A 62,909-nucleotide genomic window follows, 5' to 3' on the forward strand; every position below is an offset into this window, starting at 1 on the left:
TGGTGATATGCAACCCAAATGGATCATGCTACTCTCGGGTCAAGTACATACCAATTATAGTTATGGACTTAGACACTAATCCAACACGTACATCCTTGTACGCCATGCGTACGTGCATGGCTCTGCGTCCCACTTAACCTATCTACGCCCCGCGTACACAAGGTTGTATGCCATGCGTACGACCTTGTCTTAGCCCAAAATGACAAGTCCAATCCTTCAAAAGCCCAAAATTTTTTTACATAAATAACCAAATAAATAGATAATACCTCATAAATTTCTAGATGTTAAAAATTTCCAGATGTCCAATCCTTCCGGTGCAGGCACTGCACCTTCACCAATCCCACAACCTTGTTCCTCAAGGTTTTCGTCTTCCGATCAAGAATCGTTATCGGTCTCTCGATGTAATTTAGAGAATCATCCACCTGAATATCCTCCAAATGAACCACTACGGAGTCATCAACCAAACACTTCTGCAGCTAAGAGATGTGAAAAGTATATGAATCTGACTGAGCTCCTCTGATAGCTCTATACGGTACGCAACCCTGCCCACCCGGACCAAAACCCTGAAAGGACCAATATACCTTGGGCCCAGCATGACCCTATTCCTGAATCGGATGGCACCTTTCCAAGGTGACAGTATCAGGAGAACCATATCCCCCACCTGGAACTCTAAGTCTAATCGGCGTCTGTCGGCATAACTCTTCTGCTAACTCTGAGCTATCTAGAGCCTACTCTGAACTTGTTGAATCAGCTCAGTAGTCTTTATTACCACCTCGGTACTCCCCATAACCCGCTGACCAACCTCGCCCCAATAAATCGGGGTCCTACATTTCCTCTCGTAGAGCATCTCTAAGGGAGCTCGATCAATGCTAGTGTGATAACTGTTGTTATACGAAATTTCCGCTAACGGAAGATACGTATCCCAACCCCCACCAAAGTCTAAAATACACGCCTGGAGCATATCCTCTAATTTCTGAATCATCGGTTCGCTCTGACCGTCGATCTGCGGATGGAATGATGTGCTGAAAAGGAGACGAGTGCCCAACTCGTCATGGAACCTCTTCTAGAACCTGGAAGTAAACGGACATCCCTATCAGAAAACACCAAAACCGAAACCCTATGACGTGCCACAACCTCACTTATATAAATCTCAGCCAAATTCTTTGCAGAAATGCTCTCCTGAATCAGAATGAAAGGCATGCTCTTGGTCAACCAATCAACGATGACCCAAATCGAATCCACTATGTGCGCAGTATACGATAACTTCATGATGAAATTCATAGTAATATCCTACCATTTCCATACGAGAATCTCCAATGGTTGCATCCTGTCGTGAGTTTGTTGATGCTCAGCCTTAACTTTCCTACAAGTCAAGCACCGCTCCTCATACCAAGCCACATCCCGCTTCATGCAGGGCCACCAACAATCAGGATAAAGATCCCTATACATCTTTGTCGCCCCGGTATGAATGGAGAACCTAAAATTGTGCGCCTCCTCCTTCAGAACCTGACACACACCGGCCCAATATAGAAACCAAACCCGCCGATGTAGATTCAATAACCCACGGCTATCATAATCAAAGGAAACCACCTGACCCACAACACGCTCACTCTTTCTGTGCTCTTCCTTCATAGCCTCGAATTGTGCCTCACGAATCCACTACAAAAGTGGAGTAATCATAGTCATCCTCAGACATATATCCCTAATTGGAGTCGTGACCGCCTTGTGGCTGAGAGCATCGGCTACCACATTGGCCTTCCCCGAGTGATAAAGGATCTCACAATCATAATCCTTCACCACATCCAACCATCGGTGCTGCCTCATATTTAGATTCGACTGATCCATCAGATACCTCAAGCTCTTGTGATCCATGTAAATGGTACAACAGACCCCATAGAGATAATGACGCCAAATCTTGAGGGCGAAAACCATTGCCCCCATCTCAAAGTCATGTGTCGGATAATTCGCCTCATGAGGCTTCAGCTACCTCGAAGCGTAAGCAATCACACGACCCTTCTGCATCAATACTGCACCCAAACTCGTGATCGACACATCACAATAAACCACAAAATCCTCAACACCCTCCGGCAGGGTCATAATCGGTGCCTCGCACAACCGATGTCTCAAGGTCTCAAAAGTTTCCTGCTGCCCAGGCCTCCAACGAAATGTAACCGTCTTCTTTATGAACCGAGTGAAAGGAACAACTATCTTGGAGAAATCTTGGATAAATCTCTAATAGTAACCAGTAAGACCAAGGAAACTCCGAATTTCAAATGGAGACCTCAGAACCTCTAACTGCATCACGGCCTCGACCTTGGCCGGATCGACCAAAATACTATTATGGTTGACAAGGTGTCCCAGAAATTTCATCTCGTGCAACCAGAACTCACACTTGGAGAAATTTGTGAAAAGTCTCTTCCTCCTCAAAGTCTTTAGCACTTCCCTCACGTGCTCCTCATGCTGCTCCTAAGTCTTGGAATAGACCAAGATATCATCAATAAACATAATCACATACCGATCCAACATCGGCATGCACACGCAGTTCATGACATCCATGAACGCGGATGGAGCATTGGTGAGCCCAAAAGGCATCACCACGAACTCGTAATGACCATAACGAGTTCGGAAGGATATCTTCTGCACATCCTCATCTGATGATAACCTGATCGCAAATCAATCTTGGAGAACCAAGATGCCCCCTGAAGCTTGTGAAATAGATCATCAATCCTCGGGAGTGGATAACGGTTCTTCACCGTTACCTTATTCAACTCCTGGTAGTCAATGCACATACGATGAGACCCATCCTTCTTCTTCACAAACATGATAGGGGCTCCACATGGTGAACTGCTCGACTGAATGAATCCCTAGTCTAACAGTTCCTACAGTTGTATAGACCACTTCTGCATCTCAGGAGGAGCCAACCGATACGGTGCTTTGGCTATCGGAGTTGCACCTGGAACCAGGTCAATCCTAAACTCAACCTGATTCTCTGGAGGCACCCTAGGAAAATCCTCTGGAAACACATTGGGATAATCCTGCACAATCGACTCATCATTCACGGTTTCCTTACCCTTATCTCGGGCATCCATTGTTGGATAAGGTGTCTAAGTCCATAACTATTTCTGGTAAATACTTGACCCGACCCGGCATGGTCCATTTGGGTTGCATGGCACCATGCAATTGGATAAACTAAATGAGAGAAATAACACATATGGTTTATTAATATATATAAGTTCTAATATATTAATAATATTATTTAATTAGTTTTGATCAAGAATTAATTTAGAATTAATTAAGTGATCAAAAGAATAACTAATTAAATATATGGGTAGATTATGTGAATCTTCCATATCTTATATAGTGGGCTAAAAGGCTCCATGGATTATCAAGTTGGGTTCCACCCATAGGATGCTCCATGGATGCTCCATGGAGTTAACCCATGGATTGAGAAATGAAGAGTCATGTTACATTAGGGTTTTACCTAATGCAACAAACTATATAAGGACCATGTCTCTCCCCAAAATAGGCTACACTAGTGAGACAATAGAGAAACAAGAGGGCTTGGCCGATTTTGAGTGTGTTAGAGTATTCTCTCAATTTTATACCTTGCATTTGGTGTTGTTTGAAGCATTTGAGGCATCACACTTGAGGTGCTAGGCTCACAAGGTTTCAAGGAACACTTACAACAACAAGGTATGTAATTCTATCCTTTATACAAAGAGAATTATTCCCCATGTATGCTAGATAGGATCATAGCCTTGGAAATCAACTTTGCATGATAATTAGACAAACATAGATCCAAGGTTATAAGGGTTGCATGTACACTTAGGAAGTGTTAGAATGCTCAAAACCCATCAGTGGTATCAGAGCCTAGGCTTGCTTGTTTGATTTTTGTGCAAACTGCTTGAAAAATCGAGTTTTCTGTTTTCTGCCCGTATGAACTCGCCGAGTCCATGGGGGGACTCGACGAGTCCATGACCAAATGCAAGCTACTCGTCGAGTCAGTTCATGCACTCGACGAGTAGAGGCTGCAGTTTTCAGAATTTCGATTCTTGTTGCTGGAAATGGACTAGGAATATTACCCTAAACTGTTTTGGTGTTTTAAAACTTGTTTTAGTTGGTGTAATGTTCATGTTAATCCATTTACGACAACAAGTTAAATAAATTACAAGTTTTAAGTGTAATTTTTGATTCATGAAAGTGTTCATATTCATGTTCTTGATCTTATGATGTTTAGATGATCATAGGAATTATTTGTAACCTATGTGGTAGTTTAATTCTTGATCATAATGTGTTTTAATGGAGTCCATAACTTGTCCTCAAGTTATGGCAAACCAAGAGTCTCACTTGAATTAAAACCATTAAAAGAACACAAGAGTTAGAAAAATGAAGAGTCTTCATTTTTATTACTCTATTTAACTCATAAGTTACAAGATATGAAAAGTTTTGAAAGTTTACAAAACTTGCCCTCAAGTTTTGGAACAAATAAAGTCATATTAAAAACTTTAGTTCCAACCCTTAGAATTTTTAAATTTAAAATTCAATCCTTATACTTATAATATTATAAGTTAATAATATATATATATATATATATATATATATATATATATATATATATATATGTATAAGATTAAAGTCGTCTTACCGCTAGTACGCCTCATTCACGAAGTCGGTCTATAAGGTGGGTATAAGGTTGTTGTCTATAAAATGGCAACTTAATAGGTGTCCCCTCTCACCCACCGCTAGCTTGACCGGTGGAGGGTCGTTAGCCGAACGGATAAGACAAGGACTTGTAAATTCTCATTAAAAGTATGATGAATATTATAAAGTAACTAAATGTTTTATTAAATTCCCAATCTTAGTTACTTTAGGAAAAATGTGAATAAGGTGGTAATCCATGAAATTACACTTTACACTTTGTCTAAGTCGTTAGTGGAGCATGTGTGGTTAACCGGCACACTAACTTGGACTTAACAAGGTAGGTAAAGGGTGACTTAATATTTATCATAGTATCGATGGAGCATGTGTGGTTAACCGGCACATCGATTGAGGGGTAATTTATTAAGGGTACCAAGTAATTTGCATGGTTACTTCACACCACGTTTTGTGATCCTCGGCATCCCAGTCACAAAACATGGAGGGCACGCTCGAGATTGAAACATGCCTTTGAAAAGTCCATTGAATCTCAAAAGAATCTAGGAGTTTCTAAGAACCAAATTAAATGTTTTAATATTTCAACTTTGGTGGAAATTGGTGAATCGTCATTCACCTACCTTTCAAATATGTTATTACTTAGATTACGGCATACCTCTTCTAAGTATAATATATTGTGATTGGGTCCTAGCCTTAATACTACATTTGGGTGTTTTATTAAGGACTATCTCTTTCTAAACTAAACTTTTCTTCTCTTCAGATGTCTGCAAACACTGCTGCTTCTGGCTTTAATCCTAATGGATCCTTTTCTCTTATGAACTTGTGTGGGAAAGTCACTTTTGATGGATCCAACTTTAATGAATGGATCAGAAACATCCAAATGATTACCCGCTACAAGGACAAAGAATATGTCCTCAATAAGGAGCTTAAGGAGATTGATGAGACAGTTGCTACTCCTCAAGAAATCGCTGACTTTAGGGCACATGAAAGGGATGCCACCAAGGTGGCATGCATCATGATGGCCACTATGACAACCGATCTCGAAAAGACCTACGAGGACTACTACCCTTTTGAAATGCACCAAGATTTGATGGAAAGATGCCATCAAAGTGCACGACAAGAGAGGTATGAAATCATCTCCTCCATGATAACAACCCAAATGAAGGATGGAGAACCCATCACGGGCCACATGCAGAAAATGCAAAGATTTGTGGACCGTATGCTGAAGCTTAATGTGAACTTCCCCGAGGAGCTTGCAATAGATATCATTTTGCACTCCTTACCTTCATGTTATAATCAATTCCGCATGACATACCACATGAACAAGGAAGAGGTCACTCTCAGCAAACTTCAAGGACTCTTAAAGACCGCGGAAAGTGGTCTTAAGGGTAAGGCGGTGGTTACTACTCCTACTCCTATTAACTCCGCCCATGTGTTGGCAATCGGGAAAGGACGAGGGAAGAAGAGAAAGAGTTCTTCGAAGGGTACCAAGGTTAGGACCCTTGATGGCTCTTCTTCAAATGGAACCAAGAAAGGTTTCATCACTCCTTCTTCTGACCCAAAAGAGGCTGAATGCTTCTATTGCCATGAAAAGACACATTGGAAGCGGAACTGCCCAAAGTACCAGCAAGATGTGAAGGATGGGAAAGTTAAACCCAACCATGTAGGTATTTACACTATCTTATCTAATAACTCACCCCATTCTAATTCTTGGGTCCTTGATACCGGTTGTGGTATTCATATCTGTTCTGATTTACAGGGACTAAGAAGAAGTGAGGATGTGGAGCAAGGAAGAATAAACTTGATCATGGGAAACAGGAAAGCTTCACCTGTCACCAAGATTGGAGTTTATACTTTATCGCTAAGTAGTGGGTTTAGTTTAGATTTGAATAAGTGTTGTTATTCTCCAGAAATGGCAAGAAATATTATTTCCTTTCATGCATTGTATAAACAAGGTTTCACCTTTTCATTTGAAGTTGGTTCAATTAATGCTTTCTTTAATAATGTTCTTTATTTTAAAGCATTACCTTGTGATGGCGTGTATGAAACAGTATCTGTGGTTGATAACTTAGGAAATAATGTATTGTGTATTGATTTCGTTAATAATAATAACTTGGATAAAGCATCATTATGGCATTGTCATCTTGGACATATAAGCAAGAAACGCATAGGCCAACTCCAAAAGGGTGGAGTCTTGGAGTCATTTGACCTAAAGTCAGATGATAGTTGCGAATCATGCTTACTTGGGAAAATGACAAAGTCACCCTTCACAGGCTCTTGTGAGAGGGGTGAAGGTTTGTTGGACCTTGTACACACGGATGTGTGTGGACCATTCAAACATGCCACAAGGGATGCTAATCGTTATTATTTGACTTTTACTGATGATTACAGTAGATATGGATATGTCTACTTAATCAACCATAAGTCAGAGACTTTCAAAAGGTTTAAGGAATTTAAACAGGAAGTCGAGAATCAATTGGGAATGAACATTAAGATGCTTCGATCCGATCGAGGTGGTGAGTATCTTAGTTCAGAGTTCCTCGACTATCTTAGGGAATGTGGGATTGTCTCACAATTGACACCTCCTAGGACACCGCAGTTGAATGGTGTGGCTGAGAGGCGTAATCGAACCTTGTTGGATAAGGTTCATTCCATGATGAGTCGGGCTTCGCTACCAATTTCATTCTGGGGGTATGCCTTAGAGACTGCCGCCCATATTCTTAATCTAGTCCCTACAAAGAAAGTTGCCAAAACTCCTCACGAGATGTGGACTAGTAAAGTACCTAAACTAGACCACATCAAGATTTGGGGTTGCGAGGATTTTGTGAGGCGCGAGTCTCATGATAAGCTAGAACCCCGAAGTGAGAGGTGTATTTTTGTCGGCTACCCACAAAGATCCTTTGGTTACCTCTTCTACAGACCTAGTGATAATGTGGTCTTTGTAGCAAGAAGAGGAGTCTTTCGAGAGAGAGAATTTATAAGCCAAGGAGACAGTGGGAGGCAAATTGACCTTGAAGAACTTCAAGAGTCAAGCGGTGAAGGAACTTCAAACCCTAGCCCTCAACTTGAGGAGGAAACTCCTGTTGAGCCAATTGACGAGTCTGTACCTATGAGGCGTTCCACGAGAGTTATGAATGCACCTGAGCATTACTATGGTTTCCATATTATTGCGGAAGGTGAGACTCTTATTAGTGATGAGACACTAGTAGGTCTAGATGAACCTAATAGCTACGCGGAAGCCATGGCAGGCCCCGAGTCTGCGAAATCGAAAGAGGCTATGGATAGCGAGATACAATCCATGTATGACAATCAAGTTTGGAACTTGGTTGAGAATGTCCCAGGTCGTAAGACTGTAGGGTGCAAATGGATCTTCAAGAAGAAGACCGACATGGATGGTAATGTACACACTTATAAGGCACGGCTGGTTGTAAAGGGCTTCTCTCAAATTCCTGGAGTGGATTATGATGAGACCTTTTCTCCAGTAGCCAAGATTAAGTCTATTAGGGTTATGTTAGCCATAGCTGCATTTCATGACTATGAAATTTGGCAAATGGATGTCAAAACCGCTTTCCTTAATGGAAAGTTGATTGAAGATGTTTACATGAGTCAGCCAGAAGGTTTTGTCAGCAACGAGTACCCTAATAGAGTGTGTAAGCTTGAGAAATCCATTTATGGATTAAAGCAAGCACCTCGCAGATGGAATCTTTGCTTTGATGAAAAGGTCAAGGAATTTGGCTTTTCTAGGAGTGAAGATGAATCTTGTGTGTATGTCAAGGCTAGTGGGAGTATAGTTAACTTTTTGGTATTTTATGTGGATGACATACTACTCATAGGAAATGACATCCCAACACTGCAGGAAGTTAAGTCCTGGCTTGGGAAGTGTTTCTCTATGAAGGACCTAGGAGAAGCTGCCTATATTCTAGGGATAAGGATTTTGAGAAACCGGAGTAAAAGACTAATTGGACATAGTCAAAGTACATACTTGGACAAGGTGTTGAAGAGATTCAGCATGCAAAACTCCAAGAAAGGAGAGTTACCCATCCAGAGTGACGCCAGATTGAGTAAGACACAAAGCCCAAGTATCGAGGCTGAGATAGCATAAATGAGTCAGGTACCTTATGCTTCAGCAGTAGGCTCGATCATGTATGCTATGACATGTACTCGACCTGATGTAGCCTTTGCCTTGAGCATGGTTAGCAGGTATCAGAGGAATCCTAGCAAGGCACACTGGACTGCGGTAAAGAATATCCTCAAGTACCTACGGAGGACTAAGGACAGGGTCCTTACCCTCGGTGGGAGTGATGACTTAAGAGTTGTAGGGTATAGTGATGCTAGCTTCCAGACTGATATGGATAATTTTCGCTCTCAGTCGGGCTGGGTCTTTACCTTAAACGGAGGAGCAATCACTTGGAAGAGTTCCAAGCAGGAGATAGTGGCTGATTCCACTTGTGAATCAGAGTATATAGCAGCGAGCGAGGCAGCAAAGGAGGCAATATGGTTGAAGAACTTCATTGGAGACCTTGGAGTTATACCAGCTATAAAGGATCCCATGGAAATTTTCTGTGATAGTGAAAGTGTTGTTGCCTTAGCCAAGGAATCAAGGGATCACGGTAGATCCAGACACATCGACAGAAAATATCATTTTATCAGACATCGCATAGAAGAAGGAATCCTCGTGGCAAAGAGGGTATCATCGGATGAGAACCCAGCAGATCCCCTCACGAAGGGACTGAGTAGGGTTAAGCATCTCCAGCATGCTCGGAGCATAGGGCTGAAGGATGATATAAGTTTTAGTAGTTAGATAAATTATGAAATTTGTAAAGTGTAATTGACATTATATGATGAATAAAAGGTGTTTTATTTATGAGGAAAGTGTTTCTATCTTTTGTCAATCGTTTACTATAATTTCTTTTGCATGTTTTGACTTCCAGAATAGTATGTTGTGGTTTCACATATTATTCAAACCTCCATAGTCGGTCATATGTCGGAAGTAGGTATGAATCAAGACTGTCATGATTGGTTGCAGAGGTCTAAGGTGTTGGACATGGCTACAACAATCATGAGTGCTCATAAGTTCTGAGCATTGGACACAACCCACGCTCACTAGAATCACTTCATGGAATTTTATCTCGAGTGATCGTGAGACGGTAATATCATATAAATCTTCAAACCTAGAGATATGATTTGTTACTTACGAGTTGGTTATGCATTGATTGTACGAAAACGCATTGGTAACTCGATGTTATAAAACGTGCTTTTGTGTGTAATTCAATGAGTGGTAGAACAAACATATGAGTCGAAGTTTATCTGTTCCTTCTTGGATTAGAAGCTGATATCTGGGCCCCTCGATGATTTTGTTTTGACCTATGTACCGGGCACGGTCAGAACTAAGTTGATGTGTTCAATTAAGTTCTTAGTCAAACAAATCGGAAATCGGGAAACAAACTGTTGGACAATAAGTAAGACATTGTTCCATGTATTTTTCTGGCTGATATCTAGAACAGAGGATTATATGATCACTTATCTTAAATGGCATATCAACATCTTCTCAGTTCCGAGAGACCTTGAAAGAGCTACGATTGCCGATCGGTTCTTGAAGTATTGCAGTTATAGTTATTAGACTTATCCAAGTGGGAGATTGTTGGATAAGGTGTCTAAGTCCATAACTATTTCTGGTAAATACTTGACCCGACCCGGCATGATCCATTTGGGTTGCATGGCACCATGAAATTGGATAAAATAAATGAGAGAAATAACACATATGGTTTATTAATATATTATAAGTTCTAATATATTAATAATATTATTTAATTAGTTTTGATCAAGAATTAATTTAGAATTAATTAAGTGATCAAAAGAATAACTAATTAAATATATGGGTAGATTATGTGAATCTTCCATATCTTATATAGTGGGCTAAAAGGCTCCATGGATTATCAAGTTGGGTTCCACCCATAGGATGCTCCATGGATGCTCCATGGAGTTAACCCATGGATTGAGAAATGAAGAGTCATGTTACATTAGGGTTTTACCTAATGCAGCACACTATATAAGGACCATGTCTCTCCCCAAAATCGGCTACACTAGTGAGACAATAGAGAAACAATAGGGCTTGGCCTATTTTGAGTGTGTTAGAGTATTCTCTCAAGTTTATACCTTGCATTTGGTGTTGTGTGAAGCATTTGAGGCATCACACTTGAGGTGCTAGGCTCACAAGGTTTCAAGGAACACTTACAACAACAAGGTATGTAATTCTATCCTTTATACAAAGAGAATTGTTCCCCATGTATGCTAGACAGGATCATAGCCTTGGAAATCAACTTTGCATGATAATTAGAAAAACATAGATCCAAGGTTATTAGGGTTGCATGTACACTTAGGAAGTGCTAGAATGCTCAAAACCTATCATCCATAACATAAGCGACAAATCCTGAACAACCCTGCTAAATATAGTGTCTGGACCTCGATGTCAAACATAATAACGGCCCAACATGAGCTCTCTCCCACTGAATCACCAACTCTCCCCCACTCGGGGTTCGAATCTGGACTAACCGTTGCTCACAATCGATCACCGCCCCATTGGGGCTCAGCAAATCCATACTCACAATAACCTTGTTCCCACACAAAGGAGTGGGAACCAAATCAATCAAATATTCATCTCTGAACAACTGGAGAGTACAACCTCGATGAACCCTCGTAACCTGAACAGATCTATAAATGGGCTAGGCTTGTAAGGAAGACTAATTAGATTGTGGGCTATTGTTTTATATGGTGTGGGCTAACACTCTTTTGTTAATGGGCTAGGCTTGTATGGAAGTCCATGGATGATCGATGGAGCTTTTAACCCATGGATCCTTGGAAAGGAAAAGTCATGGGTTATTAGGGTTTCACCCTAATCATGCACACTATATAAGCATGCTTATGTTGCATGAAATAGCCACTAGTGGCACTAGTTGTGTGAGACTTAGGTGTGGCCGATTTCTATGTGTGTATAAACTCTCTCAAAGTTTTCCAAGTGTTTGTGGTGATTTGTGATTCCATTTGAGGCATTCACACTATTGGTGCTTGGCCCTCAAACTCCTTAAGAATCAAGTTCATCAAAAAGGTATGTAATCTCATCTAATTCTTTTATGTTTAAAAGTACCCCATGCCATGTTAGATAGGTTATGAACCTTGGAAAATTATTATTTTGCATGTATTTAGACAAACATAGATCCAAGGTTTATTAGGGTTGCATGCACACTTAGGAAGTGTTAGATTGCTCAAAACCCAACAGTGGTATCAGAGCCTAGGCTTGTTTTCTTGAATACTTGATGCAAATTGCTAAAAATCGAAGATTTTATGCTATCTGCACAGCTGACTCGCCGAGTCCAAGGCAAAACTCATCCAACTCGGCGAGTTGGTTCATGCACTCGACGAGTTGGAACCCCAGACAACATATCTTCGAGTTTTGGTGCTGGAATTGGTCTAGAATCATTACCTTAAACTGTTTTGGACTCATAAAACCTGTTTTTGATGTGGTAATGATGATGGTGAACCAATTTCAAAATTATAATCAAAATTTCAAGTTTATATGTGTTTATGTGATTCTTGAAATTATTGATTTGGATGTTCATGTTCATATGAGTTTTGTTAGATCATAGGAATTATTTGCAAATTGTTTGTTAGTTAATTCTTGATCTTAATGTGTTTTAATGGAATTCTTAATTTGTCCTAAAGTTATGGAATTCCAAGAGTTTTTTCTTTTAAATGTTTTTTAAGAAGTTGTAGGTTACATTTTCTTGAAGAGTTTTTCCCATAAAAGTTTTATGGACTCCACAACTTGTCCTCAAGTTATGGATTTCCAAGAGACTCTTCATTAAAAGCTTTAAAACACTTAATTAAAACTCATAAGTTATGAATATCCAAAAGTTTATGAATTGTTCAAAACTTGCCCTCAATTTTTGGAATTTGTAAAGTCTCACACAAACTTTAATTACATACCCTTGAAGTTTTAAAAGTTAAAATTCTACCCTTATACTATTATAAGATTAATGGTTAATTATTATATATATGTATAAGAACAAGTCGTTTTACCGTTAGTAGGCCTCATTCACGAAACCGGTCTATAAGGTGGGTATAAGGTTGTTGCCTATAAAATGGCAACTTAATGGGTGTCCACTCTCACCCACCGCTTGCTTGAATGGTGAAGGGTCGTTAGCCGAACGGGTAGGACAATGACTTTAAATTCTCATTAAAAGTATAATGAATATTATAAAGTAACTAAATATTTTTTATTTAATTCCCAATCTTAGTTACTTTAGGAAAAATGTGAATTTGGTGCTAGCCCATGGAATTCACACTTTGTACCTTACCAAGTCGTTGGTGGAGCGTGCGTGGTTAACCGGCACACTAACTTGGACTAGTAAGGATCACGAAGGGTGACTTAATGTTTGTCATAGATCAATGGAGCGTGTGTGGTTAACCGGCACATTGATTGGGTGATAATATTAAGGGTACCAAGTGAATTGGTATGGTTATTCACACCTTGTTTTGTGATCCTCGGCATCCCAGTCACAAAATTTGAGAGGGCACACTCGAGATTGAAACATGCCATTGAAAAGTTCAATGAATCTCAAAAAGATCTAGGAATTTCAAATCCAATTAAAACCTAATAAATTATTTCGTTTTTCATGGTGGAAATTGGTGAATCGTCATTCGCCTAACTTCAAATATTTTATAGCTTGGATTACGGCATCCCTCTTCCAAATTATAAAATATTGTGTTGGGTCCTAGCCTTAATATTTCATATTGGGTGTTATATTAAGTACTTTGAATCAACTAACTTGATTTTCTCCCATTATAGATGTCTGGTTCAGACAACTATGATCTTCCCAAATCTCTTGAAGATGGTGTCCCTCAACATCATGCTTCACTTCCTCCACCTCCTTCAACTATTCTCCCTCACCCACAAGTTCTTGAAAAGTTTAAAGTCACTCAATCCCTATTGGCAAGCATAGTCTATGTGTGCTCACATCTTGGAGATAAAGTCACATATTGACAAGCCGGGAGAGTTGGGTGTCAAAGTCTCGTGAAAGTTGGATGTTCAATCACTTTCTTAGTAACATAATGAGTCTCTTTGGGACTACTATGAGACAGACTATGACATGACGCTCCATGATGTTATCTATTTTCTTGGTGTTGTGGAATCAGCAATGATTTGGAACACTAGTAAAGCAAATTTGATTAAAAGAACAACTTCCCAAGTCTACATGGACATTGACAATGGTAGCATTGGATATCTAGAAAAAGATTTCTCTTCCCAATGGAAAGGGATCGGCCATAGTCAACGCGGTTGACCAAATGGTAAAGAGAAAGGCTAAGTCTGAGATAGTCTCATGTGCCATTACCAAAGGGTCCATGTGTTTTGTTGCCAAAGGAAGGGGCAGTGGTTGCGAAGCTGCCCTATTCACCTGAAAGGTCATAAGGTTGATCAAGTCAAGAGGTTTGACTCTACTTCGGGTAAAGTCCACTGTCTAACTCTATTAAGTTCCTATTTGGAGATTCTTATTACATAATGTGAATGGGTCACATGCTGATGTTTTAAGAATCAAAGAAAAGATAAGAAGCTTAAAGTAAGTATATGTTGATTCTGATTACGAAGGTGGGTTTCGATCGCATGGTTCGGTAATCAGAATTTTGAGCTGTTGCTTAAGAGTTATAATATATTGCATACGAATAGATAACAACAAAGTTTTCATGTGGATTGTAAGGATAAGTTTTTCCGCAAAGTTTTAAAATAAAAGAAAAAAAAGGGGTTTTAATTTTATTTATTTTAAAAATATCCTTACAATGGCATCTGTGGAAAATTGTTGCTTATATGTTTCCAGCGATAGCGATATTGGAAAGTGGATTTGATTCTTTCATTTGTGGTAGTGTCTGAATTTACCAAATGAAGAAAGTTTTCATCACCCAAGTTTCAATTGGACAGAAACTTGGAATCATACAAGTTGTATTGTATGATGAATGAGAATTTTCATCTTTGAAAATTAAGACTAATTCTTTGATCACTTGTATATGTGAGTCAGTTGAAGGACTAAGGAATTAGGTACACTGGGTGTGCGCTGGTCAAGGTCCACCACAAAGATTGATTTGTCATGATTTACTAAAGATTAGTAAATATGATTATACTCATAAGGTTAAGTATAATTTTGTAACATTGGAAAGGTTACAATGTATGACAAAACAAATGAGAAGAATCAAATTAGGCAGAAAGATAAAAGTTTCTCAAATCTGAAAGGATGGGAGAGTACTTTAGTATCGTATTTCATGATCATCTTAATGATTATGAAACCATATCACAAATTCATACTCTAAGGACGTCTTAGTGCATTGTTATGGCTAAGAAGAGAGGTCATGAATTGTTGGATTGGTTAAAATCAAGAAGATGAGTCATACTTCGTTCCAAAACAATTCTTAGAGTCATACTCCAAGATTGTAACATTGAGCGACATAAAGTAAGATTTATTAACACTAGTCAAATGTAAGAGTAAAATGTTTTCTACTCTTGTACATTTGAGATTGGTAAGTTGTGATGTCTTGGGTGAGACAAAGACCAACTAAGACCAATTGTGTAAAGTGTTAGTCTTGATAAGAATCCGTACTATCCCTTGAATATTTGTTTTGTCAAGGAATGGTTCTTGACTGGGGAAACTTATATGTCAAGGGGACAGTAGGAGCCTTAAAGATCCAGAAAGAGTTTCAAGATTTAATCAAGAGTAAAACCTGTAATTTATCACTAGCACACGACTTAAGGTTTGCAACCTATCGTGTTGACATAATTCTTGTTTCTGTACCTACTTCAAATAAGTTGAATTTGCATGTGAGTTATCAGAGTTCAACTTGGAAGCATTGGTGGGCCTTGTGCTACCAAGGTGACAAGAAACAATATTGAACAAGTTTAATCCATGTAAGGCTAAATTTGTCACTAACCTTATCATGTGATTATGGTTTTGACAAATTCACATGGATAGGAACTCATACACTATAAAATCTAAGTATCATAAGGTTTCTCTCTAATTCATGAAAATGATGGTGAGGAAACGCTTTCACTAAGTAGATGTCAATTGTGTTATTTGCATTTTCAAAAGTCGTTAGTGGAGCGTGTGTGGTTAACCGACACACTAACATGGACTTGTGAGAAATGGCAAAAGTCTAAGAAATTGAGACTATGATTATGACATCCCTTTTCATAGTTCTTGAAATTGCTTAGACACACATGTGAGCTATCTAAGAAAGGGTGTATGAATCTAAATTTTAGAAGTCCAGCAGATTTCTGGAAATATGTCAGAGCTAGTGGGTGCATAAGTGTTATGCTGATAATCATCATGTTAGTGGGAGCATGATTATTACGTTTAGTGTTGCAAGTTAGCAATGTTAATTATAGAAAACAAAGTTTCAATTCGTGAAGTTGCAGGGGTTGAAAAGTTGTTTTGCTATAATTAAGGGAGAGGAAATTATACTTCGTTTCAATTCTAAAGCTTAGATTGAGATTTTAACCATCTTTAGTCAAGAATATATATATATATATATATATATATATATATATATATATGAATTTTATGTTGGAATGGTTCAACTTGAAGAAATTCTATATATATTGCGTTTTCAAAATTCGATTATGATTACGGCATCCCTCTTCATAGTTAAATTTTGAAAACATGGCAAATGAAAAATATTGTAGCAAAAGACTGGTCTAGTATCATGTCTTTATGTCAAACATCATGAATCATGTCCCATATGCTTTGGATATAGGATCGATTGCATGTTCTATAATATTCATCTTTTCTAAATTTTCCAAATGCTTAAGGCATTGAGAAGGGAAAAGTCTAGAACTGGATATGACTAAAGTGATTAAGCAATTGTCGAGGACAATCTGAGGTTCGCCAAAGATTGGTTGCTCAGGGAAAGTTGGAAGTATGATGTCAGAAAGGACCATATTGACATATTCTGAAAAGTAGTAACTCTTGTTCGGAAGTGATAGTCAAAATGGGACTATGGAAATGTCTCCATAGGTGGAAGTTATTCAATCTATGTAAGATTAGAAAACCTTAATGCAAGAAGGATGTTCAAAGCAATGTACTTTGAATATGAGACTTCCGTTCCATAGAAGTTGACCTTCTTTGGAATACTCTGTAATGACTAGTGACAAGGTTTTGGTGACTTTGTGCATAATCATTACAAGAGGAACAGTGCATAAAAGTTTAAAATCCAACAGTTTTTTTTTGGTAAATGATAGGAATCGGGGATTCTCACATTTACAATAAGGATTTGGGATTGTGAAATGAGTATCATTGGAATCATGTTCAATTGATCTACATCACAATGTAAGGATCATAGACAAACATAGTGTGCATACTTGGAGTATGGCATAACTATTGGTTTAGAAAAACAAAGTGTACATGCCAGGAGCATGGGACGACTGTTGTTTTTATTCAAGTCTTAAGTTGATTGATTGAAACATTATACAATGAATAATGTGTAATCAATATGGTGATAAATAAAAGGTGGTTCTATTTATATTCAAAAGGGTTCTGACCATATTGGATTCGATTATTATTGTGTTTCACTTTGCATGTTTTGACTTCCAAAATAGCTAGGTTATTCTTTCCGAATGACTAAGTTAATTAAACACTCCACAGTCGTTCATATGTTGGAAGTAGGTATGAATCAAGACTGTCATGAATCGAGTTTGTAGATGGCTAAATGGGTTTATTCATAGCAATGGTTGCTACAACATTCATGAGTGCTCATAAGTTATGAGTATTGGAATAAACCCACGCTCACTTGTATCACTTCATGGAATTTATCTCGAGTGATCGTGAGATGGTAACATCATATAAATCTTCAAACCTAGAGATATGAGTTGTTACCTATGAGTTGGTTGTGCATTGATTGCACGTAAACGCATCAGTAACTTGATGTTATAAAACGTGCCTTTGTGTATAATTCAACAAGTAGTAGAACAAGCATATGAGTCGAAGTTTATCTGTTCCTTCTAGAAATAGAAGCGATATCTGGGCCCCTCGATGATTTTGTTGTGACCTATGTACCGGCCGGTCAGAACTAAATTGATGTGTTCGATTAAGTTCTTTGTCAAACAAATCGAAAATCGGGAAACAAACTGCTGGACAATAAGTACGACGTTGTTCCATGTATTTGTCCGGCTGATATCATGAGAACAGAGGATTATATGATCACTTATCTAAAATGGTGCTTCATAGTTCAACAGAGTTTTCGAGAGCTACGATTGCTGGTTGGTTCCTGAAGTAACATACGCAAATATAGTTATTAGACTTATCCAAGTAGGAGTCTGTTGGATAAGGTGTCTAAGTCCATAACTTATTTGGTATATACTTGACCCGACCCGGCATGGTCCATTTGGGTTGCATTTCATCCAAACTATTTATGGATAATTTTATGAGAGTTATACACATATGTTTATTAATATATTATAAGTTATAATATATTAATATGAAGTCATGTTATTTAATTAGTCTTAGTCTTAAATTAATTATGAATTAATTTAGAGATTAAAAGGAAGACTAATTAGATTGTGGGCTATTGTTTTATATGGTGTGGGCTAACACTCTTTTGTTAATGGGATAGGCTTGTATGGAAGTCCATGGATGATCGATGGAGCTTTAAACCCATGGATCCTTGGAAAGGAAAAGTCATGGGTTATTAGGGTTTCACCCTAATCATGCACACTATATAAGCATGCTTATGTTGCATGAAATAGCCACTAGTGGCACTAGTTGTGTGAGACTTAGGTGTGGCCGATTTCTATGTGTGTATACACTCTCTCAAAGTTTTCCAAGTGTTTGTGGTGATTTGTGATTCCATTTGAGGCATTCACACTATTGGTGCTTGGCCCTCAAACTCCTTAAGAATCAAGCTCATCAAAAAGGTATGTAATCTCATCTAATTCTTTTATGTTTAAAAGTACCCCATGCCATGTTAGATAGGTTATGAACCTTGGAAAATTATTATTTTGCATGTATTTAGACAAACATAGATCCAAGGTTTATTAGGGTTGCATGCACACTTAGGAAGTGTTAGATTGCTCAAAACCCAACAATTCTGACCTTTGCCCCCTCGGGGAAATTGTTGGTGCGGAAGGCATTAGTAACATCCACTAACCACCTCCTGCTCGCTATCGGGTCCTTCGCCCCATGATAGTTCAGAGCTCCACATGCCCGGAACTCCATGAAAGTCAAAGAACGCGCTCCCACCAAGGCTACTATCTCAGAACGAAACGAGCTCAACCGTTCATCCAAAATCTCCATAATGTCCTCCTTGGCCGTACCAAAGATCACATTAGTCTGCTCAAGAATGAAACGCGTAATCTCAGACAAGATAAACTCCCTAGTCTGATCATACAGTTGCCCCGCTCCAGAAACTAAGCTCGAGCCCTCCCCAACACCAGAATTGCCAATTGGTCTGCCCTGCAGAGTCGCCATACTAAAAATAGACCATATAAACCATCAGAATATATTGAGGGATCACAAACTCTACAAGATTACTGTTTTCATCGCAGCTCTCATTGAATCTAGTACAGATCCTCTAATTCCAGTAGTACGGGCCCATATTACCTTCCACATCTATTCGTACTTTCCTCAAGGATCACCTTGAATCCGCCAGGTCACCTCATATACATACAATTAACACTCGTCAAGATAAGGCTCCCAGCACTAGGTCTCATCCTAGGTTTTCTTAGGGCAACTCCACACCACTCTCCACCATCAACTGCAAAAGGAACTCCCGCTAACTTCCTCTAACTAGCTTACAAATACAATTACATATCACCAAAACTAAATAATTCTTCAAATGAGAGGTCTCGCACTACAACGGTTGGATTCAAACAAGAGCTTTAAAACCTAACCTTATAAAATTATTTAGTTCCTATAATATGTAACTTAGCATATTCGCTTACTAGTTAGCTGAAGCTAGTTAGAACTCCTAAAAGCACAAAGCAAGCAGCATTCGGGCATCAAATAACCATAACCAAGCATAAACTAATCAGGCCATCCTATCACTGAGTTATCAGTAGTAGCATGCAAGTCTACAAGCTCATACAATAGGCATACAAAGGAATTTCTCCTAGCATTCTATCATGCAAATATTGAGCAGATCCTTAGCCCTAACTAGCATGCGATTCATAGATTCACAGATCAAATCATATCAGATAACATGTATCTGTATTTTAGGAAAGCTTACTTGAGCTCGGCCGATTTCATGCACCACACCATTTCTTGTATTAGAAAACTTGTTTTTCTCTTTAAAACATTTCTTTTTGAAAAACTTTACCAAATCCTCAGTTTGAGTTTAGACACACCTGAGAGTATGTCCGAATCTCTCAAACCAAGGCTCTGATACCAACTTGAAATGTCCCAAAAATAAGACCCAAATCTTTTTTCATTTTTAGATTAATAAAATAGCAAATCGTATAATTGTCATAAAACCATGGTAAAAAATTGTATCAATACATCATCAATCATCAAAGTAAATCACAAAATGCGAAATCGAGTGGAATATTCTCTACAATCATCATGGTCTCTTCCCTTTGGAACTAGAAGTACCTGAAACATAAACTGAAAACCGTAAGCACAAAGCTTAGTGAATTCCCCAAAATACCACATACCACACATAAACAAACACATAATGGACCCCGACCAAATGAGTGTATCGGGCCCCACCCACTGAGTATAACGGGCCCCACCCAAACTCGCATATCAGTCCCCGCCCACTGCGTATAACGAGTCCCGCCCAAACTCGCATAACGGGCTCCTCCCAATATACAAATCATATAAGCATATACACATACAAGAGTCATACAAACATCTAGTATCCTAGCATATTGATCATGGGCCGGCATTGGTGCCTTAGACCCGCTAAACATGGGGAGGAAACTCACCTCACACTGCTGAATCTCACAAAAAGAATCCCCGGCTGCTGGCACGCTAAAATCCCCACACTATCATAAAAGAACATCCATTTAATAACTAGATCCTGACTCACACTAAGAGTCCAAACTAGAGTAAAAGGCCTTTTTACGCTTTCCTAACTTGGCCAAAAGCCAAAGCCCAATCCAAATGTCCAAAATCCCAAATTCCAAAATAATCATCCAAGGCCCAAACTCGCTACGCCCACTAAGGCCCAAAAGGCACCAAACTAATGGGCCCTAAGGCCCAAAAGCTTTAAGGGTAACCCTAAAGTGGTCAAATGACCAAAATTCCCTTCCTGAGTCAAAACAATTGACCAAGGTCAAATTGGTCAAAAAGTCAATGGTCGAAATTAGGTCAAAGGTCAAAATCGGTCAATAGGTTGAGTATGCCCCGCGTACTCAGCAGTACACCCAACGTACAACCAAAATAGGATCGGGGTCTGAAATGAGTACGCAATGTGTACTCAAGATTACTCCCCGCGTACTCTATCTGAACCAAAACTCTTAACCAAGGGCTTAATCTCTTAAGCCTTCACATCCAAAGCCAGATCTAGGTCTTAAATGGCATCCTTAACCATAAAGTTTCCAACTTTATGGTTTTTCATGGAAATTAAGAGCTTTACACCAAAAACCTCAAATTCTTAATCCATAAAGACATGATAACTCATACATGAAGGAAAACTAACGTCCAAGGCCCCATTTTTATGATTCTAGACCCATCAAGATGTCTGAAAGGACACCTCAAAGGGTTTGGAGTAACCAATACTCACCAAGACTGAAGTTTGGGGAAAAAAGAAGCAAAAGACCATAACACGAAGAGATCTAAGCATTCAAAGATCACGGTTGAGACTTTATACGTTCTTGCAACTGAGAAAGGTGCCTAGTCTCTAGATACACAAGCTCAAGCTCCAACAAAGCTTCTTCACCAACTTCTTCTTCTACCAAAGGCACCAACTAACCAAATATACATCCCAAAAAGGTCAAGAACACTCAAAGATGATATTTAGGTTCGAGATTAGGGTTTTAGGACAATGGAGGATAATAAAGAGCCCAGTTCTTGGGACTTAAGGTGATTTTTTAGGGCTTGAACCCTAAAAATTAGGGTTTTGGGTCTGAGCATGTACGACGTGCGTACATTCTTGTATGTCATGCGTATGTTCATGGCTCCGCGTCCCACTTAACCCATCTATGCTCTATGTACATAAGGTTGTACACCCTGCGTACAGACTTGTCTTAGCCCAAAATGACAAGTCCAATCCTTCAAAAGCCTAAAGCAAAATTACATAAATAACCAAATAAATAGATAATACCTCATAAATTTCCAGATGTTACATTATTAATTCATATGGTATGAATTAATAAGTATGCATAACCTTTTGGACTAGTTGGATCTTTTTTTTCTTTTACCTAAAGAGAAAGTTTATATTTTATAAACTTTGAGTACTCTAAGTTTATAAAATTTGAAGAATCCTCCTCTTTTCTAAGGTACGGCTGAAATTTCTTCTAAGGAGTGGAGGTTGCTTATCAACCTCCATACCATGTCCCCCATGCTTCTAAAGGCTATCAATACTTTAGATTATTTTAATATAAAGTCCTTACCTTGCATGGGATATAAAAAAAGAGCTTATTGCATGAAATTGGCTAGTTTTTTTCTTCTTTCTCTTCATGGCCGAAAACACTCTCCCTTTGCCTATTCTTCTTATATTTTGAAGTATGTTGAAGATTTGATGGATTAAAGTGCTTCTCCTTTAGTGCTTATTTGAGTTAAGCACTTAAATGCTTTAGAAGTACTTTATATAAGAAGGACCTAGCATTCCAAGTGCCTTACTCTTGAAGGTGGATACACATAGAGAAATCATACTCTTTGTTTTTGCTATCTTTATCAACATCCTAAAAACAAGTGGGTTCAAAGGCGTTAAAGGTTGTCATTCTTAAACACTCTTTGGTTGATTTATTTCATTCTAACCTCTATAAATGGATCCTTTATGGTTTGGTTTTGTTATAAACTAAAAATAAACTTGTTATTTTTATACATCTTCTATTGCGGTTTTTGTTAAAAACAAACTTATACTTTTTTTATCAAAGTCCATCACGACGGCGCACACCTTAAAGGGAAATACTTGGGCACCATGTTCCTAGTAGTTGGCATGGATGGTAATAACTAAATCCTACCTCTTTCATTTGGTATTGGGAAAACTGAAAGTGTAGAGTCATGGATTTGGTTTTTAGCAAGAGCCAAAGAATTTATTAGAGACATGTAATGTTTGGCTATCATATCAGATAGAGCCAATTCAATTGAAATAGTCATTCAAGCTGTGTTCCCGAATGCATATCACGGACTTTGTTGTCTCCATTTGTTGATGAATACGAGAACAAATAGTGGCAAGCAAGAGAGAACGAAAATTTTGTTTTAGGAGGTTGCAAAGGCTTACCGAGAGTCTGATTTCACAGAAAACTTGGGTAGGCTATGTCGTGCACTAAACGATGGTTGTCAGACATGTCTAGAAAGAATCGGTAACGAGAGATAGGCAAGGCCGTGTTTCCATGTACTTCGGTACAATATTATGACATCAAACAGCGTCGAGTCCGTCAATGCATTATCAAGAGACTTACATAAACTACCAATAACATTTTTGATTGATTTCATTCAAGCAAATATGCAACAATGGTTGTGCAACGACCTAATGTTGGAAATAAGTGTTTCCTTATATTGTAATACTTACATGATAATAGTAGTGTAATTTACTGTGCATGACAACATATACATAAATGTTTGTTATAGCTGAAAGCAAAAAAGATGTTACTAAGTATGCTGAGAAGGTCATCGAGAGGAGGATCAACAAATCCTCTGTTTTTTGGGTATACCAGATTGATCAAAGAAGATATGAGGTGACTGAACAAATGAAAAATGGTATAGTAAACTTGGAAAGTCGTTACTCCACGTGTAAGAAATGTCAATTGTCAGGTATACCGTATACCTTGTACTCATGCTATGGCAGTATTCAAGGAACTGAGATATCAACATTGTAGTGCATGGGTGTCATCGTACTTCACAATGGAAACATATCGATCAACATATGTAGAGGTTGTGTTTCTTGTGCAAGTTCCAATTGAATAATAAGAACTGGATGAAGTCATGGTTTTTTTGCCACCATTGATGGACAAACGACAAGTCGGATGACCTAAAAACCATAACCGTATCCCATCCCAAGGTGAAGGTCCGATTCAAAAAAATGTATTCATTGCCAAAGGATCAGTCGCACAAGCAGAAACTGTGACGCACTGCTTCCTATAGAGTCAAAAGAAGTGAATCTTCAAGTAGGACCAAGTCAAGTGGAAAAAGTAATGTTAAGTCTAAGAGTAGACATACTAGTCAAAAAGGTAGCCAACAATATGATATTGCTGATTTAAAAAACCTGTAGTAATGTTTGTATAAAATCATAATATTCTAAAAAATGTTGTTCGGATGGATAAAATTGTGTTTGCTACATCTTCAAAAGGAAATTGTTTTAAAACATTGACAAATAAAACCATAACTCAAACATTAGCGTAATCTACAGCATCAATCCATTGGATACTCTCAATCTACCATAAAGCAACACGCTCCTGCACAATAGGCTGCAACAACTCGTTGGGGGGATGATGCATAAAAACAATATCTAAAGGTTAATCTTAAGTTATTTATGTCATAGCATCTTATAAATTATAAGGTGGACTAAACTACATACATTAGTAACATCGAGAATATGTTGACAATCAGGTGCCTACAAATGCCTCATCCCAGGGTATGCAAATGCCTGAGGGATAACACTTGGTATAATGGAACCAACTATACTATTGTTGGGAAATGTCTCCATGATCCAAATCTACAAAATTAAGATGTCAAGCAACTTACCAACTTAACAAAGTTATAATACTTATTGTTTAAAAACTCTTGTTAAACATTGTGTACATACCTTAAATGCATAGACAAATCCTTACAGATTAATTCTCGAATTGCAAGTCGGTGACAAAGCAGAACGCTTTCTTGTCAAAGCAAACCCGATAGTCTCCAATCGGAAATAGAAGCTCTTGTAGGTAAACTGGATCAAAAGTAGTAAAGTCCTTGCACATAAGATAGTTACATAGTAAAGGGCGACATTCGATAGCCATCGACATGTTCATGTAATCACCAAAATATGATTGCCTAAACATCACCCCACAAACTGGTCGGTTTTGTAAGCGCACCATAATTTTGCGCCCAAGTTTAGGCATGCAGGATGTAGTAACAACCGCTTCGTATGTTCTGTCGTGCTATAATCAAAATAATTATTAATTAGGGATTTTTGTATGTATGTTTTGGAACGGAATTTCGGACAAAAACACTAGAATGGTAGTCCGAACCAAAATTATGGAATTGGTTCCTTGTATTCTGGAGAGTTCTACATATTTCAGACATAATTTTCTGATTTCAGACTATCACACCCCCAAACCGAGAACGGCGGAAACGTTTGGAGGCGGAGGACGTCATGTACAATATCATAACAATGCACAATAGTAAAACAAGCAACAACATCCATTGTATTAATAGAATAGTTAATACATATGTGTTCTGTGAATAGTAGTATGACACCAAAAATGTAAAGCAAACTATAAAAGACGAGTCTTGAACATGCTCTGTCTTCTCAAAACCTGATCCAATGTACCTGTCTACTGATTCCCTGAGAATACAAGTTATTTTGAAAGAGAGTATCAACATTTAAGTTGGTGAGTTCATAAGTATTTTAGTGTCAAGTGTTTGCATTAGTTTCATGAAAATGTTTGCATTTGTTTAGTGAAAATGTTTGTATCTGTCTAGTGAAAATGTTTGTATCTTTCCCAGAAAATCCTATATTTTCTGCAATAAATGAAAAGTAGTCTTCTACCAAGACTCAACTATTTGTATGTTCTGTTCTCTTAAAAATGGTGTAAAATGTATGTTTGTACTTGAAATAGTATAAATGTATGTTTTCCATATTTGTAAAACTATATTTGCTCGAAAAAGAATATGCATTTCTCATGTGAGAATATCACTGTATGAATGTAATGGAAAATGAAGATTTACAGTAGTGTTGTATAAAATACACTACGGATGCATTAAATACCTTAAAACCAAACTGTTAATTCAGGTTAAAATTTGATTAGGTTATAACCATGCTTGATAGACTAGTATAAAACACAAAGTTCTTCAGGCGTCGAAAATGATATGACATTTATCACCCATAGACCTACAGGTCCCACTATAGCTAGCAGCAAGGTGTGGGATGGTCAATCCCATATAGATATATACACAAACTCACGCTCTCCCTCCAGGAGACTCTGTTTACAAAACGTGACATAGCAAGAATATTGCTATGCCATGAAATAGTATCTCACATTTTAGTTATCTTGTTCTTGTTATAGTATGTAAGTTCCTTCTTGTTCTTGTAAATGAATAGTGATAGTATGTATGTATTGACTCATGTATTGTTTCTCTGTTTTAGAAATAGTATGTAGTGATCCTATAAACTATACCTATTATAGTTTACTAGTATGTTTGTTTGAACTGTTACTGATTTGTAGAAAAGACTCAATTGTTCAACATATGCAACTGAGTTAAGTATGTTCCTTGAAAATGAGGTTTAATATTCAGGCACATATTTAGCAAGTATAACCATGATTTAACTGACAGTTTGACTACTGATCCTACCCTAAGCCCACAACCAAACAAGGAACATGAGTTACGGTATTTAGCAATAGTCCTAAGTCCATTAAAGCATACTTATACATAAATATGTACACGAATATGATTTTGATATAAACAGAAATCTAAAAATAGTTTAAAAGAGTTTTAAAGTGATTTTAACAACATTTAAGCGTAAGAAATCCTTTTGTTTGTTTGTTTCCACATGTAAATGATTAACACAAATATATTGTGTTCTACTTGTATTCCCCCTAAAAAGCATTTAAAAAGGTAAATTGTAGGGGTATGAACTCACCTCAAGTGAGTGATTCGATGGAGTGTTCGATGTAGGATGATTGTTTCCACTAAATAGCTCCCGGGACAAAACCAAGTCCTAAATAGCAATTCACGTGACATATTGGCATGAAATTAGTGAATAAAGCTTCAAATGTGTTAAGGAAGCAACCTAGGATGTAAGAATTGCTTACAAAATAAGTGTAGAAGCGAAATCGAGTGACTGCTTGGAGTTCACGGTTGGCTTCGGTGTTTACGACCGTAATCGGTTCATGGCCACTTGAAGATTCAAGTGTTTTCGATTGTAAACTCAAGTGTGTGATCTTGGTGTTCTCGGTGAAACCAAGGAGATTCAAGGGTTTACGGCTATAAACCCAGAAATGAAGGGTGTTTGATTGATGAAAATAAGAGCACTAGATGCTCTTATCAAGATCCGAAGGTGAACCAAATGATCTTTGGATGATGGTTGAGAGAAAACTTAGGAGTTTTCGGTTGAAGGTCTTGAGAGAAAAAGCTTGAGTTTACGGCTAGAAGTGTAGAAGTGATGATTATTTCAGTCAAACATATATATATATATATATATATATATATATATATATATATATATATATATATATATATATATATATATATATATATATATATAGGGCAGAGTTTGCAGTCCGAAGGAGTTCACGGCCGCAAACCGAAGGTTTACAGTCCGAAACGAGTTCACAGCTGAGAACAAGGTTCTCAGTTGTGAGGTGTTAACGATTGTGAAGGGTTTTCGGTTACTGCAAGACTCCTTGGATTTTAAGTGTTTTAAATTTCAAAATTTCTACAACACTCTTACTAAGTGTTTTTAACATGCAAAGGCTATTAATCTAACCTTATGATTACATCAAAGCACAAGTTTGACTTTTATTGGATAAGTTTGACTTTAGTTGACCAAGTTTGACTTTTACGAGATTTGAAATTATAGGTTGTCACACATACACGTTCCAGAATAGCGAAAATTAGGAAATGATAACAATTTATGATGTAGTATAAAGTATAAGTATATGTAACCCTATAATTGCATTAACATGATTAGAATTCACAAAAAACCCTATAATATATATAATTGCAAAAACTAAACATGTTTTACCGTATAATATAAAATAGATGGATATAACCATAAACAAATTTTGAATTTACATAAAAAAACTGCATTTCTTCATTGCTATCATAAAACATTTTTAGTTGTAGAGGTGTCTGGAATGGGCTATATGGTAATCAGAAACCAGGGTCGGCCCAATACATGGACGGCTTGGGCTTAGGCCCAGGGCATCAAAGTTTTTGGGGCATCAAATAGTTTCAGCTGTATCTATATTATATACTAGGTTAAAACTCGTGGAACCCACGGATGTTAATTTTGAATATAATTTAAAATTTAATTATGTAATAAACTAATATTTCATTAATTTAAAAAACTTATGAATTGTAATATTGTATTTTCTAATAACTTTGTGATTCGGAGTTATTTAATTACAATGTAAATAGTAAGTATTTAATTACAAACGGAGATTTTTAAAACCCTTACTTTGGTGCATGATTTTCGTTGAACATACGGATATGATGAGACAACCACAAGGGAGCGAGTGAGAAGAAAAATCGTTTGTTGGCTAAAACACCACTTTTGCCATTATAACTTACAATCCCAATAAAAATAATGACTTTATATAATACAACATATGTTTGAGTAATGACAAAAATAAAAACCCAAAAAAAAACATCAAAATTGATTTGATACAAAACAAATAGAACATGTCTATAGTGAAATTAAAATAAAAAGAATACAATACGTAATTATAAATAAATAAATTAATAGTATGATGGAAGAAGTGTGAAGATGGATGTGCCATATTGAAAATAGTATTGGTAGAGGGGGCAATGTGAAATTTAAGATCCCTTGTTTCTAAGGTTGTGCATGGGTCGGTTTTGGACCCCAACCCAACCCAACCCATAAATGGTCGGTTTCTGGTTTTCAGAGCCTAATAAGATCGGTTTCTTAGGTTCTGAGGTCGATTTTTCGGTTTCTTGGGTTCAACCCATACACTCACGGGTTTTGGGTTTTAACCTATTTTCCAGAAACGAAGCAAGAAGTTAAATACTTTAAAAACACCATATTAAAGTTAAATACTTCAAAAAACATGAATCTTACAAGCAAATAGTCTATTACAAGTTACAACCAAAGCCGAAATAGATTATTACAACCAAAAAACAATCAGATATGGTTCGGTTTCTCGGGTTGGATAGGTCAGTTTCTTGGGACAGTTTGTCGGTTTTAAGTATGGGTCGGTTTATTGGGTTGGATGGGTCGGTTTCTGGGTAAAAACCGAAACTGAACGCAATTTTTCGGTTTTTAAAAAAATCAAACCCTAACTGTCGGTTTTGGTTCGGTTTCGGTTTCGTTGGTTTCTCAGTTTCTTGGTTTGGGTTTGCTCACCCCTACTTGTTTCTTCAGTATTGTCTCTTTGTGTTTGACATGCATGCTTACGTATATACCTTTTGTGGATTTGGACAATTTTAATAGCGGATTTAGCAATTCAACGGTCACTTTTTTTTTGTTCCAAAATTTGTATTAAAATATGTTTATAATTTTTTAATTCCCCGCACCTTTCAAATTGTACTATCTTATAATTGGCTAAGTTAAAGAATTAAAAAATCAATACATATTTTTATATTTGTAAAAAAAAAATTGCAACACCTCTTGATACATTTGTTAACTGATTTGTTGCATTTCAAAATTTAAGTTATTTTGCTAATTAATTTGTTTCATCTAAAATGTATTATGATGTCTATCGACATTTTTTTAATTGATTTGTTTTATTTAAAATTTATAACAATCTCCATGTATAACTTTTAATAGTGTCCACCAAAGAATATAGTATTATATCTAAAAAAGTCAACTCAAAGGGGTCCATAGACACGGCATTCTATGCATCCATACATTTGTTTAAATCAATATCTAAAATTTTTACATAATGAAGAAAAAACGACATATGAAGAAACAATTACACGTTAATTGCCAAAAAAATTTAAACCTAATAAATTTATCTATGTTGAAAAAGCAAAAAGAAAAAAAAAAGTCAACTGACTAACAGTCAACTATAGTCAATAATTGTAGTTCAATGAGTATAAACTAACACCAACAGAACACAATTTTCAAAAATTTTGTATCCCACACAAGAAAAGATAGTCCAGTCCCATTCTTCAACATGCAAAAGAAATAAATGCCCTCATTTTCATCAAAAATTACCAAACACAACTTTGCATACAAAACCAAACAGTTGATGAAATCTTATAAAAAAAACTTCATAATCTTAATCCTTGATGGTTTTGCATTAAATAAAAGTCTTCTACTACTCTTTGTCAACATTTGCATCAACTACAACTCATGTACTTGCCTTTTCTCTTTTCATTAGCTCCATAAAGTCATCAAATATTGCAGTCACTCATATATCAAGTTTCAGTTGTTCACACAAATAAAGGAGCTAAATGTAAGAAATAGCAACCAACTTCCATTAATTTGGTTATTGTAGCACCCTACTTTCATTTCTTTTTATTATGTCATCGTACTTCCAGTTTTTTTTTCTTAGTATCTGAAGGGCATTGTTAATAACCAGGGATTTTAAGTACAACCCTGTCATAGGAAAAAATGAAGTAGTATGCCATAATAAACAAAGCAATAAAAGTAGAATGATATTTTTTTCATTTTTTTTAATGTTTGTTAATCAACAAAGTTTGTGAAAGTTCAAATCTGGTGAATATAAAAACAAATAAAATGCCATTAAACATATATAATGAGGGCATTTTGGTCTTTTTAAGATTCCCATATCATATAGAGTAGAGAAGGCCATTACCAACGATATCTCATGTGCGTGACATCTCTAGAAGTTCTTTTTAGCTATGTGGATACACAAAACAATGAAAACGGTTAGAAGAAATAAAGCAGAATTATATATGCAGATCAAAGTAATTTTTAGCTACATTCAAAGTTATAATCAGCAATTCATTTTTATCCCACATAAAAGTAACTTTTATGTTTTTCTTCAATAAGATGGATGAAAACAATGTGATAAAGGATGTTGAAGCACAAATGTGCTAGTAACATTTCGTAAATGTTATACATTAGAATGAATTCCCAAATATAGAGCAAATGATGAGCTAATTTCTTAAACAAAATTAGAAAACTCTTAACACGACTTTCACTTGGGCATTGTATCAAACAATTGGTGAGTAAAGTGGAAGTAGAAAGAAACAGTAAATTACCAGCATTGAATCTCCAAGCAAAAGACCATTATGCACACGATTTCGCAATTGAACTGATGAGGAGTCATACAGGTTGTCTAAACTCATTAAAACCCTACATGCAAAAAAGATGTAAGATGAGAAATGGGTTTGGGAAGAACAATGTGATAAAGGTCGCAATTCAACTAAACCCTAGCATACCTGATTCAGTGGGTGGAGGTTTCACCATTAAGGTCGTTGGAATCAGAAGAAAAAGGGAATAAGAAAATGATTGAAACCAGGGAGATAAAAAGGAATTAATATACTGATTTTTGCTGATATGATATATTACCTGTTTTGGGAGATTTGGGTATGAATTAAGAATGGAGAGGAGGAAACATAGGCAAGATTGAAGGTTCTTGTGAACAATCTTCTTAAATGTTTTAAAATAGCATGATATTCTCCTAATTTAATGCTATTAATTTAAATGTTTGTTGCAATGATTTAGGAAGTAGATTCAGGAAGTAGAAAATGTATTGACCAGGCATATGGACGATTTATACATGCATTTTTGGAAATCCAATTTGAGAGAATGAGCGGGAAAAAAAGCTGGGGAAGCTCCATGACAAGCCACGTGGCAAAAAAGTACTGATTTATTAGAATACGTGATAAGGATGGCCCAATAAACATAGCCCATATCTTTGTGTTTACTGATGGAAAGAGATTAGAATACGTCTCTGTCTCTTTCTCTAATAAATAGAAAGTAAGAATGGATGTTGATATTGTTTTTTAATCGGTTCTTCATTGTTAGAGATATAGGGATTCTGAAAAGTGATACTGATGCATCAATTCTTAATTTTTGATTTAGTGATGTTGGCGTGATTGTATGTTGTTGGTCGCTGGCTGTTTTAGTGTTTCAGATTTATCCTCTAACTCTATTTATTCTGGATATTGCAGTTTCAAAATCATTTTGGGTAAATTTAGTCTCGAAATCTATTTATTTCTTATCTATTTGATGTATTATCTATCTAATTTCCACTGCTTATTATTTGAAATCTATGTTTATTTAGGTTTGTTTCAGAAATCTCTTTGACTTCTTATTCATCTGATTTCTTCTCTACTTCTATATAGGAAAAGTTAATCATAGTCTGAAAGATCAATCGTTCATCTGAAATCTGTTTGACTTCTTATTCATCTGTGTGACTTATGGTTAGGTTTTGTTATTGAAATCAGTGTTTATTTAGTTTTTTTAGGAATCTTATTTGTTTCTTATATTATCTTATATCATCTCTGAGACTTATGGTTATTGGTTTTTTTGTTTCTGATTTCTCTATTGTTTCTGAAATCGGATTTGGGTGGTTTGGCTACTAATTTCAATATTGTGAAGTAGGAGCTATATTTTTGAGTTCTGACTTTGCTGCCTAAAGATCCGTCCTTATCAAATTTCTGATTTCTAGAGGCTGCCTAAAGATCGTTTCTTATCAGGATGATGATGCAAGAAATATCGAATGTATTAACAATTTTAAGTATTGAAAATGATTTTTTTTTAAATATTGATTATTATGAAAGAATAGATGTTTTTGCTTCAAAAATGAATGAGTACATCTTTTTAGGTGAGTTTTTAGGTTTTTGTTTGTATTGTTTGATTATAAATTTAATATATATATATATATATATATATATATATATATATATATATATATATATATATATATATATAGGGTTAGGTTCATTTGAGACCACTTATATTTTGTGAGACCGTGAGACGCATTTGTTTATTTTTTTTTATTTTTTTTATTTTTTTTTTATTTTTTTTTAGTTAATTCATGTTCCGAAAATAATATTTAAAAAAAGAATTTTTTGATTTTTCCATTTATTTTGCATTTTAAAATTATTTTTAAAATATGTACAGTGTAATATTCTATTTAGAATATTTCACGTATTTTTCAAAAAAAATAGATTTTTTTTTATTTTTTTTTATTTATTTTTTATTTTTTTTAGTTAATTCAAGTTCCGAAAATAATATTTAAAAAAAGAATTTTTAGATTTTTCCATTTATTTTGCATTTTAAAATTATTTTTAGATTTGGTCTCACGGTCTCACAAAATTAGAATGGTCTCAAATGAACCCGAATATATATATATATATATATATATATATATATATATATATATATATATATATATATATATATATATATATATATATATATATATATATATATATATATATATATAAGGGCATAATTTTTTGTTTTGCCCTGAGTAGTAAAAAACAATGGTCGGCCTGACTATAAGCATATTATCCGTTGCAATGTTTTAACCCTCACAAAAAAACAGCCGGATCCCACACAGTAAGAATAACTCCATTATAACTACATAAGTTATGGACAATATAATCATTTAATACCATTGGCAGCACCAACGCGTTCAATCATTTCAAAATACAAATTACCTACTATAAATATAATAGACATTTTAGTGGTCAAATTCATTGTAATTTAGTGCAATTTACCTTAATATAATAATATATTCCAAACATTTAGCATCATCGATATTATCGGTGCAACTTCAAACAATAGAACCATTATCCGGAGACTTTTCTCAAAGAGATTTTGAAGGACAATACGTGATTAGATTAATCGGGGATAGAATTCAACACTTTTTGTAAGAAATATGTACACAACAATAACCAACTAAACATATTATGTGAATTATGAGCAAATGAGAAGAGTTTTATTTAACGAATAAATCTTGAAAGCTGAAAGCAACTAATACTGCTGGGACCCAAATGTGTTCTCGCCACTGTATGTAACGTATAGAAATCCATCTTCATCCTTCTTTTCATCATATATCGTTGACATAATAGCCCCTACAAACATCAACAATCAAAATCACATTAATTGAAAATATGCCATAAATGTGTCTAAACTCAAAATATTTATATAAATTGTGTTACAAAAATACCTGTAGGTGGAAGAACATTCTCCACGAAAATAAATATAGCTTTTTCCGCACTAAGTTTAATCCTTTTACGAATCACATACACAAACTGCCCTACAGTAAGATCAGCAGGGACAAGGTACCTGTAATAATCATATCAATAAATTTAAAAACCCTTAAAAACATATGCTATGATGATCTTAGGGGTATTTATGTCTTTTGCAAAAAAGAAAAGTGGTTGTGTCGTTTGTTATGTCCTATAACAAAAGGACCTTAAACATATCAAAATCATGAGTAATAATAGACAAGAAATATAAACATACTTCTTCTTGTCAATGTTAGGAATGTCGCTTTTCTCCGCCTTTTCCACAATAACCTTCCAGTAAAAACACAAAAATACATATAAGGAAAGGGTAAAATAAAAAATCAAATATTGTAATTTTAATAGTTTTATCATTTATATGATTTTTTTTTCTTATTTATATTGTACGACAAAAGTGAATATGTGATTGTGTGGCATGTAAAGATTTTAGTCATTTCAAGTAATTGAGCCAAAACAAGATGGGCGAAATATATAAATTGATTATAATTTTTTTCTTGGGATGCTGAAATTTTTCAATATTATAATATTAAATTAAGATTTTTTTTTCACGTTATTGAATATTTTTATTTTGTGGGTCCTTTGCTCAATATAATAAGAAAAATAAAGATTGGACAAAAATAAAAGTAAAAGGTTAGCTCATACCGGAATTCTATCCGGGTATTTCTCCCTAATTCTTGATGCTTCGGCGTGCCTCTTTGCTGAAGAAAGCAACAATTAAAGATCACATTTAATATTCTAAAAGATATTATTTGATCATTATGGGTATATAAAATTTGAATAAATTATATAAAAAATGTGGACATATGAACTTACAGAATTCATGCTCTTGTTTGAAGTTGCCTTTAGCCATTTTTGTTTCAAGAACTGCAATAGACCTTGAAATATTAATTATTATGCACATCAAAACTTATGATTCAATCCAAAAAACTATGGACACTTCAAATTAAGAAAAAAAAATATGATCATCTCTTTAAAAATTTGATGTAACGCATCAAAAAATTGAAATCTATTATTTGTTATCGCTAATATAGCTTACAAGCAAACTACAAGCAGTTGATTCCATAACAGAAATGAATGAAAAAACAAAGAGCAAATCACATATCAAAATCAAATTGAACGATCGAAATAACAAGAGAAACATGTATTGGAACAACAGCTATAGAATCTAGCTAACTACTATGATCAAACAAAGACCCCAGAAAACCTAATTTCCATAGATTTCAAGACGAAAGGTAGAAAACACCGATAAAAAAATCTAGCTTACTTCCATGAATAATAAAAGAAGAAGAAAAGAAAACCCAATTGCATATATGTAAAGTAATCAAGGAAAATCGAACGTATCGAACTGATTCAAGACAAATATGGGTTTAGGATACATACAGCTGATGATCAGATTGAAGTGGGTAACCAAAGAGAAACTATTGAATTGGTTCTTCGAATTCGTGGAGTATCGTACCGGATTCAGAAGTATTTGAGCGAAGAATGGGGGAAGTGGTTGCGTCTTTGGGTTGAATTATTGAAGAATATAGGCGATCAATTCGGGAGGATGACTCAATAGATAGCATCAATGGAATTATTATTATTATTATATATGTTTTTTTTTTGGGTATTCTCCAAGTAAATTTAAACTAATAATGTAATCCAAATGGATGGATAAACTCCCACGTCAAATTTGGATATTCTCATCGATCATCGCCGACAATATTGGATATTGATTATGATCACATTAAATTGTTGGTATTCATTTATGGTTTATATCTTTTTCTTTTGTAATATTTATAAATACCCATACCTAATCCATATGTTTAACTTTTGTTATTCGCATTAAAAAAATAATAATAAACTTGTTAAGGTAATTAACTTTTCGGTTTGTTTTTTTTACACGTATAGGTCACGAACTTTTTATAGTGTTTATATATGATCATTATGACTAGTTATATTTATGCAAATCTGAACAAACCAAAAAGTTAATTATACTGATAAGTCAATCTTTTCTTTTTTATTTTACCTTCTAATTTTGATTTGGTATAAAATTTAACCTAAATTGTGAATATTTTTAAAACTACATCATTTTGGTAAATATATTTTAAAAATACACTACTTTGTTATAAAAAAAAATCTAGATTTGACATTGAAAAAAAACATATCGTTGTTTTATAGAATTTTATTGTTTAAGATATTGGATATAAAAATTTTAATTTACTAGAGACTAAAAGTATATTGAGACCAAAAATATATTTGTAAAAAAAAAACATGTTTGATGAGTTACAGCTTAGAATGTTGTTAATAGAGTTTTAAAGTTTTGATTTGCATTTCAAGTTATGGTTTTCAATTGATTTGGTTCTCCAATTTTTCTTTCTGATATCAAATTTCTTTTCCTACAAGGATTGTGATGCGTTGGGTTGTGATGGTGGAAAATTCGATGAAGTGACAATGAGATATGGTGTTGGTTCGCCGGAGTTGAAAAACCGAAAAAATAAAGCATGATGAAGACGTCGATGTCAATAAAAATGGAAAAGAAATAGAAGTTGTGGATGATGAGAGATGATATTGCGACTTCTTAAATGTGGTTTCAGGTTTAGGATGAGGATATACATATATGTAGGGTTTATTAATTTTTTTAAATATATAAAAAATAAATACATAAATAAAAAATTAATTAAAAATTAAATTAATAAGGGCACATGTAAAACAGGGACCAAACGCGCAACAAAAATAAACAGTAGGGACCATCCAAGTTAAAAAGATAAGTTAGGGATCAAACACACAAATTACCCCAAACCACAAGGACCATTCGTGTAATTTACTCTTACCTTTTAGGTATGTTCACATCTAGGTAACTATTTCTTTTTATACATCTAGATAACGGACTTTTTTGGAAGTGTTCACGTATGACTATTATGACATGATGTAACCTACTACAGCCGGTCATAATAGTCATATGTAAACACTTTCAAAAAGTTCGTTAACTAAATATGTATAAAAAAATAATTACCAAAATCTAGACAAACCTACAAGTTAATTACCTTCTTATTTAAAATAAATTATGTTTTTATTCATTAAGTTGATTATTAACCTATCTATTATTAAAATAAAGGGAGGGTGGCTAAACTAATTTTTGTAAATGAGTTTTTTTTTTCTAATATCAACTTTTTTCCGATTTTGAAAAAGGACAAATTCATGAAATTTCGATTTTTTTTTCCGGACTCCGAAATTTTAGTCCGGAATCCGGAATGTCATTCTGGAGTTAGGCTATGTTTGGTATATTGGCTGAAAAACTAGTTGATATCTGAAAGGCTAGTTGTTAAATAAAAAGTTAGCTGATAACTGAAAAGCTAGCTGATAAAAAATAACGTTTGATAAAACTAAGTAAAAAGCTAGTTGAAAAATAAGAAATGACATAAAATGACATTTAAAAGAATGTGTTTTTATAATTAATTAATGGATATATTTGGAAATTTTTAAAAAATCTTCTAAAAAGCTAGTCTAAGTATTTTTTTTAAAAAGCTAACTTATAAGCTATTTTTTGGTTTGTTAAATAGGGGTGTTTGTTTGGATGGATCGGTTCGATCTGATCCAATTAAGTAAATCCAGATGGATTTCGGTTTTCAAAATATAGATCCAAATAGTCCAAGCTAAATTAAAATCTGATCTGATTCGATCCAATTACTATTCGGTTGGATCAGTTTTTATAATTCGGTTTTCATAAACCATAACATTTTAAAAATACATAGAATTATAATATGATCTAATTTTACAGAATAAGCAAAAACAAATTATTTACTTGGGATTTAAAATTTGTAAACAACCACTAAGAAGACATATTATAGTTTATTATTTAATAGATAAAAAAAAACTTTTGATAGAAACTACATATTAATGTCTTTTATTAGGTAAAATCTTTTGAACTTATTTAAAAAAAATTATAAAACTAATAAATAATTATAGATATATTGAAAATAAAAACATAACGAATTGTTATTCGGTTTTTTTGGACTATTAAGTTCTTATTTTATAAACCAAAACCAATCCGAAATCCAAAATAATAATTCGGTTTTGTTGAAAACCAATCCAAAAATCCAAATATTCGAACCAAATAGTCCAATCCAAATTGTCCAATTGGATAATTCGGTTTTATCCAAATAGTGAACAACCTTTTTGTTAAACACGACAACTTAAAAAAAACTCAAAAAATAAGCTTACTTTTTAGCAAACAATGGCGTGTCAAACAAAGTCTTAGTTAAGAAAATATTTTTTTCATGGTTTGCAATGCCCCATTTAAGAGAAAATGGTCATTTTTACGAAAAAAATGGTTAATTTTTTTCATTTATATATTAAAAAGTTGTTAGAATACTCAATTTCCCTAAAATAAAGCTTTTAGAAAAGATATTTAGATAATTCTATATTAAAACCTAATATAGAAAATATTTATTAAAATTATTTATTTAAGAAGATAATTAGTGATAAGTTAACATATTAAAAACTTTTTATTTAATTCGATAAGTGTTTTTAATATTTTTCTATCAATCACTTAAAATTAGTTTATTACCCGTGACAAACAACAATAAATTAATAAACACTTTAAATAAGCAATCACAAACATCCATTAAATTTAACTTAGTATAAATCATATATTTGGTCTTTTTGGTCGACAACAATCTATAGTTTGTGTACATGTATTGAGAAATTGATTCCTTAGTTAGTTGTGGTTGAAAATCTATGGATGTTGGTTCTTTAGCCAATTTTCGTCAATCCCCATTTATTAAATGCTTGTAAACACCTAATTTTGTTTTTTCTATTATGTTAACATGTCTATAAACAACATAACTAATACTCCCTCCTTCCCAAACTAATTGTCAACAGATAAAAAGCATACAGATTAAGAAAAAACATTAATTACCACTAATTTTATTAAATGAAATGAAAGTTGTACTCTTTTGTTGCATTTAATTACACGGTAGGTTCACTAATAATGAGATGTATTTTGGTAAAAAATATATTTATTTTTAGAAGCATATTATTATTTTGAGACAAACCAAAAAGGAAACATAACATATTAATATGGGACGGATGGATTATTTATGTACCAGTTTAAAAAGGTTGGACACAACTAAGAGGTCCGTCGATCGAGCATTTTAGCAACGGGAGATATAAACTCGCTATGCTTATTTTTCCTATGTCTATAATGTCATCATCTGCCTCGTATCATCTATTGTGTAAACCTAATCGTTATAGCTCCATCGCTAACAACACGAGAAATAAACCCACAACGTTTATCTTTTTCTTACCTTTAGCCGCACTAGAAATAAACACACGTATCACCTCCGACACTGGTGACGAGCAAAATAGAACCCATCATCTCTCTCTCTCTCTCTATCTCTCTATCTCTCTTTCTCTCATGTAATTATGGCTACCATACCCCATCCATTTATCATTATGTTAATTTTGATTTAAAGTTTATACTATGATTTTAACTTGTTTTTTTTTATTTTAGGTTATGGATTTCAATTTCGTGGTGGTGATGATATTGGCTATGGTAGTGTCCGTGGATTTGTCGGAATCTTACAACTTTTTGGACAAGGGTCCAAAACCCTCGAAATTTACCTTTTCGACCATTGATGATTTATTGAAATAGATATAACAATAAAAAAAATGTAGGTGATGTGAAAAAATAGTTTTATTCATTTAAATTAAACTTAGTGATAAAATTGGAACTAGTAATCCTAAAAAAACATAAAATATTTTTAAAAAACATCATAAATATATATGGACAACGGTGATGTCCATTCAAGCATTAAAAAAAATGTGTTTTAAATTAAACTAAAGGTATCTCATCGATAACTACACATGTATATAAAACAGTCGCAAACGGAAGTCATAGGAAGAAGATACAAATTTTCTAAGAAGACAGGATTTCATGTGCGCAACCATGCGCACCGACCACTTGCGCAACGCGCCCTAACACTCCAGCAGATTTGTGACATGTGTCACCAACCATAAGCTGCCACATCACCCCCTTTCACCAAATGCATGGAGCGCGCCGACATAGTGTGCTACAATTTTCAGCCTATATATTCCTTCTTTTTCAGGTCATTTTCTTACAACTTTCCACATATTCTCTTTGGAACACTTTCCACCTTTTAGCTCTTTACTCCCTAGTTCCTGACTACTTTAGCGAGCCCTTGCGTAATTGAAGTGACGATGATTAGAAGCTCTTGGGTTAGAGTTATGCCTGCATAATCCTTATTTCGCTGGAAACTATCTATAAGTTGGGCTACACTTATTATGCTATGAGTGTAACTTGTATTTATATTCATAGTCGTTGTTATGAATATGTAAATAAATATTTGTCAGTAATGCCAGTAATAATATTGATCAATCTACTTATGGTAGAGGTGCCTAGAATGGTCACTTTGGCTTGGTTGTTGGATTTCAGAAAAGTTATATGCCGAAATGATCTTGCATCCCAACGGTCCTGCTTGGCTAGTCCTTATTTGATAGAACTATCAATATTCCTTGGGATTAGTGATGGGTCTAGACTACGTTACCAAATTTCCCTAGGGACTAATAAACTCTAGTATTATAGGTTGATACTTGTTAGACGCATACTCGCCAATTGGATTACCAGAATAGTTGTTAACCATCTGAGAAACTTTCAAAGTGGGTTTTTCTCATTATATTGTACACTCTAATATGTATCCTTTGTATGTTAGGATATAGTTACCCTGTAGTATGCACTTAGGTAATTAGATTAGGATAGTTAGTTGCATGTTATGGGGACTGTTGTTATATGTTGATATGTATGTATGTATGGAGTTGAGGGTGAACCAGCCTTGTGCTTAAGGACAATTATGCTAAAGGCCAAGTGAAATTTGGCCAGCCACGCGATGAAGGCTATATAGGGCTGACCAGTTATATGTTGAAGGCCAAGGTGCGGACTATTTATAAGATGAAGGACAATACGTGTATGCATTATATATATATATATATATATATATATATATATATATATATATATATATATGTTGTGGTATGTGGTATTTTGAGAGAGTTCACTAAGCCTCAACTTATAGTTGTTGAATAACTGTTTTACATGTTGTTCTTCGGATCAAGGAAAGGCCCCCACGTGAGTGTACTTGCATCGATGACAATAAATAACTAGTGATATACCCATCCGGCGGTCGGGTTGACCGATGTAAAAACTATAGAATGATAGTTATATCTTTCATATAAAGTTGTTTTGAATTTGATAGCCAAGAATGTGATCATGGATGGCTATAATAAATGTGTGAAGATGATATTCAATCAATATAATACAATTGTATTATTTAAATATATGTGTAGCATGAATATAATTCTATAAAAGTTTTTTGATTGTTAGGTAAATTTATAAAAAGTATATTTTTTTGCTTATTATAGCATCATACTTTAATTTGTTCCCATTATAATATTTTATAATGACAATTCTACCCAGTTATAGTTAATATCATTCATATAATAACGGTAAACATGTTGTAAGCTGCCTACAATATACTTAGATAGTACAATAAGTACATTGCTATTTTTGGTGAGAATAACAAATTTTTAGGTCATCTTTATGTTGTATCTAACTCGAGGGACTAAAATTTAGTATAAGCGGAAAGATATACTATGAAATTCATTGTTTTTTGTATTTATATTGTACTTTTGTTCCAATCATACAAACTTTTTTTTATTATTATAGCAGCCTACATTCATTACAGTTAACCTAACTGCAAATTCAACTAAAATCGCATTAGGATAATATTTTTATAATTGGTAAATTCTTAAAGTGAAAATGTTGTAACATGAATAAATGAAAATATGGTGTTATCATAATGTAGAAACATAACTAAAATGTTTACTCATAAAAGCAATGTACTTAAAAACTTTTATAAACAATAGCAATATGAAACAGAGAAATTACAAAACCAATATAAGTAGTGAAATGCAAGTACAATGCTATTATAAGTAAAAAAAATGGAAGTGCGTTGTCATTAAAGGTAACATATAAAATAAATTGCCCTATTGGTCAATATTTTCGTTTTAGTTCCTGCAAGTATAAAACCATTAACTCCAAATAAACATTGAATTAGTTGTCAAAACATAATTAATAATGGAAAAATGGTTATTTAACACACTAATTTTGAAACAATTTGTTTTTGGTCGACATATTCTCCTTAACTCTGATGAAGATAAATCAACCATCTATTTGGAAAAATAGTAATAAGTAACAATCTTTTGAAAGTTAACTGTATAGTTAACACACTAATAAAGATAAGAGTAAATTACATTTTTTCTCCCTGAGTATTGATGATTTTTGCAAATTTGATCCTAAATAGTATTTTCCTGCAAATTTGGTCCTTAATTGAAGTTTTTGTAGCATTTATCAATCTACGGTACATATTCGAGGTAAAATGACAGTTGGTGGTGGAAGAAGTGGTGGTGGCAGAGGTGACGGTGGTATAAGTGACAAAGGTGACAGTGGTGGGGTCGATTAGTGTCAGAGGTGGTGATAGTGATGCTGGCGGCGGTGGTGGTGGTTGCGGTTGCGGTGGTGGAGGAGAAAGGAACAAGCGGCGCTATATAATCATTTACGATTATAACGGTAACAACCCATTATTTCAAGTCAGTGTAAGTCAAACTTATTCAAATAAAAGTCTAAACTACAACCGTGTACAAGTGAATTAACATTATAACAATAATACAATAAGAACTTTAGATGCCAATAACACATACTTATATAAGTTATATATACTTATATTGAAATCCATATATATATATATATATATATATATATATATATATATATATATATATGTGTGTGTGTGTGTGTGTGTGTTATGAGTCAACATACGTCAAAAGGTGAAGTTCAAATCCAAATTTAACACCTTACATGTGAGATTTCAGTCTTGGGAATCTAGGACCAAAGGTGTTTTCAGTTTTAAGCATCTAGAAACATAGTGTTTTCGGTTTTGAGCATCTTTGAACAAATTTGTGTTTTCGGTTTGGTATCCTCCATTAAGGCCGAAATCAAGCATTTTTAGAACAACCATGGTGATTTCGGTCATGCTAGGACCGAAATCAACATCCTAGTGGCCGAAAACCCCCCATAATATCTGGATATTTTACATATTTAACTTCCCGATGTGATATGATCTAGTTACCAACGTAAACATCACCTCAACCTCTTATATTTACCTTCTTAATTAAGATATGAATTTGGGATCATTCCCATTTCCACTTCTAGTAGACATTCACTCCATATTTTGCTCTCAATATACAAACCCATTTCCTCTCAAATTTTAAAGATCAAACACTCCCTGGAACTTCTTTTCTTCAAGCTAGATCCTTAAGAAATCATTGTAAGTCCTTATAAACTAGTGTTATTAGAATCATATTTATGTTAGATCATAATATTTACACATTATTATGTCTTTAAAACAATTAAGAGACGATTAGCTTCCCGTGTTCTAGATTGAAGTCACCGTTACTATCTTATTAACTAACCGCGACTACATACAATGTGAGTTCATACCCCTACGTTTTCATGATTTTCACTGTTTTAGGGGGGGATACAAGCGTAACACAAGAATTTTTGTGTTAATATCTAAATGATTTCATATATTGTCAATCGTTGTCATTATAAACACACAGACACACACACACACACACATATATATATATATATATATATATATATTATAATTAAGATTCAATAGGCTTAGAATTGATGATTTTGCTCTATTTTCTGTTCCGTGTTTGGTTGTGGGCTTAGGGTACAATTATTTATTCGACCGCTTTTTTTATCATAATTATCTAAATTTTATATTTATATAAGTATAAAACCATTTAAACTTGTTAAACAAAAACACTATTTTGCATTCTATTTTAGTACCATTTAGACATAAATGTTAAATTTCAGGAACATCTTTATCACGGATTTACAATTTAAACTTGCCAAATCATTAAAAATACAAAGGTTTTCATTTCAGTAGAACACATACATATAAACTATAATAGATATAGTTTATGAAACTTACATATCATTTAACACAATTTGAGATACAATACGGAAAACAAACATATAAACTATAATAGGTATAGTTTAAGGATCATATGCACTATATTACAAAGTTCATAATACATTACAGAAAACAAACATATAAACTATAATAGATATAGTTTCTGAAATATACATATTGTTATTCATTACAAAGTGACTTTTCATTATTCTACACGTAATCGACAATATAGCTTTGTGAGACATACTTCACGTACTTGTCTAAGTATCAACCAAGCCCTGAAATTATAACCAGAGTCTCCTGGAGGGAGAGCGTGACACATGTATATAGATCTATACGAGAATGACAATCCCGCACCTTAACTGTTAGCTACGGTTAGGCCGGTAGGCCTGGGGTGACAAATGTCGTACCGATTCCGACGTCTGAAGAACGTCATGTTCAGGCCATCTTGGGTCATCAAGCATGGTTATCATAACTCACAATTTGGTATTGAACAATACGATTAGTGTATGAATAAGTAAACAACTTCACATAGTTTTATTAAATAATAAAACTATAATACATTATTTACAGTACAACTGGTGAATCCAGGTACTTACATTTACAGAGTTTTCATACAAGTACAAATACATAATACTATTCCAGTATAGAGAAAACATACATTTTTTGGTTTTATGTGAACTAAAACTAAATTATACTATTTCAGAGTACAACACTTATACATTTAAATCTTAAGATACTAAGACTATAATTCATTTACAACATAAAATATTGGATTTGATGGGAGAAAACATGTACATTTTCAAGGAATCAAATGACAGATTTCAAATAGAAACATGCTTATGAACTCTTCAACTTAATTGTTGACACTCTTTTCAAAACTACTTGTATTCTCTAGGAATCAGTAAATAGGCACCCACATGTTTTGAGAAGACGAAGCTTCATTGATTTACATCTTTTAGTTTTTGCTATACATTTTGGTGTCACATAAACATTGATTTGAACACAGATGTAAAACTATACTTTATCAATATCATAGTTGTTGTGCTTTGATTACTATTATGCAATTGTTGTGATACTATACATGACGTCATCCGCCCCCGAACGTTTTCATCGTTCCGGTTTGGGGTGTGACAATAACAAGTCTGTCACGCCGATGCACCGGAGGGTTATATATAAGGAAATGATCAAATGAGAACACCTAAAAGGTTGAGAATGCGAGAACAAGTATATTCATTTGTGATTCCATGTATTTATTTGTGGAGAAATGATAAATTTTTACGCACAATCAACATGAATATGCTTTTTCTCTTCAATTGAAATTAAAGGCGTAAAAATTTATCATTTCTCCACAAATGAATACATGAAATCACAAATGAATATACTTTGTTCTCGCGTTCTCAACATTTTTGGTGTTCTCATTTGATCCTACTCCTATATATATATATATATATATATATATATATATATATATATATATATATATATATATATATATATATATATATATATATATCAAGGTTGTAAAAATCGCTCGACGTTAGCTAGTCGGTGGACTGAGGTTAAGGGATTAATCGGCTAGGCGGAGATTAATTGGAGACCATTAATTGCTAATTTGTTGAATTTTTAAAAATTTAATATGACTAATATCATATAAAAGTTCATGAATACCACTAATATCATAACAAAATAGGTTAATATGATTAATACAACACTAATCATACCTTAAATAGTTTCTATTGAGATATTACTTCTTCAAAGTATTAAAATTTCGTAAGGTTCTACTACTTCACTCATTGTATATGCATGGATTAATCGTTAGGCGCCTCTAATCAGTCGAGTAGCGCCTAGGGATATATATATATATATATATATATATATATATATATATATATATATATATATATATATATATATATATCTCAGGGACAAAAATGTAACTTACTATGAAGATAATGATAATGTACCTAAAGCTTTTGATTTGTTGCGGCTAACTCATGTTCAGGTTAAGATATATGTTATGTTCGAGCATAACACCTCTCTTATAAAAGAAAATAGAATATTTTATAAGAAAGATGAGAGATTAATGGGTTAGTGAAAAGGGAAAACTAACCTCCAAAACAATGGAAGTCAAGCTCAAACTCTTACATTATGCAACTGACGCTTTGTACTTTCTTCATATCGTATAATTTCAGAACTTAACTTCTGTTATTCTGACACCTAGCAAAGTACATTGCTATTTTTTAGTGTAACCAAAATAGAAAAAATATGGATCTTTTCTTGTGGAATTGATGTAACTATAATCATATAGGATGCTATAATATGAAAATGAAGCAAAGTGCTTTGCCATTTTTCTATTTTGCTATCTTAACTGATTAAACGGAAAAACAAAATTATATTATATTTTATATCTTCAGTTCTTCAGTTCACATTTATTTTGCCATAGATGGTTAAATGAAAAAACATAAATATATTATATTTTATAATGTCATGTTTAAGTTTATACTTTAGTCTTTATATTTAAGTAATGCTAATTTAAAATTGTCATTATTCAATTAGACTTAAAGGTATCATATTGAACTAAAAACAAGTCATTTTTAAGTTATCATTGTAGAATGTCATAAAGAGGTTTCATATGTCATTTTTAAGTTATCATTGTAGAATGTCATAAAGAGGTTTCATATGTCATCGCCTCTTTATTCATTTACAAATTTTAATTGTTATTATTAACTAACCATAACGTTAAACTATTTTATTGAAATTATTTAACAAAGTAAGTTATATTATTTTCTATTCTAAATCTTAAACTTACACAATCAACCATTCAAAGATTACTTTTTATCCGTGTCTCCAACTTTCTCATATTCTATCCTTTTTTCTAGTCAATCAACATTTTTGATAATTTATTTATTTCATCAATTTTAGTAAATATTTCTTAATTTTTTTAAAAATGAGTAAACAATCATGCCAGTATTTTGATTAAAAAGAAGGTAAATTGTCTAAACTAAAAGATACAACTTAAGAAATTGATCTAAAATAATGATAATTATAGACAAATAAACTAGAAACTAATGTATATCTTTAATAAACCAATTTTGATACCGTTTTTCTATGTTTTTAACATCATTGTTAGGATATTATGTTGAAAGTTAATATTTTTTTTAAATGATTATTTTTAATTTTACATATACTTTTTAAATGATGATGTTATTTATAGTGTATAATGTGAGTACTATTTACTTTAATTTAATTTTAAAAAATCCTGTTGAATTTTGTTAGTTGCACTTTTACTTTTGTAATAGTTTTAATAATAGAGGTATTATTTGTTAAGAATTATTTGTAGATAGAGGGGGTGAAGTAGTCATTTAATATCATCTAAAAAGTATTTTTTTTTGGTAAGAATAATTTGTAGATAGAGGGGTAAATTGGTCATTTTATATCATCCAATAAGTATTGTTTGGTAAGAATCATTTGTAGATAGAGGGGTAAAGTGATATATTATTATCATCTAAAAAGTTCGTTCAGTGAAAAAAAAACAATTTTGTTCATTAAGTATTTTATCATGAAACTCATCATTTATGATTCACCCAAACAATAATTTTTTCATATCACATAATAAAGAAAAAATTAAGAAACATGCCCTTACCTTAGCAACAACTTAATGCTTGCTAATAACTCGTATTGCCAACAGATTATTCTCAACATATTCAGCCACAATCTAGTTTTTGTTCCAATATCATATATACTTATAAAGCTAACATTTTTTCTTGAATCTCAAACTCTTTTTTTTTAACTTCCTCAAACAACATTCATTTGAAACCCCCATTTTTTAACTAATGTAACTCAAAAGTTTTCTTAATTATGATTTAACACTCAAAAGTTTTATAACTTATATTATGCTTAATTAGCATTTAGTGAAAAGTTTAGTATAAAAAGGTCAATCTTTTGTGTCTTTTGTGTTATATAAAATCTTACATGTAAGAAGGATTTGAAGATATTGTGATTCAAAAGTTTTCATGTAGTTGAAGCAGTCACATCCAAATATGATTATTTGAAGAAATGGTTATGTCGATCCAAATATGATGATTTGAATAAATGGGTTATGTCGCATCGATGGTAATTGTAATATGATTTTTTTTCCTTTCAACCAAAACAAATGAAGCTTTTCTATTCTTTCTTTATATTTAGTTTCTCATTTAATCTTTTTATGTGATTTGTGTGTATTACTCAATCTTGAATGTGACTCTCCAAACATCAATGTTTTGCTTGAAATATCTTTCTGATTCTTTTTTTTCAAGAAAAATATTTTGATTGCAGGTTAGTGAAGAATTATCATCAAGTTTCTATGGTTGAATGATGTTAAATGAAGAAAGAAGATTCATAAAATGGATATAGGTTTTTTATTTTGAGCAAAGTTGACGAATGTTAGTTTTTTCTTTTGATTTAAATGTATGTTTATGTAACATCTTTATTTATATATTCAACTACCCAATGCTCTTATTTATTTGATTGTATTTTTTCTATTTTGATTATGTTTATTTTCTATTATATTTTTGTTGGGTTATCCTACACAACATACTTAAAAGACAATATTTAAAAGATAACATAATTTTGAACATTTGATATGTAATTATGATAGACTTATCATGATATGTTCTTCATATAAAAGTAATTTATCCATATTACTACAACAAGAATTACACATGACATTTACGAATATATATATATATATATATATATATATATATATATATATATATATATATATATATATGTGTGATTTGTTTAACATGTATATGAACCTATGTATGTTATAAATTTATAATTAAATATATTTATGTTTAATAATTGAAGGGATTAAAATGATGCATCAAAACCAATTATTTACACGAATAATAATAATAATAATAATAATAATAATAATAATAATAATAATAATAATAAAAGATATACATTTCCAAGTACCGCATTCATTTACAACTTAAGAGTTTTCTAATTTATGTATATTTATTAGTTACAACTCAAGAGTTTTTAACTTATGATTATTAATTAGTAATCACTAATAACTTTTTATTTTCCTTTCTTTTATAAGGTTGTAAAATTTTGCTCATTAAAAACATTAATGTATTTGAAGAGATTTGTGATTTAAATATGAAGAGTTAATATAAATGTTATAATAGATGTTTTAGTGTTTTTATGTTATTAAAAGTTATAGTATTTATTTTTCATATTTTTTATTATTCGTTGTATATATATCTTTTTTGATACAAATGTTATAATAAATGTTTTTCTATTTTTATGTTACTAAAAGTTGCAGTTCATATTTTTGTTCATACGTTTTGTTACCCATTATATTATCATTCATTTGATATATAATTTACACAATATTAAACGGTTTATAAAATTATCAAGTAATTGTATATATCACAATGACTTAAAAATTAAACTATAATGTTTAATAAAACTAATATGTTAACTATATGTTTGCTTTAGTATTAACATTTTGTTTCAAAGTAGAAATATTAAATAATAATTTGGTAAAAGTTATTATTTTAACTATAGAATTTTATTCTCACACAACGCACGGGGATTCACCTAGTTTTGATGAAAAAGATATCAAAATTAACAAATGTCTAAAAGATGGGAGCTTTATCCTAAATATATAACCCACAAGAGAAAATACATTTTTACTGCTGCAGCAAGCACCAACATTGTGACAAATGAGTTTGATTTTCAGACAAAGCACATAATTTGATCAATTAAACAAAAACAGTAAAAACGAAAACGAATGTCAAATGTTACAAATAATGATATTAAAGATAGATGAATTTCGAAAGGAAAAGAAGATAATGTAAAGTGTTGCTTCTTTTTTTTCAAAATTAATCAGATGAAAGAGAAAAAGGTTAATTAGCTCACCGCAAAACTACACCAAGGCAATTCTTTGAAAACTAACAAAAATATATTTCATTCAAAGAATACATTCATTTTGGTTTAAAACATGCATATACAAGTAAACATTATATAAAATCTATATGCTAAATTCAATCAATATCATACATTTCAGAATATATCTTACAAGCTCACATCCCAATGGTAATAACAACATACTTATCTCGATCGTGTGCAATATTTACTGCTATTATTGTTAAAAATGACAAGTTTGTTGACATTATTGTTAAAAATGATAAGGCTTGAGATCCAAAAACAACAATGAACTTTTTTGCCCCAACAAAAAATAGGAATCATCGTTGACGTGTTAGACTCTAAGTAGCAGTATACTTTTAAATAATAAGCCAAAATTAATAGCAGTTGATTAAATTACAATTTGTTAGTAAGATCTAACTTTAAAATTTAAAGTTGTAAAAAGCAAAAATGTAAATACAATGGTATTAGAAAAAAAAAGTCTGAAAGTACATTGCTGTTATAGAAAAGAGAACCAAGAAAGTGCAGGATATATCTGAGGATGGGCATTAAGTAAGGCCAACTGAAAATTTAAGCATACATATATGTTCCAAGGGAGAAGGTAATCAATCACGGTGTATCATTTGTATCCAATTTCTTATACCAAGGGTATTTTGGTCTTTTAATAAAAAAAGAAAGAATAGGAGTTTGTTAGAACCTGACAGGCGAAGACATCTAAATCTATCTATTTGGAATCCATTTGTTCAACACATATGTCCCCAAATCACCAAACTTCACAGTTAAAACTTGGTTCTATAAATTAAATTCCATAAACAAAATTTTATCATAAATAATTGATCAACAGATTAAAGAAAATTAATTTATCATCATAAGTCATAACTAACCCCATAGTCTATGTCAAAACCATCAATGTCAATAGATTCACCATATTCATGTTATGTTAAATAAGGTTGAAAAACACTCATCAAAATGGATGATTTTTAATTCTTGCAAATATGAACATCAAAATTTTTGTAAGGACTTTACACCAAAATTATTATCTCTATTTTCTTAATTAAATCATGAATTGTTGCATCAGCTAGTTTGTGAAATTCAGCAAAGAACTATATGGCGTATACATATAGTTATTAGCTTATTAGTAGTTTTAAATGGATCAACTCACCAAATGCATGTCATTTTTTTATCTTTTATATAAAAGATATCCAATTTATAGCAATTTTATTTTCACTATTATAATTGATAAAATTTTCAAAATATAATGTCTAGTCAATAAAAGAAAATGAGAGTATAAGGCTATGATTTGGTAGATTTCTCAAAGTACAATACCTTAATAAGAAAAAATAGGAAGCACAAGCTTGTGATATAATGAAATGAAAGTATGATGCTATAATACAAATAAATGAAAGTGTGTAGCTTATTTTGTGAATTTATCAGACACAAATAAATGAAAGTGTGTTGCTTACACCAGAAAACAAACAATGGTAAGTACATTGCTATTTTAGATATTTTCTCATCAAATCTTTTTATTTCTTAGACAGACATTGATGTTGACCAATAGGAAAATATGGAAACTACCATCTATAAAGTTGTTAATACTTTCTTTTCTTAAATTCATATTTTCATATGATATAAACATTATTTTACATAAAGGTAAATATAAAATTTTAGAGTCTTTGAGGGGTATTTCACTTAGGCATTCCATCAAAACGTTATATGCATTATAAATACATCAACTTCCACATCCTCATTAACTACTACCATATAGAAACCATCCAATCAAATGAAAAACTAATCTAAATAAACATTGAACAGGGCAAAAAAGAAATACAAACGTCAAAGAAGTAGATCATTCATACCTTTGAGGTGAGTGGTTGCCTTTGATTGCAAACCAAATAGATAGATAGATAGAAATCGGGTGCCTCTATGTGCTGAAAATTCAGTCTAGGGAGTAAATGAGTGAGTGTGTGTAATAAAGATAGAGAAGCACATATATGTGATCAAATAGTGTTTTACCTGATAATCTTGAGGCGTTTAATAGTGGTGAAAGTCATGGTGACGGGTTGAAGTGCTGGCTAAACTCGATTATTTCCACACTTGCACAATCAGAGTCAACTTTTGGTTTGCCCGCATCTGATGTGCATCTGGATTGTCCTTCATGGTGAAACCTTTAGTAACTTGGAGACTTTCATCTTATCTATCTTGTTCCATGTAAAAATTTCGTACTTCTGCAGTAATATGGTTAGAAACCATTAATTCAACTATAAATAAGAACTTAAATTGACGGATGCAGTTAAAACTATTCAATAAACAAAATTACCTTGTCTTGCTGTTCTTATAGGTTATGCGATGTAGGCTCCATAATCCATTTTATGGCACAGGTGAACCCCAAATTTAGTAAATGTCACATAAAGATGGGAATCAGTGTTATATGTGGCCAATTAAGTAACAACGTGGTTGTGCGATTTATGAATAATCGAGAGCGTTGCTTCTGCGGTTATCGTCTTACTGGGTCGAAGAAGGAGAATCCATTGACCAACGTGTGGTGGGTTGTATAGTTTGAGAAACCGGATCTATGAACGTGGGAAAAACTGTCATGAGAAACCGATCGCCTATATGTGGTTGTAGGAGGCAAGAAACCGATTGAACGGTTGTGGAACGATACAACCGATTGTGAACGTGGGGGAGAAAAAGAAGGAAGCGTGTAGAGGAGATGAAAACGGTTGGGAACCTCTGATTAACCATAAATGTTGAGTTATTACGGCTGAGATTGAAAGTTTAGGGAGTTTGAACGGTTGAGATGTGTTGAGCGGTTACATAATCACCGTCATCCATAGTATAAAGAATATTTAAGACTTCCGCTAAGACTCACTTTTATAATTAAATATGTAATATAACATGTGTAAGACTTATAATTTGGATAAATGAAAATGAAAACTTTGGGTTAAAAATTGGGTCGTTACAAGTTGATATGAGTGCCCTAGTTTGAGAGAATTTGATGAACACTCATGTTATTCCATACTCAAACTAAGGATTTGAATATCTTAGCCAACCTTACCAATTTTCTTTTTAATTTATTTATCATTTATTTTTATTTTTCATTAAAAAGAAAATAGTAAGCAACCTCATATCCCATCTTATGTCATTCCAATCCCACCCACCCATTTTATACATATTCTTTCTCCCTATCTCATCTTGACACACAATGAAGAACCCTAATTTGCACCACTTTCCACTGTCGTTGGACGACCAACGACTGACAAGCTACATCTCTAAACTCACGACCATCATTGTATCTCTAAAGCCATGGTATTTCACATTTCTCTCTCATCCACACACTATCGTCTCCCCCTGAAAGTCAATCACCACTATCACAACTTCATATGGTGGTTCCCAGTGGAAAACCTTTTCAAAAGCCTAATGTGAAAGTGTGGTGCTTCGAAAATGCTCTTTGCCTCCGATCTTCCGACGTAAACGAGTGGTGTATCAGGAAAAGCTTTAGATCTCTGTGTTTCTCTGGCAATTTATGCATTTTTTTTACGATCTATCCATTTTAGTTATGTATCTACTTTGTATATGGTATATAGGTGGCGGGGATCCGATTGGCTCACAGACCTGCGAATTTGTGTTTTAAAATTCGAATAGAAAAGGGGGAAGAGAGTGGTGTCTCTTACTGAAAACTGTCATGGTCACCGGAAAAGTGGCAGTGGTGTCATCACCAAAGTGTCTCGCCATAAAATAGTTTGGGGAGAGACGTATAAGGACAACTGGAAAGGGTGAATGAGGGTAAAATGAAGAGTGGGGGTTAATTTTATTTTCTTTTTTATTTATAAATGGTAAACAAAAATAATAGAAATTTTAAAAAGTACTTAAGGGCATAATAGTCTCACGTAGCACCAACAACGCAATAAAACTAAAACATCCACCCAAGTTAAAAAAAAAATTCTTAGAGACCAAAAATACAAATCATCCCAAACCACAGGGACAACCTATGTAATTTGTGTAATTTACTATAGAAAAAGTAGGGTTGTTCACTATTTGGATAAAACAAAATTATCCAATTGGATAATTAGATTTGACTATTTGGTTCGAATATTTGGATTATTAGAATGAATTTCACCAAAACCGAATTATTATTTTAGATTTCAGACTGGTTTTGGCTTATAAAATAAGAACCGAATAGTTCAAAAAAACCGAATAACAACTTATTATTTATTTATTTTTAATATATCTATAATTATTTATTAATTTTATAAACTATTTTTTTTTTCAAAAAAATTCAAAATGTTTCACCTAATAAAAAAAATTAATATGCAATTTCTTTCAAAAGTGTTTTATCTATTAAATATTGAATTATAATATACATTTTTAACAGTTGTTTATAAATTTTAAATTATAACTAAATAATTTGTTTTTGTTTCTTTTGTAAAAATAAGATAATATTATAATTATATATAGTTATAAAATGGTATGCATTTTGAAAGCGAATTATACAAACCGATCAAACTGAATTATAATTAGATTGGATCGGATTTAAATTAAGTTTGGTTAATTCGGATTTATATTTTCAAAACCGAAATCAATTTAGATTACTTAATTTAATCGGATGAAAAAAAAAGAAAAAAAAAAAAAAACTCCCCAAGAAACTAATAACATTCCCGCGTTCATCCCCTCCCGGAAATTAACAAACATAAAACCCTACACTGAAAATCCCCCAATTCAATCGAATCCCTCCGAACCTTAGTCGAGAAGCCTATTCGATACCTTAATTCAATCAATATGCAGCAAGCCAATCAATCAGATTCAGAAACCGAAGCTACGGGCTCCGATATGACCCCACGGAGAAAAGGGAATATGGGTTCAGAGAATATGACAGAGTACGAGAAACAGAGAATGAAAAGAATTGAAGAGAACAAGGCGAGAATGAAAGCAATGGGTTTAGACAAAATGGCGTCTTCGTTTATGGGTTCGGTTCCTGTTTCTCGAAACGCGAACAAGAAGGGTAAACAGAAGGTGGGTTTGGAAGACGATGAGGAGTATAAGCCACCTGTTGAGGATGAGGAATTCAGTTCTGCAAGTGAATCAGATGGTGACGATTACGATGATGAATATTACATGTCTCGAACGAAGGTAAGAATATGAATTAGAAGCGAATAAATCAAAAATATAGTGTTTTGACTCTAAAAAGACATTCCAAATAGATATAAGATAAAACCGTGTGTTAAATTAGAAGAAAATCAAAATTGTTCGATAATTCACTTCTCCAAAGAACCCAAACTGTGTGACGACATTTTACCCTTACATTCCAACAAACAATTTTCACAATATCTATCAGTTTAAACATACAATATGTTTATCTTGTTTTCAGCCAAAGGTGAAAAAATCAACACCTAGCAAGAAAATTTCAAAGCTTTCAGAAAACTCGGATTTTGTTGGTGGTGATGATGATGACGCCTTGATGAAGGTAAGCTATTAGTATTAATTGCATGAATTTGTGGTTTTCATTTGACCAAAAGATTTCCATCATATTTTTTAACACTATTTATACAGGCCATTGCTCTTTCTCTACAAGATTCACCAGGTTTTTTGGATGTAACGAGCAAAACGCCTCCTCAAAAATCTGATTCAAAGGTATCAAATGTTGAAAAAAAGCAGATTGTACGTAAAGATGATTCTGGAAATCGAAAGAGGAAAAACTGGGTATGCTTGACTTTTTTTTTTTTTTTTTTTTTTTTTTTGTACTTTAAGTAAAAGGTTTGACTAAAATATGCAACACTGTGACCTCAATCAAATGCTTATTTAGGCAACAATGTTTTCTTTTATTTACCAATTTATGCAATAATGTTGCATTTTCTTTTACCAATTTATACAACTAGCACTAGTCATGAAAACCACATTTCAAGTGGTTAAACCATAAAATGTTGCATCTTTTTGTCTTAAAATGATTTTTTTTTTTTCATTTTTGTATAAAAAAACCACTTTGTTGCATACTGCATAGATTGGAAAAAATGTTAAAACATATTGTTGCATTAACATGTATTTTACCTTACTTGAAATACCCTTTAATGAATGTCAATAGAGGAATACCACTAATGGAATCAACACTATTGATTTGTTCTTACTGATGGTGAAGGGCATATAAGTAATTTTAACCTAACATCTGCATTTTGATTTTTGTGGGTATTATGGAAAGCAGTTTGCAAGTCGAGTTCAAATGACAGAGGATGAATTGATACTACACTTCTTTCAGTTTGATGGTAATTTCACAAGCTATATTTTTTTTTTCTTTTACGTTTTCATTTATTTTTAAAGGAATTGGAATATACATAAATTGAAATCACACATATAATTGGCAGAAAATGGAATGAAATTCAATTCCATTCCTATGCCTATTTCGGTTTTGGTTTATAAGTCTGTAAGATGATTTGGAATGCGAGTAAATGATAAATGACAAAATTACCCTTTTTTTTGGTTTTTGCAGAAGTAGGCAAAGGGGGGATAAGTCTTAGGGATTTGAGAAGAGTAGCAGCTTCACATGATTTTACATGGACAGATGAAGAGATGAGGGATATGATTCAATTCTTTGATAGCAATGGAGATGGAAAGGTTAGGAAGTAGTCTTAATTTATTTTTTTATTCACCATATAATATTTTTTATTAAATTCTTGAAGATTTTAAAACTTTACTAATTTAAAAATCTGTATGTTTGGCAGCTAAGCCTTGAGGATTTCACTAAGATTGTTGAGCGATGTCACATGAGACAAGGGTCTGAAAATACACAATTGGCATCATGAGAAAATAAGGTATTATGATTTTTTTTTTCTATTATAAATGTTGTCAACTTTATAAAATTGTGTGTGTGTGCAATGTAACATTTTTAATTTAGTTGGTGGTTGTTTAAACCATATTTTTGCAGGGATAAGTAACATCTGATGTAAAAAAAAAAAAAAAAAAAACTAAATTGATGTAATATATTTCTAGTTTAGTTGTTGGTTGTTAAATTATAATATTAGTGTGTTGTTGTGGTGACTTGTGACATTGTTTTTCTTAGTAATAGATATTTTAGTAGGAATTGTGTAGTAGTTATTTTATGAAATAAGGGTGTTAAAGTTGAATTTTTGGATTATAAGTAACTTGTTTTTAAATGAAATCAATACTTGTAAGCTTCAAAATTTGTCATTTAAATGTTATATTATCATAAGCATAGTTACAAAATACCGAAATAGTATATGGTTCATTTAACAAAATGAGCAGTATGTTTTGTCCCTTTTATACATAATGACCATGAATTTGGCATGAGTCCGATTGTTAGTTTTGAAATTGCTTTTTGAATAGTCTTCATCTTGAAAAGTACAAAAAATTAAACGAAAGACATAGATACAAACAGAATTGAAATCGAAGGGTCTAATTTGGTAATTTGGGTTGCAATTATGTCGGGTTCTATTGAACAATGAATGGGTCCTTTCCTTTCCTATTCTATTGAATTTGTTTTTGGGAAATTTGAATGCTATGTATCTACTATATTACATAGAGACACAAATGACTAAATTTATGCCAATATCTTTGCGAATTGCTACCATAGATCATCATTCCTATTGAATAATTTATATTTTAATGAATTTACTAGTTCATATGAATTGTGAAAGATATATGCTTCTCTTCAATTTTTTTAGAAGGTATTCAAAAAGCAATTTGCAATTTGCAATTTGCAACAAAGATATATTGTAAAAACTAAACATTTTGTTAAAATAACCTACCATTTTCATGTGATAATATATTAATTCTTTTATATAAAAAATGCACTTTACAGTTTACACCTAGAAGTGTTTATTGTCGAGATTAGGTGGCTTTTAGTTTTTCTTGAAAACCCATAAAAGAAAAGGTTTAGAAACGTTGAGGGGCGTTTATGCTAAAACTTTAAAGATCAGGGTTATTATTACGAACAGTCATAATATTATTATCCTCCTGGTTGAGTCGAACATCCGGTGGATTCAGGAACCAGAGAGTGCAAATGGCGCAGACGCATGGATTGCCAATATTATTTACACTTTCACCCACTATTCCTTCCAATAAACATCTCAATTCTCTACGAATGCGCTCTTCAAAAATTAGGGCAGATATCTCACTCGAAGTCGAAGAACACCCTTTTCCTTTCCCCCCAAACGCCATGCGAAGGAAGCTTGATTCCAGGTGGTTGGGTGGATTCAGTCTAGGAATTGATCTTGGGTTGTCTCGTACCGGTCTTGCCATAAGCAAAGGATTCTCAGTTCGCCCCCTCAAGGTTTCTTCCTCACATCTCCATCTCCATTAATGGTCTTTTTCAATCTTCATTTAATACCCAATTTCAATTTGTATAACTAATTCGCACAATCTCAATGGGTTCTTAGGTTTTTGATTTGGATTTTATCACGTGTGTGTCTGCTCTAGGTTCTGGAATTAAGGGGCCAAAAGCTTGAGAAGGGCCTGCTTGCAATTGCTCAAGAACAGGTATGTTCTTGGTTATTGAAATTCTACCCTTTAGATTCTAAAAATTAAAAATCAAAACTGATCCATGTATATAGCTCCGTAGCTTCAAACTAGTGTGATTTGAACAGACCATATGTTTTTTCTGTTTGAACCAAAACAAGTTAACAACAATCATTGTAATTTGACATTCAAAAGTCAAATATTCAATAGAGGATAACGCACATCATGTTTATACTAGAAAAATATCTCCATATTTTTGAAATAAGTGTAGTAATATACATATCCTCTTGCCATCAACATTCTTTATTTTGTAGTACTTATAATATCTCCCTGAAGCTCATGTTTGACTTGAATCGGTCAAATATTGACTTGTTTGACCTTTGATTTTTACAAGAATATAATTATTATAGGAGGTAGATGAGTTTATTATTGGGTTGCCCGTTTCATCAGATGGAAAAGAGACGCCACAATCTAATAAAGTTCGTAGCGTTGCAGGTAGGATAGCCATTTGGGCTGCAGAGAGGTATAACTTTTTATCTATCTACCTTATAAAAAAATACAACAAAATTTACATTTTAGGATGTTGTTTTGTGGGAAATTTTCAGAAAAACCACTACATTTACATCATTTTATCTAACAAACTATTTCTGTAGGGGTTGGAGAGTATACTTACAAGACGAACATGGCACATCTACAGATGCAATGAACCGGATGATTAACCTGTATGTGAAAATGCCAACAACTAATTATTCATAATCACTACACTATGCTTTTAATTTTACACAAGATCTTTCTGATAACTTAATAATAATAATTATAATTATAATTATCTCTTAGGGGCCTCAACAAATCGGATCGCAAACAAAGTCTTGATGCTTATGCAGCCATGGTAAGTGTCTATTTTCCTTAATTTAAAATTAATATAGTAAAAAATAACATTTTGACTTATAAATGTTTTTTTTTTGGAATATATAAACTCATGTTAGATGGTGTTGGAGAGGTATTTCTCGGAATCAGGGGAGAGGGTAGAGTTGGTTTTGCCAAAGCAATTGGAGCTCCAAGAAAAGCTTCGAAAAGGTCCACAGTCAGAATCAGATGATGACGTGGACTTCTTTTAAGATGACATAACCATTCTTCACTTCATTCACACAATGAAAATATGAAATGGACCAAAACCCATGATTCCTTGTTGGGGAGGACATTTTGTTTGCTTCATCAACAAGATGGTGTAGTGGTGTTTAACTTGGTATGAAACAAACCCTTTAAAATGGAAATAACCCAAGTTCAAATTTCAAAGGCTTCAATCCCAACCTTGAGTTGTACATTGTGCTTTGGGAATTTTCAGAGGCATAGGATGAAAGAATGTATGCTTGGCCAAAGTTTAACGTTATACATTTTATTAACGAATTATTGACCAAAGTTAATTTCTTAAACATAAATTAATTATCAATAATATTCAATATTGATTTCGTTTCGAGCATATTCATGATATAACTTTAACGACGTAGCTTTTAATGTTAAGTATGAATTTTTAAGTTGTATAATTTTTCAAGAACATATAGACGAGTAGAGTTTAAACAAAAGGTCGAGAATAGTTTATAAATCACTCACAAATTAGAGGGGATAAAATGAAAATTGACTAAATGTTAGGGATGACAGAATGGCACGCAGTTCTAAATCAAATCATCGAATTTTGACACGTATTTTTATTTCCTTATATATACGATATGTTTCGTAGTCATAATTCATCAAAAATCCAACCCCATTTCATTATCTTACTAGTTTATAACCCATTCGATTATCTTACTAGTTTATAACGGTGATTCGATTATCTTAGCTTATAACCGTGGGAACCGCAGTTATAAAATTAATCAAACTTTTATAATAATAACTCAAAATTATTAATAAGTTATTTTAAATAAATTATTAATTTAAGAGATATTTTTTATTAGTTATATGAAATTATAATCATTGATTCAAATAAATATATAAAATTAATGAAAACAATAATTTAAAATTTAAAATATAATCACATTAATGAGGATGTCTAATAAATTTAAAATGGAAAACTAATAGATTGACAAGTGGCAACACATTAATGAAAATGTATAATATGATGACAAATGACAAAAGAGCGACTCTTTTATTAGTATAGAGATGATTCATAAAACCTCAATTTAATTTGTTCTATATTTTCTTCAAAAGTTCATCTTATATCCCTAATGATGATAGTCAAGATATAATCCTCTTATTCGTGTGCATTGCGTACAATAATCACACGATGAACCTCAATTTCAAAGCCACTTAGTTCCGGCTTCTGTCCACCAAATTTTCAAATGTCATTTTACCGAATCATATTTGTCTGGTAAGAAATATTAATGTTTCTCAATTTTCAGAGTTTTCAACTCAACCACTTGTAGTGCAGGAGAAACCACGCATTAGCAAAAACACTACGCAGACATTCATGAATAATCGGTGGACAACACAAGATGACATATTTTTGTATGGCTCATGGTTCAACATTAACAAAGATGAAATAATTAACACTGATCAACAAAGGTCAAACTTTTGGATTCGTCTAGGTGAATATTATTATATATATCCTGACAACACACTAAAGCGACGAGGAATACCCAAACACTCCATGAATCATTGGAGCACAATGTTTCATGCCGTTTCTAAGTTTGTTATGTGTTATATATGAACCAATCCAACATAGATGTGAAAGTAGACTGAACGGAGAAGACAAAAAAGTAGGGTTGTAGATTTATATCTTTCAGTGAACGAAAAAATAGGGCTCTAAGCCCTTATTTTTTGTCTTCTTCATTTAACCTACTTTCACAACTTGTTCATAACACCCAACAAACTTAGAGACGACATGAGTCATTCTACCCCAATGAGTTTAAAGTGCTTGAGTATTCCCATCGCTTGAGTCGTGTTGCGATGTATATCATAATAGTCGTATATAAAGTTTGACCTATGTTGATTAGTACTAATTGTTGTGTCTTTGCTTATGTTGAGCCATAAGCTATACAACAATATGTCATCCACTGATTATTCCTCTTCGTTTGTGTGATGTTTTTATTATTGCGTGGTTACTCCTGCACTAAATGTAGGCACTAAATGTGGACCAGTTGAAAACACTGGGGGGGTGTTTGGGGTATCTTTTCAGAGGACAAAAGGACTTTTGGGAAAAATTCCAAAAAGCCAGGTTTCCCTGACTTTTCCAAAAAGTCAGTTTTCCTTCTATAAAAAATCCAAAAGGAGCTTTTAAGGAGCTTTTACCAAACATCTTTTCTCTGTTATCTTTTCCCAAAAGTCCTTTTGCCCTCTCAAAAGATATCCCAAACACCCCTGGAAATCAAGAAACCTTAATATTTTTTAGCAAAAGGATATGATTAAGATACAATGGCATTTGAAAGTTTGGTGGACCAATGTCGAAACTAGGAGGCATTTGAAAATTGGTACATTCAAAATCACTTTTGAAAGAGATTTGATATAATATTTGTTAGCCTAATAGCATTTTGGATTTTATTTTGGGGATAATGACTTAAAAGGGTCATATATTTTCTGATTTGTACACATTTAGTCACTGATTTTTTTTCGTCCACATTTACCCCTTCAACTTGTTAAACTGTACACATTTAGTCCTTATGACTGGCTACTCCAGGTTAAGTAACAAAGACTTAATATGGTAATATATTTCTCACTTTGTACACATTTAATCCTTAATATTTTTTTTGTTGCAAAATAAGTAATTTTTGTTTTTGTACTCATTAAACACTTATAAATGATTTTTTTAGGTTTTTCTCACATCTTAAGTGGGATAGCCATATGGTGACGAGGTAGGTTGAGGTGGTCCTGCTATATGTTGTAGGCTAAGATACCTGGTGTGGATCGGCTGTAAGCTGTAGGCACGGAGACTCGAGAAGAGCAGTTGGGTTAAGGCGGCTTGTTGACAGACTCTGGGTATTCCAGTCCGATGACTGATTGGACCTATTGTGTGTTGGTATTCCAGTCGGATGACTGATTAAGCCAAGGTATTCCAATCTGATGAGTATGGGTCCGTTATGCATGATAATATGTTTGTTGTATCGGATATTTTGGGGAAACTTACTAAACTTTATGCTTACCCACTTGTTTTTGTTTTCAAGTTCTATCATTGATCGTGGGAAGGCGAATGCATGACTGTACACACTCATCAACAGTATTGAGGATTTCACGTTTCTTATATTACTCTGATTTTTGATAAATTTTGGAATAAACGTTTTTTTCTTAATAATTGATTTATAATTAGGGAGTTTTGCTTTACTTAAAAATGAAAATTTTTTGTTATGAAAATGAGACGTTATACATAAACATCAACAACCGCACACACTTCATCAATGATTGTCCCATGTAAGATGTCGTGAGAAAACCTAAAGAAATCATTCATAATTACTGAATGAGTACAAAAACAAAAATGACTTATTTTGAAACAAAAAAAAATATTAAGGACTAAATGTGTACAAAAATATTAAGGACTAAATGTGTACAACATGAAAAATATATTACCCTATTAAGTCATTTTCCC

The 62,909-nt window shown here is 33.2% G+C and overlaps 3 protein-coding genes and 1 long non-coding RNA gene across 7 annotated transcripts; 2 read left to right on the forward strand and 2 right to left on the reverse strand.

The window, feature by feature from the left end:
• Positions 1-30,322: 30,322 nt before the first annotated feature.
• On the reverse strand, positions 30,323-31,386 carry LOC111896026 (uncharacterized). The gene is made up of 3 exons (XR_002851771.3): positions 31,216-31,386; positions 30,906-30,999; positions 30,323-30,540 (listed from the first exon to the last, which is right to left on the reverse strand). It is a non-coding gene; the product is annotated as an uncharacterized LOC111896026 (long non-coding RNA).
• Positions 31,387-33,475: 2,089 nt separating this feature from the next.
• LOC111896025 (autophagy-related protein 8f) lies at positions 33,476-35,484 on the reverse strand. Of its 2 annotated transcripts, none has more exons than XM_023892055.3 (6): positions 35,289-35,484; positions 34,722-34,772; positions 34,551-34,606; positions 34,129-34,181; positions 33,830-33,948; positions 33,476-33,734 (listed from the first exon to the last, which is right to left on the reverse strand). In XM_023892055.3, the coding sequence occupies exons 2-6, from the start codon at positions 34,756-34,758 to the stop codon at positions 33,634-33,636; spliced, it is 366 nt and encodes a 121-aa protein (XP_023747823.1). In that variant the 5' UTR covers positions 34,759-34,772; positions 35,289-35,484; the 3' UTR covers positions 33,476-33,633. The 2 variants fall into 2 exon arrangements, with proteins under 2 accessions (XP_023747823.1, XP_023747822.2); XM_023892054.3 differs by having other exon boundaries at positions 35,365-35,471.
• A 19,052-nt stretch (positions 35,485-54,536) lies between these two features.
• Positions 54,537-56,945, forward strand: LOC111896028 (uncharacterized). 3 transcript variants are annotated; one of them, XM_042901037.2, is made up of 7 exons: positions 54,537-55,000; positions 55,239-55,334; positions 55,421-55,570; positions 56,064-56,127; positions 56,352-56,476; positions 56,584-56,673; positions 56,787-56,945. In XM_042901037.2, exons 1-6 carry the CDS (start codon positions 54,650-54,652, stop codon positions 56,662-56,664), a joined length of 867 nt encoding a protein of 288 aa, XP_042756971.1. In that variant the 5' UTR covers positions 54,537-54,649; the 3' UTR covers positions 56,665-56,673; positions 56,787-56,945. The 3 variants fall into 3 exon arrangements, with proteins under 3 accessions (XP_042756971.1, XP_023747828.1, XP_023747829.1); XM_023892060.3 differs by having other exon boundaries at positions 56,584-56,945; XM_023892061.3 differs by having other exon boundaries at positions 56,067-56,127; positions 56,584-56,945.
• Positions 56,946-57,826: 881 nt separating this feature from the next.
• On the forward strand, positions 57,827-59,816 carry LOC111896023 (uncharacterized). Its single transcript, XM_023892053.3, has 6 exons — positions 57,827-58,151; positions 58,298-58,357; positions 58,747-58,859; positions 58,990-59,058; positions 59,174-59,225; positions 59,323-59,816. The coding sequence occupies exons 1-6, from the start codon at positions 57,882-57,884 to the stop codon at positions 59,452-59,454; spliced, it is 696 nt and encodes a 231-aa protein (XP_023747821.1). The 5' UTR covers positions 57,827-57,881; the 3' UTR covers positions 59,455-59,816.
• Positions 59,817-62,909: the final 3,093 nt, after the last annotated feature.

This window comes from Lactuca sativa, chromosome 4 (assembly GCF_002870075.4).
Source record: "Lactuca sativa cultivar Salinas chromosome 4, Lsat_Salinas_v11, whole genome shotgun sequence".
In the NCBI taxonomy this organism is placed as follows: domain Eukaryota; kingdom Viridiplantae; phylum Streptophyta; class Magnoliopsida; order Asterales; family Asteraceae; genus Lactuca; species Lactuca sativa.

Coding starts and splice junctions, on each gene's coding strand:
- LOC111896028 (XM_023892060.3), top strand. CDS start 54,650: ATGCAGCAAGCCAATCAATCAGATTCAGAAACCGAAGCTACGGGCTCC. Junction 55,571..56,063: donor ATCGAAAGAGGAAAAACTGG/GTATGCTTGACT, acceptor TATTATGGAAAG/CAGTTTGCAAGTCGAGTTCA. Junction 56,128..56,351: donor ACACTTCTTTCAGTTTGATG/GTAATTTCACAA, acceptor TGGTTTTTGCAG/AAGTAGGCAAAGGGGGGATA.
- LOC111896025 (XM_023892055.3), bottom strand. CDS start 34,758: ATGGCTAAAGGCAACTTCAAACAAGAGCATGAATTCT. Junction 34,607..34,721: donor CAAACAAGAGCATGAATTCT/GTAAGTTCATAT, acceptor TGCTTTCTTCAG/CAAAGAGGCACGCCGAAGCA. Junction 33,735..33,829: donor GAATGTTCTTCCACCTACAG/GTATTTTTGTAA, acceptor TGATGTTTGTAG/GGGCTATTATGTCAACGATA.
- LOC111896023 (XM_023892053.3), top strand. CDS start 57,882: ATGGCGCAGACGCATGGATTGCCAATATTATTTACACTTTCACCCACT. Junction 58,152..58,297: donor TCTCAGTTCGCCCCCTCAAG/GTTTCTTCCTCA, acceptor TGTCTGCTCTAG/GTTCTGGAATTAAGGGGCCA. Junction 59,226..59,322: donor TTGATGCTTATGCAGCCATG/GTAAGTGTCTAT, acceptor AACTCATGTTAG/ATGGTGTTGGAGAGGTATTT.